This window comes from Pygocentrus nattereri, chromosome 3 (assembly GCF_015220715.1).
Source record: "Pygocentrus nattereri isolate fPygNat1 chromosome 3, fPygNat1.pri, whole genome shotgun sequence".
Lineage (NCBI taxonomy): Eukaryota > Metazoa > Chordata > Actinopteri > Characiformes > Serrasalmidae > Pygocentrus > Pygocentrus nattereri.
This window is the reverse complement of record NC_051213.1, coordinates 27620137-27692225: the sequence shown is the minus strand read 5'-3', so window position 1 is coordinate 27692225 and position 72089 is coordinate 27620137. Positions and strand designations below refer to the sequence as shown.

The window sequence follows — 72089 nt, the reverse complement described above, 5'->3', positions numbered from 1 at the left end:
ATGCTGTTAAGCTGAAGAAGGAGTCCTACCGGGCATGGTTGGCCTGTGGGACACCAGAGGCAGCTGGCAGGTATCGACAGGCCAAGCGATCTGCGGCTTCAGTTATCACCAAGGTAAAATCTCGGGTGTGGGAGGAGTTTGCTGAGGCCTTAGAAAGTGACTTTAAGTCGGCTCCGAAAAGATTCTGGCAAACCGTCAGGTGACTCAGAAGGGGAAAGCAGTGTGCCACTACCACTGTAAATAGTGGAGATGGTGTGCTGCTGAAGACGTTCTGAGATGTTGTGGGGCTGTCTTGGCTGACACACCTTTTCGACATTGCGTGGACATCGGGGGCGGTGCCACTGGATTGGCAGACTGGGGTGGTGGTGCCTCTTTTTAAAAAAGGGGACCAGAGGGTGTGTTCCAACTACAGGGGAATCACACTGCTCAGCCTCCCTGGTAAGGTCTATTCAGGGGTACTGGAGCAGAGAGTCCGGCTTATAGTTGAACCTCAGATTCAGGAGGAGCAGTGCGGGTTCCGCCCTGGTCGTGGAACATTGGACCAACTCTTCACCCTCTCCAGGATTCTGGAGGGCTCATGGGAGTTTGCCCAACCAGTCCACATGTGCTTTGTGGATCTGGAGAAGGCATTCGACTGTGTTCCCCAGAGTATTCTGTGGGAGGTGCTTCGGGAGTAGGGGGTACATGGCTCTTTGCTACGAGCCATTCAGGCCCTGTACAAACAAAGCAGGAGCTTGGTTCGCATGGCCAGCAGTAAGTCAGACTCGTTCCCAGTGAGAGTTGGACTGGTCAGGGCTGCCCTTTGTCACCGATTCTATTCATAATTTTTATGGATAGAATTTCTAGGCGCAATCAGGGGTTGGAGGGTGTCTGGTTTGGTGACCTCAAGGTCACATTGCTGCTGTTTGCAGATGATGTGGTCCTATTGGGGACATCAGACCATAAACTTCAGCTTGTGCTGGATCGGTTTGCAGCCGAGTGTGAAGCGGCCAGGATGAGAATCAGTACCTCTAAATCCAAGACCATGGTTCTCAGCCGGAAAAGGGTGAAGAGCCCTCTCTGGGTCTGGGATAAGCTCTTGCCTCAAGTGGAGGAGTTCAAGTATCTCGGGGTCTTGTTCACGAGTGATGGTACAAGGGAGCGGGAGACAGGCGGATTGGTGCTGGGTCAGCAGTGATGCGGGCTCTTTACCGGTCTGTTGTGGTAAAGAAAGAGCTGAGCCACATGGCAAAGCTCACAATTTACTGGTCGATCTACGTTCCTACTGAAAGAATAAGATCGCGAATACAAGCGGCCGAAATGAGTTTCCTCCGCAGGGTGTCTGGACTCTCCCTTAGAGATAGGCTGAGATGTTCGGTCATCCGGGAGGGACTTGGAGTAGAGCCGCTGCTTCTTCACGTCGAGAGGAGCCAGTTGAGGTGGTTCGGGCATCTGGTTAGGATGCCTCCTGGACGCCTCCCTCATGAGGTGTCACAGGCAAGTCCACCAGGGAGGAGACCCCGGGGAAGACCCAGGGCATGCTGGCGTGACTATATTGCCCAGCTAGCCTGGGAGCGCCTCGCAATCCCCACCGGAGAGCTAGTGGAAGTGGCTGGGGAAAGGGAGGTCTGGGCCTCATTGCTTAAGATGCTGCCCCCGCGACCCGAACCCCGGAGAAGTGGAAGATGATGGATGGATGAGTGGATGGATTACCTAACAAGTTAACTGCAGATTTTCTGTATTTTTTCCCTTAATTTTCTTGAGTGCAACACTGTCCAGAAAGTGTCACACCAGTCGTTTCTGGTGCTCCTGTCTTGCCTGCACCTGTCTCTGACAGTAAAAACTTTAACTACTCTGTTGGATTTGCCTTTTTTAATAAAGCCTCATATCTGCGCTTATCTTCACCTTACCCGGTCGTGACAAAATTTAATATCAGATTTTTACCTGGGCCAGTCCTCGCATGGTACCAACCCCAATTCTGCCCCTACAATGAATGAGGAAAACATATGGCATCATTTTCATTAGCTTCACTACATTCATTCAAAATGATCAATATAAGTGATTCTGGGTATGGTAGTGCTTTAATCAATATTTTCAGTGCTCTAAATGCACTTATTTTCAACTTTTATCAGAAACCCCTTCCTTGTATTTCCTCTCTGACCACTTTACCTATCTTATAGGTTCACTATCTAGGTGTAAAATACAGACTGTAGACCATCTCTTGACATGTGTGGATCATCCTACCACAAGAATGATCCACCACCCAAATACTATTAAACATTCTCAACACAGCAGTGACACTATACTGGTATGAGTGTCTCAGGTTCAGCAGTGTTGCTGGAATTTTTATACATGTCACTTTCACTGCTGAGAGTGGTCCCCCCTCTAAAACACCCAGCCAAGAGACAGAAAGCTGACTGGTGATGAAGAGCTAGACACAAATGATATAATACAAATTGTGTATCAATAGATGAGCTACAGTCTTCAACTGTACACCATTATCATAAAAGATTCTAATAGACCCTGTGCTTAAGCAGAGGTATTTATTAAAATATTAACCCTTTCAAATGTGCTCAGCATTTGGCCGCTTTAGCAATGAGATGACAAGTGCTCTACTAGAAAGAAACCAATAAAAGACTAGAGCTTTATATTAAATTTAAATTAAATTCTATACTCTCAGGTTTAAGTCTGAATGGAAATGTTTATTGTTTGTTCTAATGTAAAAAAAATGTTTAAATTATAAACATTTGTACAGAATCAGGCTACATACACATATGTTTTCATAAATCCAGATCACAATTAAATATTTTCAGTTTATCAACACAAATGTAGTATAGATTAAAGTATTGGAATCTGAACTTTCAACAGAATATGTCCATGTTTCTCAATGAGCTTTGAGCAGGTAATAATTTATATGAAATTGGAACACATTTTTGTTATTGATACTGCAACTTCTGAGAGTTATATTGCACACTGTACACTGTACAGAGAGTGCAAGCATCCCACTCTCTAAGTTAAACCCCTGTGGTCTTACAGCAGAGCGAGATATGGGAGTTCTGACCCCATTTCAGAAAGGCCAAACTGTGTGTGTGTTCAGAGCCCTGGCGATAGCCGAGCAGTTGAAGGGGTGGGGGAGTTGGTGGAGGAGGGTGGTCAGCGCTGTCATTCAAACACACCATGTCAGAACAGCCTGGGCCTCAGATCACACACACACACACCCACACAAACCTTTGGGTCCAATCACAAAACACTAAACTTCATATTTTTGAAATCATTGATCAAATGCATGCAATCATTACTCAAATGATACAAAATCATCTTATCTGCAGACAAATACAGAAAATCATTCTAAAGATAAAGACTGGAGGCCTGGATTTGTATTAAGCACTGTGTCAGAGACAAACTATGCAAAGTAGGGCACGAAGGCATATAGACCTGTCAAACAGAGTAAAACAGAGAAAAGGTAATGAATAAGTTAATTTTTAAGCTATGTCACGTCATCATAATTATGCCATTGTAATAGTCATAAAGACAGTTTTTATGACATGCTATGTTACTCAACCCAATGGTGTTTTTTCCATTTTATATATATATATATATATATATATATATATATATATATATATATATATATATAAAGAACATTTACAATGCCCTGAATGATGAATTGACTGAGAAAGCTGTACAGTGACGAGTATCCAACATCAAATCTCAAAGCAGACCAAAAAAGTAGTGAATAGATAACTGTAGTACATTATTCATTATTGAACATCTTTGTGTTTCCGAAGTACTTGAATTATGGAGCAAAAGAGCCAAATAAATACAAATAAATAAACAAAAACCCATTAGTGTGGTTTACACTATATAAAGCTATAATATTATTATTATTCGTAGTAGTAGTAGTAGTAGTAGTAGTAGTAGTAGTAGTAGTAGTAGCAGTATTGTCAAGTTGTTTGAAAAAGTTTGTGCATCCCAGTCAAAGTTCATGTTTAGTTGATTTTCTAAGTGAGAATAAGTTACCACATACTCTACACAGAACTCACTTCAATATGAGATTTTTTCTTTTGTTCTGCACATTTTAGTGCACAATTTTTTGTTTGACATTCTGAAAAAATAAAATATGAAATGTCATAACTTTTGCACATAGCCTTTTTCACCCAATATGTTAAATTCAGTAAACAAACACTAAAAAAATGCATTATAATGTGCAGACATGTGTTCTCTGTAGACGTACTGTGTTATTTTCACTTTAAAAATAAACATTGTTATTTGACCAAGGATGCCAAAACTTTTGCATAAGACTGTATATTAGCAAAAACTTCATTAAAAATAATTTCTTTGGAGGTACACTATGAAAATATTGATTCAAACTGCCTCAAAATTGTCAGCTATGTAAACTTTAAATATTAAGTTAAAAGAGAATAAACGCTGATTCTTGTTCTGTTTAAAGTTCAATTACCTCAAAATTTGAAGGTGGTTCTGAAGTTTTTAAGTTAAAACTTTTTTGTTTTTTACAACATAATATCAAACATTTGAAAGGTACACAAACTGCTCCTGCTTACAGGCACTCACATGATAGTTGCTGACCCTGACAGGCAGCAGCAAAGGAGGGGAAACACCTCAGACCAAATTTATCTGCTGCTGGACGAGGTGTTGGCCGACAGCCTGGACTGATCCTGTCCAGCTCCAAGACTCACTAACTCTCTCTCATACACACACACACACACACACACACACACACTGCCAGGACCTCTTACAACCTCTTTCATCATTTGACAAGCATCAGATTGAGCCAAGGCTGTGGAATGCCCTTCGCTTCTGAGCGAGGCCATGCAGAGGTTATCAGGCCAAAAGCGAAAATCTCGCCTCCGCTCTCCTCCCGCAGGACCTTTATCTAAAGCGCCTTTGATTCCAGGCCCCAAACGATGGCTATGGGGGCCAACCAGTGGTCTGCGGATGCCACAAGGCAAGCAGAACAATCTTCCTCCACACCATAGGAGAACTGCACCTTTTTATCCCTTAGAAGTCATTTATAATAGCAAAAACAGTTTTTACATTAATTATTTCTCGTTCATAACTCAAACAAGCAGAGAAATGCTTCCAGAAGTGCAGATTCTAAACTTCCTCAATATCTCATTTATGTTTGTAAATATGAGAGAAAATATTTTATTATGATTTAAATTTGATTGTTATTTTTGTGCATTCAGTCTTGTTTTGTGAGAACTGAATATAAATGTAATAAACTACCATTGTCTTGCAATGTACTAACATGACTATAATTTAATAATGCAAATGCAAATACATCCAAATGATAATAACTCTAGGCTTTTAAGGGTTAAGCTTCCTCTTTTGTTGTGTCAGACAGAATGATGTCAGTGCCATCAGCTTTCTCTAACACTCAGCTACAGTCATGTGGGAGGATTTCTCACCCTCTTTCCCACTTTGTCCCATCGTGATCCTCACCCATAAATCTCCTACAACACTTTATTTGGATGACCCACTGTGGATGCTTTGCAGATGAGTAGCTTGTCATTAAAATGTATTAATTTAATATTTCTGTTACAAATCTAGAGGTAATGTTGTCTATTTTCTACACCAATGTAATAACATGTAATTACATGATTATTTACACTGTTATATTTGATGACATTCACTTTTCAATCTATATCAACAAGTTTGAGTCTGCCCTTTTGACTTTTCATGCATGTTCTTTTGTTAAGAAATAAAAAAAACATGGTAGGAATTAAAGTTTTTTTTTCTTACAAAACAAGACAGCATGAACAATAACTGTAAAACAAAACTTCACCTTAACAACTTACCTACCTAAGCCTAACCTTAAACCAGAACATAACCATAATCCTAACCCTAAATCTGAACCTAATCCTCATTTTAACACTGCTGATAATTAAACAGTTTCACCAGGTACTTTGCTATTAGTTTGAGCACTGGTAGATCATCTACAGACGTGCATCTAAATAAAGTGGGACCAAAGCCCCCTGCCCTCCAGGCCTAGTGGATGATCTCCAAGCTTGATTCCTGGCCCATTGTGGGACAATACAGTGGCATTATTCTGTCACTACCTGTCCAAGATTAAGACTGAAGCCAGGTCAAGAGAGATAGAGCTGCCTCCTTTTGATTTGGCCTGATAATCTCCTTATCCTGCCACAGTGATAGTATATATTGGATCTGGCCTGACTGGAGGCTGTCTAGTGAAACACACAGGGGATGGGTAGCGTTACACTTAAACACTTAGTGCCAACTGCCTGGATGAATGTGTCTCAGGGCAGCAATACATCTGCCTAGACAGATCTTTTTCTAATGGCTGAGGAGAGAAGATGCTACTAGCTAAAGGTTAATGCGTCTTTGAGGGAATATTATATGGCAGGGATGGCGATCTCTTCATAACCGTCCAGTCTACTTCCATCAGCCCTCACAGTCAATGGAGAGAGAGAGAGAAAGAAGAAAGACTTAATTGCTTTGAGAAGCCGCTGTGACAGTCAACTTTTGCACACTCCATTGAACTTTAATGGTATTTGATGAGTTAATCGTCTGATAGATTGTTAACAGAGGGAATAGATGGAGCACTCTGGATCAGTCAGAGCTCACTATCTGCATGAATGAGAACACGCAGGACAGACGAGACTGCACTGCCATTAAAAACGAATCAGTCTGCCTTGAAAAATTTTCTGAATAACTTCCTTCACACAATGTGGGCAAGCAATACTACAATGTAAATTAGAGATATTTTCAGTCTAAGTGCTTAACCCCTTAAAATCATTCTTATTCTTAGGTTATTGAAGTGTGTCTTAAAGCTTTAGATCCGTGTGTGTGTTACACTGGTATGAGTGGAACAGACATAGCAGTGCTACTGGAGTTTTTACCCATCTCAGCTTCACTGTTACATGCCATGCCAGGCAGATGAAGCAGACTCTTACGGACATAAAATGAGTGAGTTTTATTTACAATAGGGCCAAACAAGAGAGTGGTCAGTAATGCAGGCACGGTCAGAACCATAAAAGCAATGAACAGGTACATAAGAAAACTAAGATCAGAGTCCAGGGGTTGAAATGCATAGAAGCAAACACTAAAGCACCAAAGGAAAATCCAACATAGCAAACAAGGGACAAAAAGGTTCCAAAAGCACAGAAGGCGTAAACAGGAGGAACGCTCAGTGTGCAAAATGCAGGGCTAATGCAATACAAGTGAATGAAATAAACAGGTATACCCACAAACAGAACTAATGAGAACAGGTGAGAGTGATTAGAATTCAGGGAAGAAGGATATGTGCAAATGTTTATGATTGGTAGATGTTGAGCTTGTGACTGTGATGTCTAGATGCATTATGGGAGTTGGAGTTCACAGGTGTGTTGAAGACTTCAGCCAAACCGGGCAGTATGAAACTAGACTGAGAATAGTCCACCAGTAGACCACTTATAGACCACTTATAGGCAGCATCATGTGACCTCTGATAAAGGACTACAGGATGACCAACGCAAACTGTGCAGCAGAAGATGAGCTATTGTTTCTGACTTCACATCTACAAGGTGGATCAATGAAGTAGGAGTGGACCGTGACAGGACAGTGTTTGTTCCAGCAGCACTGTTGTGTTGGATCCACTTGCACCAGCGTGAGGCACATTAATACGCCACCACCACGCCAGTGTCATTGCAGTGCTGAGAATGATCCACCACCTAAATAATTCCTGCTCAGTGGTGGTCCTGTGGGGATCCTAATCATTGAAGAATAGAGTAAAAGGGGCTAACAAAGTATGCAGGGAAACCAATGAACTACAGTGTGTAATTGTAGAACTACAAAGTGTTTCTATATAGTAAGTGGAGCTGATCAAATAAACAGTGAGTGTAGAAACAAGGAGGTGGTTTTAATGTTATGGCTGATCAGTCAGCCTGTCGAAACATTCCAAAAACGTTTGATTGTCATTCCTGAAATTCCTGCAATGTTGTTTTGGGTCTCTTTTTACTTTCCTCACTGGCCTAAACAAAGTTAGTTATCAAAATCCTTGCATTAGGGACAATAGGGTGAGCACATTGTGTGCAGGTTAAAGCACATTTTGTAATGTGAATCAGCTTCTGCATCGTACAAGTGGTGTTAGATGGGTTTACAAGAGATGGCGGAAGGGCTCTACACGTCACTAATATTAAGTAGCCATTACAGTTTCTGACAAATGAACAATCAGACAACACCCTTTATTTATTGGCTCATTCCTCTTAATAAGTGATACGATTCAATGAAATGCAAATGCAGACTCAATCAATTTGCAGCGTGTCTCCCATAATAATGGCTATCCATTAAACATGGCTCGGGCCTTGTAGCCAACAAGCTGCGCTTATGGGAACGGGCGTCTTCTTTAGGCTGGTCAAGAGCCTGATAGCGTATGCAAAAAAACGAGGCAGTGAAACCAATAGTCAAATGTAATTAATGACTTTCCCATATGCATTTGGAGGATAATTAACTATTCACAGGTGAGAAGGGCTGATAGGAGTGGTCTTCCTCCACAAATCGAATGAGTCATGATAGTATCAGCGGATCCCCCCTTTTTTTTTGTTCCCTCGCTTTCCTTTTCTACCCATTTTCCCACCAGTGTCCTTTGGTTATCAAATTATCGACAAAATTTGTCCACCGTCCCTCTCTGAGAAGAGGGGAGAGAAAAAAAAAAGAAAAAACTTTAATTACTGGCCTCGTCCAGTGGCAGGTCATTAATAAAACCTAGTTATCTTGTGCCTTGGAGATGGGGGTAGCCTCTCTCTCTTATCCTACTTATCTCATAAAAATTTTGGAGGGGGGAATTCCATGAAAATAATTCAAGATCATATCTGGTCAGATATTCAAAATGCAGCAGCAAGGTATTGGGTGTGTGACGGAAAGCTTGCATGTGTGTGTTCTCTGGACAAATGTTGCGGGATTACACGGCCTGGCTTCATCAACATTGATGGATCTTACCAACCTGCAAATGCAGATAAGGGCTGAGTCGTGGCCAGACTTGGCTCTGCCAAATGTATATTTAAAGGCCTATAGGTTACATATGCATTACTTATTCCTTTTGCCACATACATCAATGCCAAGGCAGAGAAAAATGAATAGGCAGTAATAATGCGCTGGCTTGGCCAGTGCACTCTGACCGTGCATAGATTACTCTCTGGTGTATCACACAGAAATAGTGGGTAATACCAGCTTCATTTCCTCAAGTGTAACCCCAGTGGCCTGAACGCTGCAGAGAACCAGAGATAGAGAGTCTAGCTGTGTAGTGCATCAGCGGCCTGGACACGGACACACTGTTTAACCAGCTCCCATCTATCTCGCCTAGCTGGGTCTCAACAGGCCAGAGGCAGACACGATATTTCTCTAAAGCACTGCTAAAGACTCAGACATGCAGAGACAAAGCCTCACTTCCTCACCTAGTTTTGCTGAGACCTGACAGATACAGCCTCCTCCCTGTTTCTCCGCAGTCTCTCTGTGGGGCTCTCTTCTTCTGTCTGTATGGTCATGTAAATGCATGACATCACGACAACTCATTACAATTCTTTAGGTAACGATTCAGTGCATTAAACACCCTTAAAATTCACCAATGTGTGATTCAATTTGATTGTTGTATTTATTTATTTCATTTTGGTATATGGACGATTCTACCAAATTAGATTGAACTGCAGTCCCGCAATAAAAAAAAAAAAAAAAGAAATCGAAAGATTTAAACCTTAGATATTTACAAGAAATATGTAAGGATCTATTTTGAACTTTTTGTGTTTTCATTTTAAAATTATGATTTTATATGCGTAAAGCTGTTCAAAGCTGTATTTGCTAGTCATGTACTGGCTAGTGCTATTGAGTTAGGTTCAAAATAACTGCAATTTATCACTACCAAAACAGTTGCTACTGGAATATTTGGTAAAGTTTTAGTAGTGTCTGTTTTAGTAGTATGACTGTTTTAACTGTTTTAGTAGTAACAAAATGGAATATTCAATCATTTATTTTAATAACATGAATATAATTAAGGTATATGGTCATTCAATGCTAAACATTTTAGATTTTAGTCTTAAGTCCAAGTCAGTTAATAGTGTGTGTTTTCAACTGTAACACTGAACCAGTTCAGTAGAAGGAGCTATACATATTCTTATTTATTCTATTTTATTTATTTTCTTTGAAGGCAAGTATTTGTACAAGCTGTTCTCTTTTTTTCTTTACAGTTAAGTTTCTAGTTTTACTTTCTGTCTTCTCAATGTTGTGCAAATGCATTACATATAAATTATAAATAAAATACCCAGCCTTGTTTAAAAACAGCCAGATAATTTTATATTTGCTAAAAAATGCATTGTTCATTGATTGTTACCATAATCTATTATTTTTCATTCTAATGTTCCAAAGTCATTGGAATCGCTACCTTCAGAACAGATGCAATCAAAGTATTTCTGCCCCCCTAATGGTTAGAAATTTTTCCTCTGCTGTATAATGCTGAGGCATGCCAGCACTTAGAAAAAAAAGCTGTCAAAGCAAAACTAAAATCAATGCATGTGTTGTCCAAACTGAAATAGTGGCTGGTGTTGCCAGGAGACGGTGTTTCCATGTGGGCAGAGCAGTTTGCTCACAACTGACAATAGACAAAACCATGTCACTTAACTGCAGTATATTGGTAATCAATGTAAAAGCAAAACTTCACAAACAGATTTTATGTTCATTTTATAAGAAATATCAAACTTTTCATTCAGTGGCCACTTTTCTGCCTACCTTACAGGCCCACCGTATAGGTGTATAATTACAGGCTTTTGATGGTGGTCTAGAGGATGGCTTACACACTCAGCATCATCAGATGGACTACAGTCTCTAAATGTACACCACTAAGATGGCCCTGCAAGGTAGGAGTTTCAAATAAAGTGGTGAACTTACAGTATCATTGTTATATACAGATCTACTTCTCTCTGCCAACCTGTCCATCAGTGCAATTGGTTTAAAATCTTCAGAGATTCTTTAAAGTAAACCCAACAAAATCTGAGCTGCATTTGGAAAACAGAACTTGTCAAAATGAAACTGGACTGAAATGACAGTGTCTACTGCTTACTATTGGTTGCAAACAATAACTAAATAGAGAATCACAGGACAAACATGGTGGGCACTGAAGATGGTGGTTGGTTAGTGTTGTGGTTAACACCTTTGCCTTCTATGCTGTAGACTGGGGTTCAATCCCCCACCAGGGCAAGCACCCTACCCTATACTAATAAGAGTCCTTGGGCAAGACTCCTAACACCACCTTGGCCTACCTGTGTAAAAATGATCAAATTGTAAGTCGCTCTGGATAAGAGCGTCAGCAAAATGCCATAAATGTAAGATGGATTAAGGTCAGGTGCCAGCGTCCAGGAGCCTAAAGAAACCTTGGCCACTGTCCAGTCTATAAATCTGAAGATATATGAAGACAGATATTGCTTAAATATTAGCCAGATATTGTAGACATAATGTGTTATCTGTGACTCTAACCTCAACACTAACCCTGTTCATCTGGTACTGGACAATCTGCATCTAAAGGACACTAGTAGAGAGAGAGAGAACATTTCCTTCATTTTATTGTAGCACTGCTACTGCTCTTCTTGCAAGTTTGATGTTGTGGATCTAAATGCTGATCAGTCATTGGTCATTCTGGTTGCTGCTCTTACACTGCATTGAATTATTTGCACTTTTGAAAGAAAGAAGAAGAGAATGCAATTTGCTAAATAAATGAAATGAAATGAAAAAATAATAAATTTATACGACTGACCAATTGATTGTGTTATGCCCAGCCACAGCTAGGAAGTATAATGGAAGCAGGTACCAGAGAGCAACCAATAAAAAATAATACATGTGTATTATATATGTCCAGACGTTTAGTAAACATCGTTTACGGTATGGGCGTTGCTTTGCGGCTAGCTGTTGTTGCTCATTAATGATGGTATTCACTCCTAATAGGAAGGCAATATAATAAGTCAAGTCATAAATGTAATAAAGTTAAATTTGGTACCTTGCCATTAGAGCAGAAATTAGAGATTAAACGATTGGGACCATACCAGCCAGAGGATTTCACCATCATTTAGTCAGGAAAAGACAAAAACTGCTCTTTCAATCGAGAGTGGTACACTGTAAAAAATGGCTCATCAAATCAACCTAAAATAAATACTTCATGTGGTAACAAGTAAATTAACTATTTTTATTCAGCCTAAACGAATACTGTGAATGAGCGATTATTTCAATCAGTGTAATTTTTTGAGTTTAATCTAATTCGGTTGCTTGCTACTAAATGAAAGATTTTTTTTTTATCTGACAAGCCAATTTTTTACAGTGTGCAGGAGAAAAAACATGGCTAACTGCAAGTGTAGCTAAAAAATACTCTTCTTCTTGCCTGGGCTTGCTATGCTATCACTTTGGATTTGTGATGCAACGCTGTATAACAAGGTTTTGTGAGATCTAATGCTGCTCGTATTTCTCATATTATATTTCTGTCTCCACTTCCACCAACTCCTGCACCTCATTACGATAATTTGTGAATTCATGGTTTCATTGTGTTTGGATCAGGTTTGTGTGTAGTTTCATTGACCAGACAGATGCTGCTCCTACAGTTTTTGTGCCCCACCAGGCTTTATGTGCCAGAGATGCCACTGTTAGCAACACAATAGTTAGCTGTGGTCACTTTGCCACTGAGTGCAAGATACTGAATTTGTTTGTGCTCAAAACAGTTGGTGCTGATTAGAACTGTGTCATTATAAAGAATTACTCAACCCAATAGTATGTGTTTTGTGTTTCAGTCTAACAGCAACCATCGATCACAAATCTGCTTACTTGCATCATGTCATTATAGAATGGAACAGAATGAAATCTCGCAGCAATGAGCATGAGGTAAGGTGAGTTTTGTTTCAGAGGAGGTTAATAAAATGACATGAAAAATATCATTTTGTCAAAGTTCACGCCATACTTACAATGAAAATAAACTTTTCTTTAAAAAAAATAAAAATTCAGAGTGCAATTGTTTCACTTGCTCCACTGTTCATACATGGTTGTATGTGCATGTGCCTGTATGTTTGTCTTCATGGTAGAGTCAGAAATGAACAAATTATTAGCAGTAATACGACAGGCCACACAGCTGTGAGCTAAAACTGCACACATATTCATAAGTGTGCTGTGGAAAGGTTGATCTGAACAAACAACAAGCATCTGGGTGAGTCATATCCAGCCTGAAACAGCCCCTGCCTGCCTCTGTCAGCTCCTGTGCAGCAGTGCCAGCAGCGGAAGGGAGTGATAGTGGCAGAGGAGAGAGATTCTCCATGTCTGTGCTGTCTGGATCGCTCACTCCTGTCTCTTATTAGGCTGCCTGCTCAAAGAACATTCAGCATCACTCTGAAACAGTAGCACACTCAGCTGGCTCCAAAATCAAAGGCCTGCATTCAGCTGGATATTGAATGTAAAAGGTGCCTTTCATTCAAAACATTCTTTTCAGATGGGTTACTGGACTCACGGGGGAGAAATGGGGATTCAGAGACACTGGTTTGATGGGAGGGATGAGGCATACTCGGCATGGCTGCTCCCTGGTCCAAACACCACTGCGTAGTTGTATTGAGTTAATACAAATGTCTGGTCTACATTTCATGTGAATAACTGCTTTTGAAATATGTTTTTACAAACACATTGTTGATATGTTGAATATTAACAGTGGAATCCAATAAAATGAATCCCATTTTTATTTATTAGCTAGCTAGCCTACCTACAGAGTACTAGCCATTGCCAGGCACAGCATCGACTGCAGAGTGTAAATCTTATAAAGTTACAGTATTAGAGGTTTTTACCTTTTCAACTCCTTCAGTGTGAGGCAGTCATTTTCAAACAATATTCATACCTTTTTACTTCGCATGTATTTCCAAGAATAGCACATGTTCCTGTGCTATATATGAGGGTATGCAACCAGGATGTTCTGGGACCCAGTGAAGTAAAAAAAAAATAGATAACAATGATGAATATGAATAAATATAAGATAATAAAAATTATGAATATGAATAAGTATGATTTAACAAATAGTTCATAAATGCAACAACAACAATAATATGAATACCAATATTAATACTACTAGTAGTAATAACAACAACAATGATATAATAATAATAATGATATAATAATAATAATAATAATAATAATAATAATACCCATCCCCCAATAATCTGCAAATACTTTTAGTGAATAAAAAAATGCCTGTTTACTCATTATTGTTATGTCTTGTAACCCTTACTTGCATATGTTAGAAACGCATATGTTAGACTACCTAATTGAATCATAGTAATTATATCATATTTAGCCGATGGAGACGCCGATAGTCAAATAAGATGGTTACATATATTTCCAAAAAACTCTTGCTATCACCAGGGGACCAGGGGATTTGGTGTTCCCTTACTTCTACAAAAAAATAAATAAATAACATATTTTCAGCCCTGATTATTATAATGACATGAACCAGAAAGCTCCTGCAAGCGAGCATGTTTTCCCTTTCTCATGCATGCATTTATCTCGCTGAGGCTTGCCACTATAAAGTATATGGCTCATAATACTATCTGCAGTCATAAAGCAACACAAATGCACTGCTTTAATAGACTCTTCAGCTTGATTTATAAGGTCCAGCCGAGAGATAGGGTGGCAGCAGTACTGGATTGCAGGCCCCTGTGCATTCACACTTTGCTGCTGCTGCTTCTGACCTGAGAGTGGTGCTCTGTTTTCCCTCACAGCTGGAAGAGAGAGAGAAACCTGATCCCAGAACTGTGACTGGAGACTGTGTGTATGTTGTGCCTCTGTGCTTCAGGGTACCAGCCCTCATTCTGCTCCACACTGAAGCTACATCAAAAGGCGTGGGCATCTGTGGAATAGTAGGACCAAAGCAGCACGTCCATGCAGATTAAATGATCGGTAGCCAGTTCTGTCCAGTCACTGGCCAGCCCAGATGCTGCCTGATGTTTTAGCTTCCTGATCGACCATTTTCAAAAAGGTTCTATATAGAACAATAAACAACACATTCTCCATCAATCTGAATAAAGATTTCACCACACAAAGAAACATTTAAGCAAGCATATGATTCATGACTTTATATAGAACCACTGTAGAACAGTTTTAACAGTGAATCTTTCTCTTTGCATATTAGCTTTACTTGTTAAGTAATGAACAAACAGCACTCATCTCAAAGTCAGTCCTGGGAATATTTTGCTGGACCGGTTCTAATCCCCACAAGAGGCGAAGACCTGAATAAAACAAACAGAACACATTTAATCACTGATAAGAGGTTAAAAAAGAGCTACAGAAGCTATCAGCTTTTCAACAGAGACACTGAATATACAAGCGAGATTAATGATTAGAATTTGTGGCTGTGGGAGAGTGGACAGCATGTAGCTTCTAGAGATAGAGAGAAAGAGAGAGAGAAAGAGAGAGCGAGAGCGAGAGAGAGAGAGAGAGAGAGAGAGAGAGAGAGAGAGTCTAACACACAATCACTCCCTCTTTTCTGGCAAACAAATACACAGAGCAGCATTGTACCCTTTTGTCTTGTGGCCTGTGTAATCTGTAAGAAGTGGACGCAGCCAAATCCTCTATGTCACAGCCTTAGGCTTGTACGAGCAAGTCAGATACAAGCCAGCATGACACAAGGAAAGAGAGCGAGAATGAGAACGTTATCTTGGTCTTTAGGTTGTTGTTTCTATTAACAGAGTGCTTAACAAAGCCTGCATGTCCAGCAGTTTGTTTTATGGACTCATGAAAAAAAGCTTTTAACATAATTTAGTGAATTTATCATGTTCGGCATCAACTAACAAACTCTTTTGACTAACCATTTTCAAGCTAAAAAATATTGAGTGAAATAAAAAGCAATGTTAGGCTTGGCTAGTAATGTTAAAGGTTAAAAGTGACCATCAGCATTTGTCTGTTTAAAGATTTTAGATGAATTGGTTTTCTTGGTGTAAATAAAGCTACCTTGTGTCACATGCTATTGATCTCTATGGTCTTGTTCTCAGTTTAATGCAGTAAAAGAGAGTAATAGAGCAGTGCAACAAGTCTTTGAATAGCCATAAACTTCAGATGTATTTCAGATATAACTAAAATAGTGCATTTCCTGAAGAAAATGCAGAGAAATTGTGCAGCTGAAGCTTACTGTTAAGCAGGCAGTAAGGTGGTTCTAGGCAGTTGCTATGGCATTAGGGGTGTGAACTGAGTGGTTGTTAGGTGGTTGCCAAGTGGTTGCTAGTTGGTGCGAAAAATGAAAGGGGCTCTATAGGAGGAATGAGGGATGAAAAAACTACATGTAGAGGAGAACGGGTCAGTATGGCTGTAGATTAGAGCTTGGCGATCTTCCCTGAGTGAGTATATGCAGTTTGGTAAATGTCAGGCAAAGGAAAGGTTAGGGCTTATGTGAGGGCAAAATGAATGGGACTCAATGGGAGGAATGAGGGATGCAAAAATGAGGAATGTGGGTCAATATGGACGTGGATTAGAACTTGCGGACCTGCCCTGAGTGAGTACATGGAGTTTGGTGGATGTTGGGCAAAGGAATAATGGGGTTGTTATATATGAGTGTGGATCAGAACAGCATTGAGTTCATGCTGGGGTGCCTGCCCTGAGATGATACATGCAAAATGATGTCTTTCAGTCAAGTAGAACTACAATAGAAGGGCACTCCATTCATTCCAGTGAGCAAAAAAAATTGTGATTTGACAAAAACTGTACAAAAATCGTACATCGGACCAAAAAGCTGTACATAAAAACACCATTCCCAATCAGTCCAAACATTTCAGAGCTGGAATGGTGTTGTTATATCAAAACCTGAGGGATAAGTTAGCAAAATACGGCAGAAAATTAAGAAAAGAAGAGAAACGATAGTTTTAGAGAACAATAGTTTTGCTTTGCCATGTGCAATCACTAACAAGTGTCTGAAAAGAATAACAGCTGACATAAAATGGAAAACACATTTTTATTTCTCTAATAATAATTTATTTCTCTAATGATTTTCTTGTACAGGTAAAGTTCACTCCTTTCTAATAATACAATATTATAATATTAGAGTTTTTTAAGTAAATGGCATTAAAAATCTGTAAAGATGCTGTGCAAGACATATGCACAGTACTGCGCATTCTGGATATTAATTTCATTAGTGCTTTTTTCTCAACATTGTGTGGAAAACACATTTTAGACATATAACTTGTTTGGACTTTAAACTAAAATCCATTTTGCTTTGAGTGACCCAATACCTTAATTATGTTCATTTTACAAAAATAAATGATTCAACATGCCAAAATAATGATAAACACTACCTAAACTTTAGGTAAAAGTTAGTCAAAAGGGACTGTTTCAGTAGTGACAATTTTAGCTCATTTTAAGCTGTTACTCAAAAGCACTAACCAGCACATGACTAACAAGCAATTTTGAACAGTTGTATACATTTAAAAACATATTATATTTGTCAAAAAAAAACACAAAAACGTTTACTAAATTGTAGAAAATTCCAATTTCAATAGTTATAGTAACACACAGATTTTCAGAGTTTGGGGCACATTTATTTAAAAACAGTTGGATCTAACTGCTCACCTTGTGGTCATGAGGGACAAGGATGCAGTGTGACTTCCTGCTCTTAAGGCTCTGCCTATAGAGTAAAACTTGTTTGGTAGTGACATGAAAATGTGGGATAGCATTTTTAATGAAAGTTTTTTATTTAAAAAGTACATTTATTTTAAATATAAATCTTTTAATATAATTTCAAAATAAACCAAGCTGTTATTATTATTATTATCATTATTATTATTATTATTATTATTATTATTATTATTATAAAATGCAAAAACAAAGTATTATTTTGAAAAATTGCAATTTAGATGGTAGAGTTTGGGACAGTGACCTCCCAAAAGAAAGCACTCTATAAATAATGGTTTTGTGTATATTTGGCTTATTATTATCTTAATTAATGCCTTGGTCTTAAATAGATCATAACATAATCCTTGTAAAGGATTTTTTTTCTTGCAGCTTTAATTAATTCAGTAAAATCTGTCATTGTAGAAATATCAACAGCTCTGTTCATCTGGCAGACACTTTTAAACATGTTACTGAGGTAGGCAAATAGGAGTGTTGCCCATTGATGTAGCATGGTGCTTGTCCAAATCAGTAATCGAAGGGAAGTGATTCTTTTCACTACACAAAAATACCACTATTTATAAATATAAAATGCAATGCACACATTCAAAACATGTAATAGACAAATACACAAACATATATTGGCACATCAGAAATGTCTTTTTTTTTCATAATGAAGACAAAACAGACACAATCAAGGAACTCAGATATGAAGACATCCAAAATATTAAAGATTTTGGATTTAAACATGGAAATGCATAGATTTTAGAAATTTGAAAGAGATTATATTTCTGAACTAATTAAATGCTGTGTGTAATTCATCCTTGTACCTCCAACCATGTTTGATACACTCGTACCAACACCACACACACTAGCAGTGTACTATGTATATAGTAAATTATATAATATTGAAACAATACTAGCCTTTCACAAAGTCCAAAGGCATTTGATTGTTGTTTAGAAGTAATCTAAGTTTAAACATTTTGTTTTTGTACAATTTAGAACATTCACAAACATTCTTATGGTCTGAAAATGAAACCTTAATATGTCATTTTGTCAAAATCAGATTTTCAATCACAGCTCAGCTTGACTATGACACATGAAAAGCTCTTATGTCCACTTGTGTGTTTTGTTACACAAACATATAACATTGACATCAATATGTAATGTGCAATCATTGTTATAGCACAGGTTACTCTCCGTCAAAAGCAGGGTATGTTCCCTGACATCCAGGCACACTCCAAGGTTCATCCCTCCGGATGGATGAAATAGGAAAGGAAGCAACACCTCCAGTTATCAAGGAGCGCTGCATTTCCGCCGTTCCAACCATATGGCTCTTTCTGCAGCACAGAGACAGAGGAGTAACAGGGTTGATCTAGGTTGCCTGAGTTTGGCTAGTTACTGTCACCCACAAGTTCTCTCTCGTTCTCTCTCTCTCTCTCTCTCTCTCTCTCTCTCTCTCTTTCTCTCTCTCTCTCTCTCTCTCTCTCTCTCTCTCTCTCTCTCTCTCTCTCTCTTTTCCCCTCTAGCTGCAAGAACATCACTAGAGCTCCTCCAGCTGGCTGCAGTCAGTACTGAACCACTAGAGCCGTTGTGAAGACTAGAGTATTGGACAAGGCTTTCTTTGCTCAGAATGATGCTAAACATGTTTGCTTCTAAGAACATAGCTATTACAATTTGTATTATTATATTAATATGATAGATTTCATTAAAAATGATGATACTGATGTCTGAAACATGTTCAATTGAACTTAGCATTAAACAAATTATTATTATTATTATTATTATTATTGTTATTATTGTTAGAATTTCAAATGTACTTGAAATTTCTTGAAAAACACAAATATCTATAAACGTGCCGATTAAACTCCTGTTCTGCTTCTTGACAGAAACCTCCAAGTTGCTACTGTACTGTAGGCTACAAACTTCATTCAGCAAGTTTGCTAACTTTGAACATTTTTTCAAAGTACATCTATTAATAACAGGCTCACTCAATTGTCTGATATACAAGAGAAACACTGAAGTTCCAAGCAGCTGGCCTTGTACTCCAGAGCATGTCTGTTTAACATTGCTGTGCAATTGTTCAGGGAGTTTTAGGCTCAACTGACATTTCGAAGTGCTCTCATGTCACTGAGATCTACCAAAATACATTTGCTGGAGCAGCAGAGAGGAGGTAGAAGTCAGTGGCCCTCGAGTGCTGTATAACAGTGGTCTTTTGTCCACTATGCTGGACACCTCCTTGAGGAAATGTGAGTGGAATTTCAGCACTTTGATTTTGCCGTCATCACCACAGATGCTCGCTGCATTAGACCGAAATGCTCCTGCTTCTCTGCGGCATCGTTTGTGCACCAATAGGGCCCCATTTGTTGCAATGTTGACAGATGAGGAGGCGGTGAAGGGCACTTCCCTATGTTTCCGAGGGAGGTGGGGGTGGGCAGTGCTGGACCCTGAGCCCTTTTGTTGTTGCCCTCAAGTTTTTTTGATCTGCCTTGTCAAGCAAGCGTCTGCGCTCATCCTCTTTCTTCATCCGTGTTTGACATTGGGCCGTCCGCAGACAAACGCTAGGCAGGGCCTTTGATTTGGATCCTTTAATTGTGGAAAAAGTTGATCCGACTGACCGACTGGCCATGTTCTTCGTGCCCCTATTAATTGCATGCATAGATGTCATGAATTGGATTTGATCTGCGATACTTGTCTCACAAATCAGCCAGTGACCACAAGGTCACTGCAACCAACGGAGAGTAACAATGCATTAGCTAGACTTGAAGGTCATAATAGCTTTCCTATGATAATAGTTGGTCCGTGTGCTTTGTTCCTAATCCACTCTCATCTTTAGAAACTAAATACTACACAGCATTTAGCCACAGTGAGAAGTTCTAACCTTACCGGAACAACATTTGTAATGAACAAGGTTTTAGGTGAAGATAAATGCATACTATAATTTTCCATGATTTATTACTCACTTATAGTTTGTTGAAGTGGAGACATTCTGTCAAAAGTGCAATTAGAAAACCTCCTGTTTTGGTATTATTATTGCTATTATTATTTTTATGAAATGTTGCTATGTGTACAGTCTTTGTAAGCAAAAAATAGTTTTATATAATTTTTACTTTTCTCAGACAAAACTCAGACTCAGTGCAGATTCTAACCTGTCAATGCAGAATGTGCACTATGTTACTATGTAAATAAATAATAAAATGATGTAACATATGAATTGTACAACACCCAGGGATAATAATTCTAGATAAAGTTCAGTTCAATGAAATGGAGTAATCTGAGGTGAAAGGAGATGGAGCGGTTGTGCTCTGGTGCTTACTTGAGGCCTGTGAGTTTGGATAACCTTAAAATAACAAACGATGCGGGGGTCAATAACCTCGGCTCTTATCTCGCTTTAAGCACAGGCGGAGATCAGGGCGCACTCAGCTAACACTCAGCCCTGTCGATACTTTGCGAGCACCCAGCATTCATTTTCCCTTCTGCAACACTTCCACTTGCATTCCCAGCTCATTAGCCAGCAGGCTGAAGAAAGCAATAATCTGTTACTGGGCTGTGTTTGGGGCTGACATCCGGAAAGCACTTAGGGATGTGAAACGGAAAGGCTGAGAGGGCAGGAAAATATAGTGAGAGGTGACATTGCAAAGGGTTTTAATGCTATTTATGTTGTGGGAGCTAACCAAGGTGCGAAATACAGGGTGCCCTGAGAGGTCCAAGACCCTGTAATTAACGTCTTGGACTCCCTGAAAATGAGCATATCATGACATTATGCTGTCCATTAGGGTAAAACACCAATTCAAGGAAAGCCCATTGTTTAGCGCCTGCTTCTTCCACAATACAGCAAGCTTTTGTGTTTGATTTGCCTCAAGGTGGCACCAATAGAGCCCCCCCCCCGAGTACCAGGGTGTACCATACATATTTACACGTTTCTCTTGAGTGAAAATATGAGTACAAAGTAGTCTGTGCTACCCTCTAAAAACATTAGCCCCCATTTTAAGTTAGAACTTTTGTTAATTAAGTAAGACCTCAATAAATGCATCCCATGCACATTCTGTTTGTTGAAAAGCAAACCTGGTCATTAGAAGCTACCAGCAATCTTAACAGTTAACAATCATCCACATAATTGTGATCAGGTGTTTATATTTTATTATGAAATGCCTAGCTCCAGCTTCTAAACCTTGATGGTTATGAATAAGCGGACTTTAAACTAATGACGTATTTCACGTCTGATAGTGCTGATAGACAGAAACACTACTATTTTCTAGCATGACTATACTCTCAACGCTGCACTGGTTTGACAGGTGCACTGTGTAGGTGTACCACTGACCATTTGCAAAATTATGATTGATTTGCATCTCAGCCAATCACAGTTAATTCTGAACAATGTTATTTTTTGTTTTTTCAGTCAAAATGAGGTAAACCTTTGAACTCCTTGAAACAAACCAGCAGTGAGATGGGATGATGGTAGAAATAACAAGTCAGTCATCATTAGTCATTAATCTTTGTGGAAGATCTCCCATTAAAACGAATAGGTAGACATGCTAAAGGAAGCTAAACTTTTCTGAGTTACTGTATTTGCATTCAGATGTGATTCAGATTGGTATTTTTATAGAGATCTGTATAACATTACAGAAAATGAAGATAATGTGGCTCGTTAGCTAACTGACAGTCCGCTTGAGAAATAAGTGTACAGTGCTCACATTTGTGATTAAAAAAAAATTCCATGCAATGATAAATATTAATGTACTTGCACACATAATGTTCTTTGTACTGTTTCATTAAAGTTTGATGAAAGATCTCATATAAAAGACGACATGTCCTCTTCAGCATCTAACATTGCTCTGTCTAGTCATTATTCAGGCATTAGCATTATCTTCTAAAAAAAATGTATATATATATATATATATATATATATATATATATATATATATATATATATATATATATATATATATATATATATTCTTTTAGCTTATAAATAGTTTAAATGTGTTAGGCAACAATATTTTCATTTAATTAATGTTTTAATGTTTTTATAGCATAGCTTACAGTGTGAATGCTTTTAGATTTTAGTTACAAAGTTTTTGTACTAATTTTCCTTTTATTATGCAAAAGATACATAAAAAATAAATACATAAAACCTTATATAACATGAATTTAGTACATCTGCTGTTAGCAGAAGTGTTACAGATGCCCAGATAGCCTGAGCTGAAAGTGTGATAGACTGCAACGATAACTAAGGTAAAACATTCTATGAATTCTGCAGATGCTCAGTGAAGGAGTGACGCTTAATCATTGGTCAGTTTCTAAGCATAGGATGGCTGTTGACCAGATATTTTTGGGTGGTTGACCATTCTTTATGCAGCAGTGACACTGGAGTGGGACAACAATGTTACTGGAGTTTTACAGATGTCGGTGCCACTGCTAGGTAAAGAGGGGTCCAGGTAGGGGTTTCTAATAAACTGCTCTGCATCCATGAACATCCAACATCAACTTAATTTACCCAAAACTCTCTGCCATGAATGACTTTTTGAAGTGTGCTTAGTTTAAACAATATAAAGCAATTTTTGGGGCTTTTTTCATATAATAAGAGGGGCAAGGACAGCCTTATTAGTATATAGCTCACAGACTGAATTGAACTGCTTTTTACTTTTCTTAGGCTTTATTCCTACAAATGTAGCAGATAACTCACTGACTCCCGGAGAGTGTATGTGTGCTATGAGAGCCTGAGAGGAACAAGCCACAACGTTCTGAGGTTTCACACTTCTTTCTCATTAAATGTATCTGAACAGCATCTCCGGTTCATAGGCAGGCTTTGCCAAGGCCAGCGCACCCCTGCAGACAGCTACATCAAAGGTATGCAAGCACATTCGTGGTTGACATACGGTTCTCACCAAGGGTACGGAAGCGACCGCTCTGACCCGGGGTTGGGCCTTCTCCATCTGAGCCGCTTTTCTGTGACACCCGCAGAGAGCAAAAGGAGCAACCTGTCGCACTGTGTAATCTGACGAAGCGGTTTGCCATTTCTGGGCCGTTTAAAATTACAGCGTACAGGTGTTTTTCAGGGAGGCCGGGCTTGACAGACAGGCATGTTAGAGGACAGCCAAGCACTTGTGTTCACCACAAAGATCCCTCTTGTCTACCAACAGCCTGGCTGGCGCACGCCTCGGTTTGGGTTACCCTCTATCACTCTCATCTCTCTTTGAGGACGTGGAAGGTGCTCTTCCAAAGGATCGGCTGAGTTTCAAAGAGCAGGCCGTGTGTTTTTTTTCTTTTTTTAGGTCCTGTCTGCAGTACAGCGCACCTGTCACTGACATACAGAGTGCTTGGCTTTGCTGCCAGCAAGAGCTTCAAAAACCCATGCAGATAAACGTGAACCGGTCTCATCTCATGAGAACATCCATTGAGCCACAGCTTTCACTGAAAAGGACTAGGACATGAAAAGGGCTAGACACAATCTTTGCCCTTCACATGACTTTGAGACAAAAGCTAAGCGCTAATGAGGTGTCTTTTTATGGACTACTGCAGTGAATGCTTTGAAAATATTGCACAAGTAAACACATGAGGATAGTTATGCTTGGAATGAAAGGAATAATTTGACAAAAAAAATTGTTTCTCAAACAGACTTGCTTATGTGGTCTTTGAAAGTTTAAGACAAAAAGGAAAAAATGACAGTCAAAATTTGTTTCAAAATGGTTTAAAGATGGCTTCAACTTTTTTATGTGAAATATATTTTGTCCATGCTTATGGATAACAGTATGTTATACAGTGAAATTCCATAAACAAGCCTATTTCACATTACTAAACTATTTGAATAAGTTGAGCCAGCTGTGTGATGACTTAGGGTAGAAGCTTCCTTTACTTAGCAACATTTTAGTAGTAAGTAGCTTTTTTTAAACATATATTGCACAACTGTCATTGCTAGAGCAAGAGCAAGAGGAAAAAAAACAACATAAGGCAAAAAAGGGCATCACAGGACAGTTACAACACACCATACATACAACCGTACTTCATTATCTTGTTTCACAATTTTTGAGAAGAGGCTCTTCTGACCTCCAGCGGTAGACTGTTCTATAGCCTTGGTGCGACAATTTCAAAAGTCTGGACACCGTTTAACTTGAGAATAGCACGGGGTACAGTCAAGAACTGCTGTGATGATGACCTCATGGAATGGACCTCATTTGAATAGTTTTTGGTCCCAACATTTTATGAGCTTAAACATAAATAACAATATATTGTACTGAATTCTAAAATGAACTGGTAACTACTGTAATACAGCCAAGAGTAGAGTAACATGCTCCTTATTCACACCACTGAGTACTTGAACAGCAGCATTTTGCACCAGCTGCAGACATGATGCAGACAAGGATGACTGTCTCACTCCAAGGAGGTCAGGACAGTCAAGCTGTTACATACCAAACTAGCTCACCAATGTCTTTATGGACCTTGCTTTATGCACTGCGCAGTCATGTTGAAACAGGAAGAGGCCATCCCTAAACTGTTCCCACAACGTTGGGAGCATGAAATTGTCCAAAAATCTCTTGGTCTGCTGAAGCATTAATAGTTTCTTTCACTGGAACTAAGGGGTCAAGGCCGACTCCTGAAAAACAACCTCACCAAACTTTACACTTGGCACAATGCAGTCAGACAAGTACCGTTCTCATGGCAACCACAAAACCCAGACTCATCCATTGGATTGTCAGACAGAGAAGTGTGATTCGTCACTCCAGAGAACACGTCTCCACTGCTGTAGAGTCCAATGACAGCGCTTTACACCACCGCATTCCATGCTTTGCATTGCACTTGGTAATGTAAGGCTTGGATGCAGCTGCTCGGCCATGGAAACCCATTCCATGAGGCTCTCTACACTGTTCTTGAGCTGATCTGAAGGCCACATGAAGTTTGGAGGTCTGTTGGCGACAGCAGAAAGTTGGTGACCTCTGCACACTATGCACCTCAGTATCCGCTGACCCGCTCTGTCATTTTACGTGGCCTAACGTGGCTGAGTTGCTGTCATTCCCAATCGCTTCCACTTTGTTATAATACCACTGACAGTTGACTGTTTAATATTTAGTAGTGAGGAAATTTCACGACTGGACTTGTTGCACAGGTGATGTCCTGTCACGGCACCACCACGGTACTCCTGAGAGACCCATTCTTTCACTAATGTTTGTAGAAGCAGTCTGCAGGCTTAGGTGCTTGGTTTTATACACCTGTGGCCATGGAAGTGAATGGAACACCTGAATTCATGATTTGGATGTGTGAGTGAATACCTTTGCCAATATAGTGTATAATGAGTATTATAATAATCTAACCATGATGAAATAAAATCACTTTTTCCAAATCATTGAAAGACTTTTTTTAATTTTATGAATGTTCTAAAGATATCTGACTACCAAATTTGAAATTTGAAAAGATCACTTCTAGATGCAAAGTCTATATAAAAAAGCTGGGGAGACCCGACCAAAATAACCTCTGACTTACTTTCATTAAGATGCAGGAAATTATAAGCCATCCAAATTTTAATATCCATGAGAAACTCATTCAACCTTTTCAAAGAAATATAATCATCAGGCCTCAGAGGCATAGACAACTGTGTATCATCAGCATACATTAACAATGGAAAGATATATCATGTTTCCTTATAATTTGCCCCAATGTTAACATACAAAGAAAACAAAATAGAGCCCAAAATGGACCCTTGGGAACCCCAAATTTCGCTACAGAAGATGAAGAAAAATGTTCACCTATGTTCACTGAAAATTATGTATTCCTGCATTACAATATAAAGCATTTCAGTGTTTTTTCCTTAATACCCTCACAATGTTCCAGATGTTCAATAAGTAAAGTATGATCCAAAGTATTGAAGGCAGTGCTCAAATCAAATTGGACAAAAAACAAAAACAAACAAACAAAAAAAAAAAACATTCCCAGTGTCTTCTGCAAGTAATAAATCCTTAGCCACTCTAAAAGTGCAAATTCAGTACTGTGACCAGTACACTAGGACACAAATTGTGCTTCTTCAGAAGAGGCTTAACCACTGCAGGTTTAAAACAACTGGGCATAAAGCCAGCAAGTAAGAACAATTTACTTGTTAGCTACATTAGCGTTATATAGATTGTCAAACTAAAGAAGCAAACTTCAAACAACATGTCTTTGGTGATCAACTACCTTTTGGGAAACTGTGTATATTGTGTAAATTGTCACAAAACATGCAACATACATAAAAGGAAGCTTCAAAGTGCAAAAACAGGTGTATTGAGCCCAGCCTAAAGCTAATGTATGTTTGCACATTCGTGTTTGTTGTTGGGTATGTATGGAACAGGGCCACATTTGATTGACAACCAGCTGTGCTGGTAAAACATAGTATGAAACAACAGCCAGTCTGTCACTGACCATCCGTTCCGAGCCCTCGGGTGGTGGTGAGGTTGGGGGAGTGCATAAAGCACGGACCTCGCAATCTCAGCAAACTTAGCAGAGGTTCAGTATTATTTCCAAACATCCAAATGCTGCTGGAGCTTAAATGTGAATAGCACATAGGCCTTTGCACACCAACTTTTACCACCACATCTTAGCTATACACAAAAGTGAGATCTGTGTCGTGTAGGACACCCAAGCTGGTGTATATTTATTTCTAATTTATGGGAGATATTAATGTGAAATGAAATGTACAGTGGTAAAGAGCCCAGCTACCTGAGATAAATATTGCATTACTGAGATTGCGTGTGTTATCTATTGCTTTACAACTAAAACTATTCCTGTATGTTGTTGGGAGACAATTCGTGTGTTGCTGTACTTGCAGAGAATTGCTTGTCATTTTCTGACTTTTTCCTCTGTAGGGAAACGGGCGGCTTGCTGGCGCTGTATAAAACCCCCGATGTTTCATTCTCCGAAATGTCATATGGATTGATTTTACACCTGAATTACAATTCTAATCAGTGGTGTAGAACCACATGTTAAAATGCACTGGCCCCTGGGCTATGACGGAATTGGACAAGGCCCAGAAAATTGTGTCCACGGCAGAAACAAGTGTTAGGTGATTGTTTACTTCATGTCTTTAAATTGCATTTCTTCCGTTTTAATTTCAGCAGTGGCGAGCAGGGAAAGGGAGACCTTATTTATTTATTTTTTTTACCTCTACCAGCTCTCCCCCTTTCTCTTACCATTAATCCAGCCTCAGCGATACTCACCATATGCAAATGTCATGACCCTATCCGGGAGGCCTGAGGGTAGCTTTGACAGCACTGTCTCCATTTAAAAACTCTGGGGGAAGCTGAGGGACACTTGGTGGCAGGTGACTCGCTTTTGACACTTTGCAATTACGAAACACAGGCTCCAATAACACGGACGCAGAGAACTGTGAAAATGAGGAGGGTTAGTGGGCCGGCCCGGTTTGTTGTAGGAGAGGATGTATGATATTATAACTCAATACACCGTGTTTTCCATTCCAGTAGGCGAAGAGGCAAGTTTAGCATGGCGGGCCCGGTCTGGTTCATGTTTACGGGAAGAGTAAAGTTGTTCACTTATGTGTGCACAGCTAAAATGAAGTAATCTGCAAACAGAATGAAATCAAACATATTTTACAGTCGTACATTTGACAAGTCCAAAAGTTGAGGCAAGGCATGACAGTAACCAACCCTCAACCTCAACAAACATTTACTCAAAAAGACTCCGGTTAGGAATGTTTCAGAGCATAATATGTTATACCAGTGCAGCTGGCTGTCAGTCAAATGTGGCTTTGCTCAAACACAAACATGTATTGTCGTTAGTGCCTGTTTTGCTACTCTGAAACTTTTTTGGTAGCACAAAAAGTAGGGAAAGAAAAAATTAAATAGGCCTGAGACACATGCCAATATTCCCAATGCTGCTGCTGGATCTGTATCCTGCACAATTTAGGGTTTTCTGTTTTAGCACAGCATCGGCTCTTTCCTAAGCCCTTCATGAAGATAAAACGGATATGTAAGGTCATATGTGTAACTAAAAATATAAAGACAAATTTGGTAAATATTGTTTCTGATGAGTAGGAGGAATTCACTGCCTTATCTGCTGGCATTGCTTCTGAAGGAACTGATGAATTTCTGCTTTTTCAGTAAAGATTTAAAATATTTTTTCCATACTGCCCATGGGACAATAGATTTAGAAACAGAAAGTTAAATCCAGAGAATTTCTAATAGAAGTCCCACTCACTGACTTGATTCGACACTAGAGGGTGCTTAAAAAGTCCAAAACGAATGGAAGGATTTGTGCAAAATTGCAATTTATAACAGAATAATTACCTAATTTTCACAATACAGGATAGCATAATGCGCTTCAACACTGCAAGTATAGCTTTCAAACTTACTTATATTAGTGACATTACTCAGGATAATAATCCCATATGACAAATAAATATATATCCATGTAGTTCATGAGTTCATACACACACATATGTGTATATATATATATATATATATATATATATATATATATATATATATATATATATATATATATATATGTACACACACACACACACACACACACACATATATCTATATATGCTTGGTAATGTAAGGCTTGGATGCAGCTGCTCGACCATGGAAACCCATTCCATGAAGCTGTCTACGTTGTTCTTGAGCTAACCTGTAGGTCACATGAAGGTCAGAGGCCTGTTGGCGACAGCATCTGCTGACCCTGCTCTGTCATTTTACGTGGCCTATAACTTCGTGGCTGAGTCACGGTCATTCCAAATTGCTTCCACTTTGTTATGATACCACTGACAGTTGATTGTGGAATATTTAGTAGTGAGGAAATTTCACGACTGGACTTGTTGTACAGGTGGCATTCTATCACGGTACCACGCTGGAATTCACTGAGCTCCTGAGAGTGACCCATTTTTTCACTAATGACTGTAGATGCAGTCTGCAGGCCTAGGGGCTTGGTTTATAACCTGTGGCCATGGAAGTGAATGGAACAACTGAATTCAATGATTTGCATGGGTGAGTGAATACTTTTGGAAATATAGTGTATATGTAACATACATATGTGCATCTATTTCAATGTATTGACATTTATATTCATATACTGACATACACTGAAATTTTCAAAAGGGGGAAAAATACATTTAACACATATATTTTAAAACATCACATATACTGCACTGTTTTATATGACCAAATATATGTACACATACTTTTCTTCTAAATGGGATCAGCCAACCAACCAGTAGCTTTTTGCTGTTAAAAAACAAAGTTTTTTATGTGTTTTTGTTAGAAAAACAGAAATATACCAATAAGTTTTCATGTGTTTTATAGACATTCTTCTGCTGTCACAAAAGTAATTTCTGTCTTAATGAGTAGAAATGTAATTAACATTTAGCCACTGAACTCCACAGACTTCAGTTCATTAAAGACTCTCTTATGAGCTTCCTAGTGTTTGTGGTTTTAATATGTTTTAATATAATGGGATAAAAAGTACATGTGTTGGCTTCCCATAACTGACTCAACCCAGGTCAATCCACAAAGATGTTCTAGGAAGTGCAATGGGTAATGTGAGTACAGCATGGCTGCCAGTACAGTATGACACCATTCTCAAGCCCCACCTCTCTCACCTCTAACATCTAAAATCTGGTTTTCTTATATGTTTTTGGATCATTAGCTTTTTTAGCTAACTGTAACATCGTTTATCATGCTTTTAGATAGCTATAACTCAGTTAATGCTAATCATGTGTACTTTTATAGCTCTGTATTTAAAGGACTGGTCACTAACAAAAAAGGGTCAAAACTGAAAGCAAGGTCAAGTATCTTTAAACTTTTACAAAGAACTAAGTAATAGTTATTTAGAACAATGTGTATATTCTTAATTTACATAAAGAAAAATCCTATTGACAGTCGAGTTAAACAGTTAAATATTCCCCACCATTCAAGCACACATCTGAATGTATATATTTCTTGTAAGTCTCTTGTAAATTCTATACATTTTACACCTGCTCATCTATGGTTTCTTTCTGAAATCACAGGTATTAATACTATGGAGATTGTATCTTCTTCACTACAGTAAGTCTCTACTCTGTGGTTGGTGTAGTGTAGTGGGTAACACATCTGCCTTCTACACTGCAGACTAGGGTTCAATTCCCCAGCTGGGCAAACACCCTACACTATACCAATAAGAGTCCTTGGGCAAGACTCCTAACGCTACCTTCGCCTATCTGTGTAAAACGATCAAACTGTAAGTCACTCTGAATAAGAATGTCTGCTTAATGCCGTAAATGTACTCTTCTGGAAAGGCTTTACATTAGATGATAGAACATTACTGTGAGGATTTTATTCAGCTATAAAAGCTTTACTGAGGTCAGGAACTAATGTTGGAAGATTGATTCTGGATCACACATCTCACTTAAACCCTTCCTAAACTTTTCCCTGCTAAGAAGCCAATGTTTGACATGTGATGTGCAGCTGCTCCAGAGCATCCCATCCTATTGTCAGTGCTTTTGTATGAAGATTATACAAACTGTGTCTGTGCATTTGAAGACCTGTCAGCTGTGAAAACCTTAAAGCAGCTGAATTCACTAATTAGAAGGATTTTAGGATTCACATCTGTCCAGGTGCCTCTAAAAGAGCCATTAAACTGGCTGCTGAAGTAATTTATGACTGACACCATTGTCCACAGCGCCTCCTCCTGGTGTGTCACAACATTCTCAGCTTCTTTGGAAAGCTGGTAACAAACTCCACACATCAGTAACCACAGTAATAAGCAAATACACAGGCCTCATTTATTCATTCATTCTGCTCTCCCTCGGTTGCTTTTTCAGTTGCAATAAATGGAACCAAATTTGTTGATTAACAAGTACATCCATCCATCCATCCATCCATCCATCAATACTGCAACTGTAAACTACCTTATGTGTGGATATACATTATTACAACACTGTAAAACTAACAGTTACTCTGGCCTTACAGTAACTGTAACATTAACTCCAATGCTTTACAATGTCACACCCATCTATTTGATCTATTTGCACCTCGGCAGAGCTATAGTTGTATGTATAAACACACACACACACACACACACACACACACACACATTTATATATTTTGTATATATACTTGTGTAGTATTGTACATACAAATATTTTATGATATGGATATGTGATATTTATACCTAAGATAGATAGATCGATAGATACACAGAGGAGTAAAAAATAATCAGATCAATAGATTAACAGTTGACAATTCGTCTATACACCAGTAGATGGCATTTTCCCCCTTTTCTCATTTTAAAACCGTATTTAGAGTGTGCTTGCCTGTTGTGACTTGGAATTATCATCTGGTATTTTTCTTTGTTTTTAATTTACTTTTGCATAGACTCTGTACTAAAAAAAATAAGCAACAAGGTTTTGGACTTAGAAACTGAGAATATATAGACAAAAAATACATGAATTGTGCTGTTCTTAAGTTACTGGTTTATGTAAAATGGACAAAAATGAATAAAAGTGCATTTTAATGAATAATGAGTGAATGTATTGAGCTGTCAGAAAATCAACAAAGAGAAACAAAGTACAGTTGTCATTTCATATTTACATCACTAGATGGCAGCAGCCAAGTCTATTTCACTCTAAATTTTATTTCTGTCCACCACAAGATGTCTACCTAGGCCATTAACACCAAGATACCATGCAATTCTGTTGCTGTCATTTTCAAGCTAAAAGCATCTTCTAGTGCCCTGAACACTTTTTTCAGTTAGCATTTAGTCATCAGCATGTGCTCATTCAATGACTCAGGTGTACAACGTTAGACTTAGAATTATAAAACCTGCACTTTACTGTTGAATTTATCTTCTTTTATGAGGGCCTCAAAAGTTCACTGAATAGGTGCACAAATACAGACTGTAGCCCATCTGTTATCATATATAATTTCATATCCTCTACCCCATTAATCATCGGTCAGTTCCTCACCTTAATACCACTGTTGACCGGGTATTATTTGTGTGGTGATCCATTCTCAACACAGCAGCGACACTGACATGGTAGTGGAATGAGGATGTGTGTGGTGCTGGAATCTATCAGGTACAGTGGTGTTGCTGGAGCTTTTACACTAGGCTGAGAGCGGTCAACCACCCAAAAATATCCAGTAAAGAACAAGGGCGACTCTCTGGTCAGAAACTGACAATTGAAGAAGACTAGAAGATGTCCAACAAAATCTGTGCATCAAAAGATGGCCTACACTCTTTAGCTTTACACAGCTGGAGGTTTTTTAATAAAGTTGACACCTGGGAAAACGTTTTATCCCCATTTTTCTTCACTTCAGCTTCATTGTTTCTCTGCCAGCACTTCATGCTCCTGTTTTATTTCCATTTAAATAACACTTACTTTGCATCAGGCTCTGTGAATCTCCCCTACACTCCACTCAGTTTAACATGCAGTCTTCAGAGTTTTAATATGCAGACTCTCAAATAGAAACTAAAACCCCCGCACACAGACGCACAGATGATAAAGACTTGAACTACGCAGCTCTATACATCTCCTTCTTCATCCAAAAATAACATGCAGAAAGCGCTCAACTCCCACCGCTACAATAAAGGAGCTCAATACCGGAGACAAAAATAGGCCCTCACCCACTGCTTCAGATGAGTTTCAGAGCCGAGGGAGAAGGCCGGTCACTCTGCTCACTGAAAGTTATTAGATTCTACAGGGTAGGTTTTGGAGAAACCTGTAGCTTCAGTACTATAGGACTGAGTAAGAGCTTGAGATGTAGAGGCTTACCCTGTTTATAGGCAATATGCAAACGTTAATGAAAAAAAATCTGAAATTTCATTCCTAACAGTACATTCAGTCTTGCTGAGTCAGTATATACACACTTCACGTCCAAAAGTTTACTGACTTTCTGAGATAAAAGTATTAATAGAGAGTTATTCCCCACTTTTCTGCAGTTATAGCCTCTACTCTTCTGGGAAGGCTTTACACTAGATGCTAGACCATTGTTGTGAGGATTCGATTGCCATCAGCCACATGCAATATGCATATATTGGATAAATCACAAATAAATCATATTAATATTAGTCATTTTACAGTATGCATAAACGAATATACTTCTAGTGCACTGGCACTACTGCTACTATTACTACCAGAAAAATAACACATTGCTTAGTAACAGTTTATACTGCTATAAAGTCGCGCTCAAATTTGCATATAACTGCACGTTAGTAAAAACATAAAGCACGTCAAATTGTGTGTGATATTCACATTAATATTCACTCATTACTACTGGTGGTCTCCCTTTGTAACGTAAATAAACACAAACACAGCCTGACCAGAGGATGCCCACTTCCTCTCACTCGCGCACTGAGTGCACATACTTGGCGCATGTGCGCGTCAGGCCCGCGCATGCGCGCTTCAGCCGTTCACAGCAGCGCAGGCGTGGTTCGGTTAGAAAAGTCCGACTCGTGAACACATTGATTCATTTGAATCGGTTCCTTGTGGTTGGAACGATTTACAAGCCCCAAACGAAGCAAACTTTAGCGCCTACAGACCGTATATGGACTGAAAAAGATTTTTTTTCTCATAAAATGCAATGTGATAAACCAAAAATATAACATTTCGCGTTGTAACACCAACAAGCTTTAGATTTATTTACATTTTTCCCCAATGTCCTCAATCAAGCATAGTTTCGGTTTTCATGTTATAATACACCTTTATTTAACTGCTTAAACTTACCACTGGATTGTAAGGATTAGTGAATTATCAAGTAAGTAAGTAAGTAACCATCTCTAAACTGTGGACTGCCGAGCATTCCTTGGGCAACTCCATCAGAAGTAAAGGACAACAGACTAGCTTGGTGAATCTAAAGCTACTGTACATGGAGCAGATGTGAGCGACGGGGCCTGGACTAATCCTCGTGTTCATTTTGTGATTGAGATTAGAATAAAGTGGTGCTGAATCCGAACCTGAAGCACCGATTCTGTTTATTCGATTGGTTAAGACGAACAGAATCGGTTCAGTAGTTGAATCGAACTCCCCATCACTAGGTGCCGTCCCTGTAAGCCAGTCTTTAAGCAAGCTAGTGTTTTCGGCCGCTGTGTCTCTCTGTCTTAGCCTCCCGTCGGGACTCTGTTGCTCCTCTACCCCGCCCTGCTCCCACCACATGATCCGCTCGGACGCGAAGCACATAGCCAGATAAACCCGCAGAGCCCCGTGGACACAATGAAGGTGGCCGGCAGCAGACGGAGCTCGGCGGACGGAGACGGGAGGAAGGAGCTGGCTCTCCCCTTCACTAACCCTTTCGTGCACGACCTGAGGTTCACCCCGTGGCAGAAGCTCCAGGTAAAAACCACGCGTTTCTGCGGCCAAGCCTCCATCAGGACATGTGCTGCTGCAGCACGGCGGCCTCGCTGCGTTTAGCCTCGCTAGCCAGCAGATACATATTAAACATGAAGCTAGTAGATTTGTACATTCTTCATTTCATGTTGCTCTCCTGGTGCAAGCCTTTCAGTAGACTTCAGCTGTTGCTTTTATTACAAAACTATTAACGCTAAACGAGACCTCTAAAGAGGCCATATTCAACAGTTCGTCCATTTGATACTCCGCTGTTTTTATTCCAAAACTGAGAAAGAGCTTCAGCCTTTATGAGCTCTATGTAGCTACATGGGTTAGTTAACCTGGCTAAGCTAGGTATTGCTTCTTCATTGCAAAACATTAAACATAAAGATTATTTTTTAATTATTATTACGGGCTTTCTTTGCAAAGCAAACATTATTTAATGAGAACTTTAACAGTGCAGCGTAGGTTTTTCCCTTTTATTTTATTGTTGCCTTCCTGTACAAACGCTCTTGATTTCACTCCAGGATTTAGATGCGTTCAAGTGCTTTTAAATGAGTAAACTATTGAATGAAGGCCATAGCGAGCCATTTAGCCCTTATAAGCTAGGTATATGGGGTTTAAGTCGTGTACTTCTATTGTAGACCTTATGAACGCATGTCGATATTGCTTGTTGTTTTATTTTAGACTTGAAGTGTAAGCCGCTAACGCCTTTTCTTTTTTCATGTAGCAGCAGCATCCATCACTTCACATTAGCCAGCCAAGCTCAGGGTGGCTAACGGTTAGCGTCCCGAGCTAACCCTCTCTCTTTCTCTTATCAGAAACACTGCCGGGTATCGGTGTAACGCTAGTTAATGACTCTTGACTTGTAATAGGACGTTTTATTTTTATTTAAAAGCTCTGCTTAGTTTATTTGCCCCCTTTCCGTACCTGGCTTCGTTTGAATGTGGGCCTTTCATATGAACGTAACTAGCCGGCTAGCTAGCCTTACTTTACTGGCCCGCGGGGAAACTGTGCTAAGGGCGAGTTTATCGTCCGATAGCTTTCTGTTCTGGCCAAACGTGAACATTGGAAACCAAGTTTTGTTCATTAGCTGGCGAGCTAGCGGTTTTTCTTCTTAAATTGGCTAACCAGACCGGTTTCTATCTCGTGTGGAAATAAGAAGGCGGGGATCCGCTCTGTAGCTAGCTGGTTAGCATGCAGGAATGAGGAGTGAGCAGTTGTCACTGGTGAGAGAGGAAATAGTTTGCGTGGATACGAGAGGGGTAGCTAGATCTTCGTGAAATAATCAGTTTTAATGAAGAAAGATAGATATTGGTTAAACAGTCAGTTCGCTTGAAGGGAGATGCATATTTTGTATGTTCTCTGTCTCCCTGAGAAGAGCAGCTGTTCAGCATATACGTTTTTACAGGAAAGAGATGAAATGATGATCGAAAGAGGAGCAGAGAAGAGGGTGAAAGTTTTTGTGAACAGAAAGGGTGAGAGATTGGTAAAACGAGAAAAAAGATCACTGCTCCTGAAGAAAGAATGACATGTCTTGGTTTGCATTTTGGCAGCAACAGTTTAATCCCTCTTTGGTTCTGATTACCCAGATTAAAATGCCACTAACACTATTTAGCTGACTAGACACATGTCCTCTGAAGAGAGAGCATTAAAGTACTAATCTTGGCTGTGTTTTGCTCTGTTTGCAACGCACTCACACATAGTAGTTGACAGTTTTACTTTTTCTGTAGTGATGAAAGTGGTGATGGTGCAGCTGAAGCTGTTCAGTTTGTGAATGACTCGGTTGAAGCAAGGCAAGCTTGTTTTTTGTTGATACCTTCAGCATTAGTTCAAGCTGTTTGTCCAAGATTTAGGATTTGACTGGCAAATTATGACGCTGTATGTCCAAATCTGTCGCACCGTGGATCCGCTTTGAACTCGAACTGCATCAGGCTGCTTCTCTGATCTGTTCATACTCCCATATGGACCTTTGCAGTATTGCAATTCATCAACACATGCAGAGGGTTTTGATGCTTTCTTTTCAGCTGCATTGAAGCAATTAACATAAACCAAACTGTCCTGAGACCACTTTTTACATTAGTGTCTCATGGATGGGCTTTCAGGTCAACTTCCTCAATACCACCAAAATCCCCTAAGCCTCACTACTGCTAATTAAGGCAGCACAATTCAAGGCCTCCAGTGATTAGTTACTGAGGACAGTCAATGGTGTAGTACATTTTAGACATGCCTGTGAAACGACAGCCAGATGCTGCTGTCGAGTAATAACTACCAATTGAACATTTTCTTCTTTTAGCCGTGCTTCCTTGTGGGTTGCAATGTTGTTTCCTTCATACAGACCACAGGTACCATGTAAGTCTTTCTGAGGGCAGGTGTCTGCCGCAAAAGTTCATGACTTTGGTTTTCGTTCATGTCTTAGCCTCGTTGCCTGAAACACCAGGGCATTATAGAGGGCAAGAAAGAAAGCATGATATCGTCTTTCTAGAAACTCTTACTTACCCCCATGTTTTATTTTGACAGGAAGGAATGTACAGCAGTTGTGGCAGTAAATATGGATATTTTTCAGCATAACGCTATTAATAAACTTGACCTAACTTTAAGCTTTTAGTGCTCTTTTATGTGTGAATTATTTTTCCTATCATACCTTTTTAGACCTACCTGGGCATGTTGGAAAAACCTTGCTTTTAACCTGTAGAAAACATTCATAGCAAATGTAAATTTGCATAATACAGTCGATCACTAAGCTCATTTTCTTGTGTTGCATTTGGAAAACATCTACATATTTTACAGGTTTATTTTAGACATGCACTAATTTCTTAAACTTTTCATTAATTTGCCCACCTGCACTGAAATGTTTAAATAACTTCTCCGATAAATATCCAAAGCAAGTTGTATATAGCTATGAAAAGATTTTGAACCCGTGTTTTAGTGTTTAGGTTCCAGTGAGCCAGCTTGGAAAATGTAATGCCAGGTCTATCCATGGTAATGCCAGAGATTGCTAGTCAACAGAGACTTAACAAATTGCATAAATAATGTTTTATTTATTCAACATTAATTCCAGTTTTGTAGAAGCTTACTGTACTGTGACTGCAGATATGACCACATTTGTTTGTTCCTTCTGTAAGAAAGAACACAGTGCATTGTGTCTTTTAAAGTCCCATGTCTGAGATTGCTTTCTTATTTCTCTGAAGCTGGTTGGAAACAGCAGCCTATTCAAGTGTGGTTTGAGTTTCGAGCCTCCCATCACATTCACAGTCTCTTGAGAAGTTCAGGCTTCAATTTGGAGTGAATGGCTTCACCATTATTGATTTATGTTGATTTCTTTTTGTTTCTAAAGAGTTCAGGAACCTGTATGGTGCCCAATTAGGAAGAGGATGGACAGGAAAAGGACATTCACTTACTCCCACACACAGCAGCTAATGCTCCATTTGTCAGACTAGCTTTTGCCAGCACTGTTCTAAACATGTGATTTTGAAAGGGGAGAGGGCTTAAGCCAGATATATTTCCATAACACACTTCCAAAAATAAACCAAGTTTATTATGAAATGATTGGTTAATCATTGCTGCATGTCTGCAGTCAGGAATAGCCTCCTTTAATTTCTGTTCATTTTATGGCACTGTGATATCCTCACGTGCAATTGACAACGGCCAACCTAGAAATATTGATAATTTGTTGGAAAGCTGAACACCTGCACAGCTATTATGGATAGCCTGTGGTAGCCGATACTATGACCATCGCTTTCAGCTCTTCTTGGGTCTAATTAGTATTGCAAAACAGTACTTATCAGAAATTAATCCAGTCAAGGTTTTTCACACTTGATCATGAGGTTTATATTGTTAAGATATTGAGGGGACAGATGTAGATGTAGATGTGGAAAGCAGTATGTAGTGATGCACAACACGTATTGGTGAGCTCATTGTAGTGTTGTGTTTCTTTGGCATAGACTTGGAGAAGTGATACTACAGACACCCAGTCGTGTCAGACAGGCCATTGTTCGCACACACTGTTGCTGTTAGAAAACAGGCAACCAGATGATTGAAATACAGCTGAAAGCTGCACTTCCCTGGACAGTGATGCATTCTGGCCCAGTTATGTGGGGTTGACTACTGACTATAAAGTTGGTCTTGAACACCTTATTTTGTGATTTATTTTAAAACCATATTTTAAGGAATTCTTACAAACTTTGAGTTGTACAAGGATAACATGCAGTTTTTAGTGGATAATTTGCACCCACACTCTGGAATTTAATAAAGCATCATTTAAAAGTATTTATTCCTGCCTGTGCTACAGAACAGTGTAATTAAGTTCATGCTGGTGTGTTAAATACGTGGTAATACGTGTATTAATGTTTTTGTTGAGTTTAGTGAAGTTGTTCCACCTGAGACCAGCTCTGATTTCACAAGTTCCCATATGCTGTCATGCTTGATCATGTGATACCCTCCCTCATCTGAGCCACAGTGTAAACACAGATAAACATTCACAGCTTGCTCAGCCACAGCACGACAGGAGGAGGAGCAGTCCTTCACCAACAAGGTGGAAACTCACCTCCCACATAGCTTGGAAGAATACGAAAAATGCAGGGTCTCTCATATACATGTATATTTGCACTCACAAATTGTTCATATAAAAGGCCTGAAACCATACCAAACATAACTTTGATAAGAACGATTGGTTTGTTTAAAAACATTGGCAGACTGCTAAGAGACTAATTCAGTATTATTCAGTTAGGCTTTAAGTTGAAGTGGTTGAATGTCTGTTTAATGATTCTTCAGATGTCTTATATAGGCTGGAGCTGTGTAAAGTTGAACTGTTAGCTTGCCAACCTAACATGGGTAAAACTATTAAGGTGGCAGTACAAAGAGCATTGTCGCAGCGGTAGATAAACACACACTATCTGTAAGTACAGACTTCCACATTATGCACTGTTAACTCATATGATATGTCATGATGTAATTTATGTTTGTACATTATTATTTCTCAGTTTTTAACTTGTTTTCAGTTATTACTTTATTGTACATAGTTGATATGTGAAGGTGGTTATGCTTGTGTGTTGTGTATGTATAAGTACCTCCATGGTACTCTGTAGGTTTGTTTATGATTTAGAACATTTTTTTTATTTATATAAATATATTTATGTATATTTGCACATGCCTAGTGCTTGTACTTGGTACCCTCTGCTAGCCAGCATATTTAACACCAGGCAAGATGTACTTCTAGCCAGAGCATTATTTATTTATTTTTATTTATTTTGCCCACATCTATTATACAGATGTGGATGTGGCATTGATTCAGAGTGCCATACATGTTAACTGTTCCTTCCTGTAGGCCGATCTTTGCATCTCAGGAAAGCTGAGAGTGCTGTTGCAACACAGCAGATGTCAGACTCTCACTATAAATGGATTTTCAGCCTTTTCAGTGTAGAGGAATTCTCCAACATGCACTCGGCAGTGAAGAAGTCTTATTGTGCTCACAGTTCAGTTTCCTCCTGCCTCTTAGTGCCCATGTTAGGGTTTTAAAAAGGAGCTAGTTTTAGTGTGTTCTCATGTCTCTATTCACTGATATGGGATTTGGCAGCCCATTGGTCTGTGATAAACTCAAATAAATCAGCTCAATGCAGACTTTTAAAGCAAATTGAGCCACTTCTGAGCTCCGCATTGCCACTCTTAATTGGCCACTCTGAAAGCTATCATTGTATGAATGTGGCCAAGCAGTGATAGCATAAAGTAAATATTGACCCAAGATAACTAGCGTGCTCTTAATGGTTGTTACTAGATAAGCGCTTTAGATAAACATCAGACTCTATGGGGAACTGACATGATTCAGCATGCTTTGTGGATCATGGGATCATTGAATCTTCATAAGAAATCTTGTTTTGGAATGTCTGCCAGGTTCTTTATTTTCAGTCTTGCACTGTATCCTCTGTATTGCACTATTTAGATGCCTTGCATGTTCAGGCTGCATAGAGGGTTAGTCCCTTTATCTCTGTTTACCCAAGATAACCTCTCCTGGGAAGGTCACTGGAAGTTGCTTCTGTGTTATATAAGAGTGTTCTGTCTAGGACTGGGATTTTGTTAAGGTTATCTGTTTTCTGTAAGACAGAGCTCAAGAATCACAAATTGGTCACAATTGGTGTTCACATATTCTCCTGATAAGTATCCTGGGTCATGTTGGTTGGAATCGCTTGTTGATATTTGTTGCGTCTCTTTGCAGATTGGGGTGATGACGCTCACACTCTTCCCCATTCGGCTCTTCGTCGCTGCATTCATGATGTTGTTGGCGTGGCCCTTCGCCTTCATCGCCACCATGGGGCGTTCAGAAGCTGCTGTGGAGCCACAGTGCTTATGGAGGAGGTAGGAGACTTGTTTCACACATTTACATCTAAATAACTGGTATGACAATCATAGTTCAGGTAGAGTTTTGCATTGTATTGTGTATTTACAGTATCTGACCAAATTTGCATAAAAAGTTGACATGCTTGTGAAGCGACCAAACCAGTTTTTCAATAGGCTGGAGGCATTACTCTGGAGACAATTTGGCTAGCTGGCATGGAACCAAAAAGACCATTAAATTAATTTCTTTAGATACGTTTACATTTTGAATGTTGACCACTGAGAATCAGTTTTGAGTAATGTTGCAGTATCACTTTGTCATTTATCAATCTGTTGATCTACAGGGTCATACAATTATTTTTACCAGGAAAAGTCAGTAGCACAGTAAGTGGTGGAAGATGGAGAAATGCATTTGTAAACATTGTTTAAATTTGAAAACCCACCCCATCGGTCATTCAAAAGTGAAGGAGATATTTCAGCCTCTGGATTGAACGAGTAGATGACCTAATGCTAAAGGTAACAGATACATTAGATGAGTGGCAGCTGTGTTCTACATGAGGTGAATTAGTTTATGCTCTGTGGATGATGCAGAACCATGTTAGCTCGTTGAGATAACAATAAGAACAGAGAAATTTTTTCTAAGTTGAACTATTATAGTTGGCGTAACTGCACTATTGCAGACTTTTTAATCATGTCTATGTGGCTTGCATTTTGTAGTAGCAAGTTAATATACTATAGTAAGGCAGTAGACAATAAGTGAGATTTGTACGCAGTCTTCAGACAGACTTTATTGGGACGCTGAATTGCCTGGCTGGTTCTCGCGCGGGAAAGGGTGGAGAGCCCTCTCTGGGTCGGGGATGAGCTCTTGCCTCAAGTGGAGGAGTTCAAGTATCTCGGGGTCTTGTTCACGAGTGATGGTACAAGGGAGCGGGAGATTGACAGGCGGATTGGTGCTGGGTCAGCAGTGATGCGGGCTCTTTACCGGTCTGTTGTGGTAAAGAAAGAGCTGGGCCATAAGGCAAGGCTCTCGATTTACCGGTCGATCTAAGTTCCCACCCTCACCTATGGTCATGAGCTTTGGGTAATGACCGAAAGAACGAGATCGCGAATACAAGCGGCCGAAATGAGTTTCCTCCGCAGGGTGGCTGGACTCTCCCTTAGAGATAGGGTGAGAAGTTCGGTCATCCGGGAGGGACTCAAAGTAGAGCCGCTGCTTCTCCACGTCGAGAGGAGCCAGTTGAGGTGGTTCGGGCATCTGGTTAGGATGCCTCCTGGACGCCTCCCTTGGGAGGTGTCACAGGCAAGTCCACCGGGGAGGAGACCCCAGGGAAGACCCAGGACACGCTGGCGTGACTATATCGCCCAGCTGGCCTGGGAGCGCCTCGGAATCCCTCCCAGGGAGCTAGTGGAAGTGGCTGGGGAAAGGGAAGTCTGGGCCTCATTGCTCAGGATGCTACCCCCGCGACCCGAACCCCGGAGAAGGGATGGATGGATGGATGGATGGATGGATGGATGGATGGATGGATGGATGGATGGATGGCCAGTTTTGTCTTGCACCTACATTTGTTGGTAACTTGTTTTAGGGTCAGCTTTTATCATACAGTTTTATGTGAGAATGTACCTGTCAGAATCTCTTAGCTGTTTTCACTACACTGATGATCTTAATGTCTGGTTGTGCGCTTCTTTTGTGTTTACATGATCCCTCCTTTTCATGCGAGCATGAGTGTGAGCCTCATAAACAAGATGTTAATCACAAGTGATAACCTAATGTGTAAAGTGGCCAAAAAGGACAGCCACAGAAGTTGCACTTTGATTCTGTGTTCAGGTGAGAGTACACACAAGACTGTGAATACCGCGTTTATCATGTTTAGGGTTAGTTAAAAGATTTAAAAATCTGTGTACCATCATTGCTGCTTGTGGTATGGACAGTAATGTACTGCCTGACAGAGACATACTGCTGTCAAAACACCTTTTCTTTTATTGTCTTTATTTTCTGATCATTTTCTGTAGTTATTACATAAATAAAATTAGTTAAATCGATTAAATCAGTACTGACCACCTCCCTGCTCTTTTCTGTAATCGCTGGTCTGAATCGGTCCATCAGTAAGGAAGGTCGTGTCCGGCTGCCTCGTGACTCACCTGACTTCCACTTATCCCAGTGTGCCATGACTGAGTCACAAGTCTTTCTTAGGACAGATGAGCTTCCCGTGTCTCTGAAGACGCACTGTGTGATCTCCTTTGGTCCTCAGTGACTCTCACTGTCTCCTGATGCCACACGCACTGCACTGTGTCTAATATCATTATCAGAACCACAGTCACATGTCTCACAGAAACATGCCTGCTAACAGAAAAGCCCACCATGCCATCTAGGCTATACTCTAGACATGTGACTCATGAATACATTGAATAAACCCAGTTAAAATGGTAGATATTTTTGTGATGTTTGATATTTTCATTTATACACATTAGAATTTCACGTTTGAAATTCTCACAGCCTTCCACCAGATTTCCCTCTGCTTCAGTTTTTTTCCTTGCTTTATTCCTCACTACTTTCACTACTGTATTCAATACTTTATAATTAATTTTCTAATCTGGTACGCTGGAGTCATTCAGCCTATTTTTTAAAAAAAATTAATTCAAATTCATTTTTATTTATTTATTTCACCCCAAATACTTTTACAATACATGTTCTGTGTGCAATAATAGACTTTTATGATTAAACAGATGATCTAACATCTTTGGTAAGATTTCTGGTTGACTGTGATTGACGAGTGAAAAGTCTTTGCATGTATTTATTTATTTACAGATGAATTACAATTTCAAATACATAGTTTTAATTTCTTTAAATGCTAGAATGCACCAAGGTTTTTTCTTTTGTACTGAATGTATAGTTCACATGCATTAATGGTATGGAGTACTGGAGCAATATGGCAATAAAATATTAAATGTTTTGTATGCAGGCACACTTAAATTCTAACAATATTTCTGAGAAGAAATTTAGGCTGGGAAATTGTACTGAAATATTCCTAATGTTGTTCTTTATTAATTTCCATGTTTGTATTATTTTTGTGTATGAACAATGCACCATACTCAGTTTGACTTGTCTGGGTGTTGCATGCATTCTGTTTGATATATTTTACAGTTTGTTTTTGCGTCTGCAGGGTGGTGGACATTATTCTGCGAACCATCATGCGGGTCATGTGGTTTGCAGGTGGCTTCCACTGGATCAGTGTGAAGGGCAGACAGGCTCTGCCTACTGAGGCGCCCATCCTCACCCTCGGCCCCCACTCTTCCTACTTCGACGCCATCCCAGTCACAATGACCATGGCCACCATCGTCATGAAGGCCGAGAGCAAGGACATTCCACTGTGGGGAAGTAAGTGAGCTTGTGGTGTTATTTATATATTTATTTATTTATTTATGGTTCTGTCAGAAATCATTTACACACACAACACAGACAGAAAGCACAAAATACAACATATTTAACCCTAAGAACATTTAAATATGTAAACGTGTGATCGTTTTTAACCTTGGTACTGGCCAAAATATTTCTACAGTGCAAGATCAGACACTTTGTTGTAGCAGACTCACAGTCCATATATGGAAACTGAGCAGCAAGAACAGCCTCTTTTGAATTGTTGTTACTGTGATGTCACCAGGACCAACTCATTTAAATATGTCTGCCTATTCAGCGTGCAGCAGTTCTGAGCAAGCCCTGCTCATTCACGCTGAAGTTCTAAGGAGTGTTTCAGCTGTATCCGGATGAGGTTCACATAGAAATTATCCACATAAAACTGCAGGTGTAAATGTACCCAAAGCACTTTCAAAAATCTGATCACTCCACTCAATTCAGGAGGTGGTGTGAGACACATTAGCCAGATGTTGTACAGATGTACAGTACTGTGCGAAGGTTTTAGGCACCCAAGTAAATTTTTAAACAACTTACCTCAGCAGTGAGTTTATCACAATGTACATTAGAATAAAGTCATATTCATAATTCAAATAAATTTCTTCTGTCCGTATTTTTCCTTGACACCTTCACAGCTACAGCAGAGACTTGTTAATATCAATTATATCATGAGCACAATTTAATGAGGCACTGATTGGTCAAACCAGGAGTTGCTTTTTAACTTCATATAATACTGGGCATCCTAGAGGAGAGGTTTGAAAATGGTTAAAAAAACGAACACAGGAACATCCAGAATATCACTTTGTGTGTGTGTGTGTATATGTATGTGTGTGTGTGTGTATATGTGTGTGTGTATATATATATATATATATATATATATATATATATATATATATATATATATATATATATATATATATATATTTGAATATTCTATACATTCTTGTTTTCGCATATTAACACTTCTCAGCAAATAAACACAAACTACACAAATAAATAGATTTTGACAATGTGTTTTGGGTGCCGAAGACTTTTGCACAGTACTGTAAGTGCATCCATCTCTCCGAGATATGTTTGACAACCAGAACCCCTTCCAATGCTGTGACAGTGCCTCCCATTGCTGTTCTGCTTATGGATATAAACCACCCACTGGACTGCCATCAAGTAAACGGAGGCATCCCTGCTCCTTCAGTTCATCTTCTAATATCAGTTTCTCCTGTGTTTGGGAGCCTTCAGTGGCTTGAGCTTGTCAAAGTGCCAGTTTAGTTAGTCTTTACTTTACCTTGTCTTCTTTCTCTTTTTCTTTTTTTCTGACGTTTAATAAATTTGAAAAGAGAAAACAGTGCCACATTAAAAAAAATACTATTAAAAACTATGTATGCAATGATGCATATTATTTCACATACAGTGCAGCAATGAAATGAAACAGGACTAGTTACACTCTCTATAATTAAACTAACAGTTGGGAAGTACTAGTATATCCACAACATGTGCGGGAAAGCATATCGTCACATGTTGTGGTGTAATTTGTCACAATAATAAATATCACATTGCCCAGCCCTATGTGCACTTCTAGAGGAAAAAAAAATGAGCAATTCATAGGATATTGACCCTGTTTAAATTACACTGATGGGTTGCAGTGCTAATACAGTACTAGGCCAGCATAAGCACTTGAATTTCGACATCTTGTTTTCCATAAGCGCATCCCGTTATCCATCATGAGCCTATGCTCAGCATGTTAGGGGGAAAAAGGTAACATACGGTGTAAGTGAGGGGCCATACCTTCTTACAACAGGATACAATGCACACCTAGTCAGTCTGGTTTGCTCAGTTAGCTGAGGACAAATATTAGCACTGGGCTGATCCAACACTGCTGGATCAGATATTCTTTCGGTGAGTTAATAGTGTTTGTCTGAAGTGAAGTGCTTCAATTAAAAATACCTCTTTTTAATGCTTGTTTCTTTTTTTTTTTAAAGAAAAAATATCAGGTCGTTATTGCCCAGTATTAAAGGTTTCTGTTTCAGTATTTGAAAAAGAAAAAAATCATCTCTAACCTATATAAAAGTGAATAGCAGTATTGTGGTGTCTCATGAAAGTTAATGTAATGGCAAAAATAATGTTATTAGGGAAATAACGTGTAAATGTGTACATTTATTTCAAGAAATTATTGCTTTAATGAACATTCACATGCAGCAGCTAGTTATGGAGCAGGCTGAAAACAGGCTAAGCAGCGTTAGCCAATGTGTGGCATAGAGTGTGGCGCATGTGCGGTTATTTTAAACTCTCTTAGGCCTTTGCAGAGAAGGCTTTAAGTCCTCTGATGATCCTGGACAGCTCTGAGCCTCTCACCACTGTCTAATCCCTGCAGACAGAGAGCTGTGCCTACCCCTCCTCCCTCTCCTCCTTGCTCTCTGTCTCTCCCCCCTCCTCGATTCTAGCCTTCGTTCATGATCTACACCCCTTCAGTCAGTCTGCATCTCAATCAACAGCCCACCATCCGGACCCTTTCCAACAGTTTAGAGGGTGGAGGAGGTTGATGGATGATACGCCAGAGAGTGAACTCATCCCAACCTCTGTGGGATGGTTTATGGACCTCACACTCAACCACTCTTGCAGAGAAAAAGAGAGAGGCAGAGACGGCACCTCAGAAAAAAACTGATTTTAAAGACTAGTTCAGCTACAAATTGTATTATATTCACACAGTTTTTTCCCTTATTTCTTGTTTTCTTTACTTTTGCTATGTAGCAAATGTAGCTGTCAAGTAATGGAGGTTGTAGTGAACAGTCTGATGGATGGAGTCTGAGTTTGGTGAATACCAGGATAATGTTACATGCCTAGCTGCACTGTGCCAAAAGTAGTTTGGTAGAGGAGGTATAATGCTGTGACGTTGGTTTTTTTTTGTTTTTGTTTTTTTTCCCCTCCCTCCTTCATGGTTTGGCCTAGGCCCGTTGACTTTGTGGGAACGGTTCTATTCCCATGTACAAAGCAAGGTCCATAAAGGCATGGCTGGTCCTGACCTCAACCCCAATGAACACATTTCAGATGAACTAGAACTGAGATTGTGAGCCAGCCCCACTCATAAAACAATGTCTGACCTCACAAACGCTCTTCTGGATAAATGGGCCAAAACAGACACACCCCTAAATCTTGTAGAGAGCTTACCAGAAGTAGAAGCTTTTTATTATGTCACTGCATTAATAGAGAATCAACTTAACGTGTGTGCTCTTAAATGTTCTCTTAAGGGTTTTGAATGTGGCTCAGCCAATGAAATTTCGCATCTGTTTTAGCATTTTTGTTAGGCCCATTCTTGATTTTAGACCTGCCAGTTAACGATTTAGAAATGCTGTTTGCCCAGTGCTAATTGGTCATGTATAGGTATCCATTTACTTGTTCAAGTTAACCTCACAGCTCTTGTGCAAATCTAAAGAAGCAAACATCCAATTTCAAGCATGTGTGCCTGACTACCTGTAGATTAAAGAGAAAATCATGTAAAACTGATTTCTGAGGGGCCGTGGGAACATTGCTTTCATATGGTCATGCTGAAAATACGCCTCTGTAGCTCCCAAGAAGTGAAACAGGAAGCTTAATCTGTGCACTGTCTACCAGGAGTACATGAAGTATTTGCTTTATTATGGTTGATTGAAGGCCCACAGGCTAATTACTCAGCCAAATTCTTTGTGTGTGTTTCCCATTCTACCACAGTCATGCAGTTCTTCGCAGTGTGTTGTGGTCTTGCAGGAGCACGTGTTGCCTGTATATTGTGTGAAGGTCCCAGTTTAATAGTACTTGTTTTTAATATGGTGCACATGAGGAATAGTTGCTTATTGGATTGGTATCAAGGTCTCACAATATTTGTATGGTGTTCATCTTGGCAAAGAAGTCTCTCAGTGTAATCCAGGAATGAGGAAATGAAATAATTTTAAAATGTCTATGAACTTTGGATTTAACTTGATTAACAGTATCATGAACAAAGATAAAATCGGGCATAGATTCACGCTCAATAAAGCCGATACTGATCAGTTAAAAATGCCTTGATCGGCCCCAATACCGATCTTTGAGATCGGATCGGGACATCTCTATTGATTTTATGTGAAGACAAGTCATATTACTGCTCAGTTATTTATCCTACCTGATTTCCTTATGTTTATATTAGGTTTTATAGTATTCTTTTTAAGATATGAGAGAAGACGAGGCTTTGTCATTTGCATCATGTGGTAGATGAGGTGGAACGAAATGGTGTACTCAAGGCACCAGTTAACTCCCAAAAGAAACAATAAATAGAAGGTGCAAATAACACCAGCATGAAACACAGCAGCATGAGTACAAGGTAGAAGGTGTACATCTTAATACTGGTAATGTTTATAGTGGAAAGTAAAGTTAAAGGGCCCATATCCAACATTTTTTCTGTCCACTTCTAAGATTTGCTTGGTTTTGCACACCAAGAATTGTCATGGTTCATGTTTATATGACCATTTCCTAGCCTCTCCTTATTCGTTAGAATTAAAAAGGCAGGTTATGTTATTGTGCATTTAAAACTGATGTGTAAATGATCTCATCTGTTTGGCTGCCCTGCAACATGCATCATTTAAAAAACATGTCTGAAACGCTCCTTATAACTTCAATACTAATGGGCATAGCTAAACTGGTGTAGGCTCAAGAGGTGTGTATGGGGAAAGTATTTTTGTTTTGTATTCACCGTTTGTCACAAAAAACTATCTGTTTGTAGCTTAGTTTTCCTAGATGGACTGTATATACTGGGGAGTGCATGATATGTTTTAAAATGTCAAGTGTTTGCACACTACGTCCGTGCTACAGTTCCTTTATTTTAAAGTAATAAGGAAAATTCAGATTTGTATGGAATAGGTCTGTCACTGATCATGTTGAATTCTCATGCTCACTGTTTTCCCATAGAAAAACAGAATATATTGTAAAATGTTATGGATATATGCAATATATTAATAATATATTGCATTTTTCTAAGGGTCAGCGTACCCATTTCATCATAAATGGGCTTGATGGTTGTATTCTCCCAGAGCTGTTGAGAGTTGAATGGAGGGGACCTCCCGTTAGAGGATATGCTGTTGCTTGTCTTACTTTTTTGGATCTGTGACCAAGACCTTTAACGCCTGTCTAATGACACTGGATAAATAAGACTGAACTTACATACTGACCCCAAACTCCTCTTAAATATCCATATACACCTTCCTCTGTGTCTCCTAAGAGTTGAGCTATGAAACACCAATGTAGCAATAGACTTGAATGTCAAAGGAAACCTAAAATAGCGCAATATTAGTGAAATTTATAGGCAGTTGGTCTCTCTAGGTTTGTTTGTGATGATGCAAGCAGCCTGCCATCAAGTTGCGCTACTCTATGAATTCATGGATCAGAACAGCAGTAGTTTGATATTTAGCTTTTTCTGCTAGATGGAAGGGGAATTCCACAGCATGTTCCAAATGTCTACACATTTTCATTTGTTGAGATGGACACCAAGCCATTCAGAGTGGTTTATGAGAAATGGTGTGTAGTGGGAAAACATACCAATTCATATATCATTACAGTCGACATGATGGGGAAACCGTGGTTGCAAAGTCTGCAATGCGAATATTGCCGTTTTATATATTGTGAAATGCTGATAGTAGTAAAAATGCAATTTATCTGAAAAAATAACTTCACTTTGAGGGCTTTTTTTTTTGCTTTACAAAATCCTGTAGGTACATCTTTGCCCTGAAAAGCAGCATAATTGTAACCACTTCACAGAGTGCTACACAATTAGATGAAGGAAAAATCTGTTGCAAATTTTTGCCAATTATGATGTAGATGTGATTATTCTTTATAAATTAAGCTGAAGGGCTTTTGCATAGTGTATACATACTGTATATATCTACTTCAGTATTTGATTTTAATCTTTCTCTATTTTATTGGGTTAAATTTTATCTTGACACTTGAACCAAGAGAGATGCATTGAATATGCCTGACTGCCAGTTAACAAGCTCTGCGTTAAGTTCAGTTTCCCAAATTAAAATGTGTTCAGGCAATGTAAAATGATGGTTAATAAAATTCAAACTCCAGCTCTTTTGATTTGAAAATTGTAGCACTCTTTTAAATTGTAGTGTCGATATAAAAGCAATCATTCAGCCCAGTTTCATGTAAAGCATTTACCATCTGGTGCTCGTCACCACCATTTGTTAAGAATTCTGACACATTAATATACTCTGGAATGGTGCATTTCTAATTCAGGCCTCTCTAGTTGACTCATCTTTAAGATTTCATTATGCAGAAAATGGAATTAACCTTTAACAGGAAAGTTAAAACGGGTAGTTTTATGAAGAATCATTCACACAATTTTCCTTTGACTCAATGTAGTTTGCATCTTCAGTTTTGCATAGAAACTATAAAGCTGATGTAATAGAGGACTCTTAAAACCAGTGATTAGCGTTGTTGTAAACTGAATGCCAGAATAATTTTACATTTGCCTCAAAACTGCTTTTGAGTTAAGTAATCTTATTTGCGTATGATGTTATTGATGGACATCTATGAAAAAGTATATTAAAAGCAGTAGTAGCAGTGTGAAGATTGTTTTTAGAGATTGTCAGTAGAGAACTTCATTTGAGAATTTAAAAATTTCAAGGTGGAGTAAATAAATGCTTGTCTTCCCTTTCGCAAACTTAGTGATGAGGTTGTGAAGAAAGAATCCAAGACATTTAATTTAGTGATCTCTGTCTGCTCTGCACGATCAAGAATACAAATGTTCACATCCTACTTATCAAATGCTGACATTCCCTAAAATGTCTCAATATCTTTGTCTTGCAGCCTTGATTAAATACATCCGGCCCGTGTTTGTGTCGAGGTCAGACCAAGATTCCAGGAGGAAGACGGTGGAGGAAATCAAAAGGAGGGCTCAGTCTGGAGGGGAGTGGCCTCAGGTGATGCTTAGTTTCAAAGTTATGGACAGTAGATTTTTGCATGCAAGCGTGTTTCTTTCTTGGACATTCCCAGTAACCCTGTATGCAGTTTATGCATGTGAAGTGAAAATAAATTCGTGTTTGGCAGGCATGACTGGTTTTTAGAGAACATCCAGGATCTGATAACAAAAAGGTAGAAACAGGAAAATAATTATGCAGAGTTGCGTCTCGTGATTTTCTTCTGTTTTTTCACGATTTTCATTGTTTCAGATCTTTAAACAAAATTTAACGTAAGAAAAACAACCTTAATAAACAGGAAATGCATTTTTAAATAATTTATTGAAGGGAAAAACACCAATTGGTCCTGTGTGAAAAGTTAATTACCCCCTTAGTTACTCAATCAACCAGTTATCGAATTTAGTTAATAATTAGGATCAGCTAAACAAGACACTGAGGCCTGATTTCTGCCAGCCCAGCTGAACTTAAATATCACTTAAATAGAATGTGAAACTGGCTAAAAGGTCTTAACAAGCAGCACACTATTTCACGATCTAAGGAAATTCCATTATAGTTGGGAATTTTGCTGAAATATTTCTGTCTGGAAAGGGCTACAAAGCCTTTGCTTCTGTAAAGCTGCTTTGTGACAACATTGTTGTAAAAAGCACTATACAAATAGACTTTACTTGACTTGACTTGACTTTGCTAATACTCTGGGACTCCAGTGAACCACAGTGAGAGCCATTATGTCCAAATAGAGAAAACGGGGAACAGTGGTGAATCTTCCCAGAGGCAGGCTTACCAAAATTCCTCCAAGAGTGCAAGAAAACCCAGATGATCTTTTTTTTTTTTTTTCTTTCCTCTTCTGTAATTAGCTTTCAAACTGGCAGCACACTGTTAGTTTTAGGCTGGTGTGTGTGCGCGGTGAGTGTGTAGGTCGTGTGCCACATCACTGCAGGGTCTCCATCTACCCACCCCCCTTTTGTGAATGGTCAGAATGGGGCATGTCATGGTGTCCTGCTATATTTATTTTTTTTAAAAAAAGTGACGGTACAAAGTTTTTTGAATGCAAGCTTTCTTAAAGGAGCAGATTGGCAAATTCAGTTTACAGTGTTTTCTCTTTCTAAATTTTGTCCATCAGCCTAGACATGTTTGGCATCTAAGGTTTGCTTCTTTAGCATTGCACTCGAGTTCCCTGACTCGATGTAACTAACAAGTGATGCAGTTGTTCCCCAAAGTTTTTACCGTCTTGTACTCCTTCAGACAGCATGCATACCTGCCGCCCCCCCCCTTATACATATACGTTGTACATAGGGCTTGGCGATAACCGTATTACCACAATACCGCGGTTATGTAATGCCTACCGCGGTGTTGAGCTCATTACCATCATTTATTTATTTATAAAATGAATAGTTCCCGCTCTTCTGACTGACCCAACACTTTTCCGTTTTGATTGCTGTGCACGTGAGGGAAAGGGACAGTCCATTGAATAAATGGGGGGTTTCTTTTTGTGAGTGATTTATTTTTAATTATTTCTAGGTTTCGGTACTTGTGATATTTACAGATAACAATCAGTGTAACACATATACATGCACAGTACACAAAAATAAAAGCAGTTAGATTTTAATTCCTTTGTGCTGAATGAAAAAGCACATCTCTTGCATGGTAGCGTCCATGCAGATGACTGAGCCCACGTTACTCAAATCAACAATGGCGACAAATCTAGCTTCCAAGCCAAATACTGTCACCAATTTGGGCACATTTTGGCTTTGAGCCAGATGACAAGGGATCGCCGGCGAGTTTGGATGAGGCAGTATGCCGCATTTGCAGAAAAAAAGTATCCGTCTCAAGAGGAAATATGACCAATCTAAGATCACATCTTAGATTTAACCATCCTTCTGTGTTTGCCGAACTTGGCAGCAGCACACCTGCGTCAGGAGGAGGTACCACCTCAGGTCAGCAGCGACTCTCCGAGGCCTTTGCGAGAGGAGCAAAGTACCAGCGTGACAGCAACCAGTGGTGAGCGCTTACTGACAGTGTGACTCGCTATTTGGTTGAAGAAATGGTGCCGTTTCGCACTGCTGAGAAGCCCGCATTCATAGCCATGCTGCAGACTTTTGATAAACATGTACTTCCCGACCGAAAGTACTTTTCTCAAACAGCGATCCCTGCAATGTATCTTACTGTGAAGGATGAGCATCATACAAGACTTGAAAGACGTTGACCATTTCTCAGCGACAACGGATGTGTAGTCTAGCGTGAATATGATGCCATACATGAGCCTGACCATTCACTGTCTCAATGCACACTGGGAACTAAAATCAAAGTGCCTGGAGACCGTATTCATGCCAGAAAGCCACACAGGTGACAACTTGGCGGAAGCCCTCAGGTCCTCCCTCCAAGAGTGGTCCCTGGACGAGAGGAAACTGGCCTGCATTACGACGGACAGCGGGGCCAACATCGTGGCTGCGGTGCGTAAACTTGGCTGGCAAAGGCTAAGCTGCTTTGGCCATAATCTACATTTAGCAGTTACCAACGCACTGAAAAACGAAAAGGACCGCACAGCCCGGCCATGGGTTTGTGCAGAACGTTGGTGATGACTTTCTCGCAGAGGTGGCAAAAGAAGAGAAAGCTCCAGAAAGAACAAACTGAACTCCACTTGCCCCAGCAATGCTTAGTTCTGGTGAGTTGTCCTGAACTTCCACTCCTATCCAGTTCTAGCACTGTAGCATGCGAACTTGTCAAAATAGGCTACAAAATATATAATTATATATAAATAATAATAATAATAATAATACATGATTACAAAAAAAAATTCAAAACGAATATGAAACGAAATAGCCTATCAAATGCATTACTGGGCGAAATTTACGGACAGGCCAATTATCAGAATTTCTTCTGCCTATGTTAATCATCAAACAGCCCAATGTTAACATAGCATACTTATAAGTAGCCTACTTTGAAGACGATTGTTGGGGGGGGGGGGTGCTATGCAGAAGATGATAGAACGCGTTCTCGAGCAAACCCAGCCATTAAGAGTGCTGGATGACCGGCCAACATTTGATTCCTACTTGGCAGGACGTCGAGGTCCTAGAATCAGTTAATGCAGCGCTGAAGAAAGCCGCGGATTTTACAGATGCGCTGTCTTCAGAGAAGACGGTCACAGCATCCTCTGTGAAACCGGTCTTAGTTACTAAGTGAGGATCTTCTGCTCCCAACCAAGGAAGACACGGAGTTGACGCGCAACCTGAAAATAAAAATGACCGGAGTCTTGGAAGACAAATACAATGCACCTGCAACACAGTGACTGTTGGCAAAGGCCTCCTTCGTTGACCCAAGATACAAGGACATCAATCCTGTAGATGATGTCAAAGACACGCTGTTGGAGGAGATGCTGGCAGTACCCGAAGAGCGCCACCATGACGGAGATGGTGCCATGCGTGCGTCGACGGCTGGAGAAGGAGCAAGTGCTCCAGCTCCTAAAAAAAATGAATCTCGCAGACCTGCTTGGAAAAAGAAAAGAAAAGACCTTCACTCCAGTCCCCAGGAGAATCTGTGCGACACTGAACTCACGAGGTATTTGCAGGAGGAAGTCGTTGATTCGCACTCGGACCCGCTTGCGTGGTGGCGGTTAACCGCTGCACCACGGTAATACGTTGCTTTATCACCGTGGTAAAAAAAAATCCATACAGTCACAGCCCTAGTTGTACATATTGCCATGATGCACATGTAAGACATTTAGGCTTACAAAATCGGCGCAAGTTTATAATGCGATGAAACCCCAGATGTGCTGAATAATATGAATGTTATTCAAAAGTTCAGTGGTCTGTATAAGGTGAGACACTTAATTGAACAGTGAATAACAAAATATTCCCTTACATGCCACAGATCACATTCAGCACAGTGGCATCACCTGTAAGTAAGCCGACAATAATAACCACAGCAGCCTTGACAACCATAGAATTTTAAAATGTGTTAAATGTGAACTTTCACACTTTTTAGACGCTCCCTTAACCAGTAACGCATCACTTTTGTTGTTTTGATGATTTCATGTTCAACAGAATTTACAGAGGATTTTGTTGGAATATCTTCTCAGGAATGAGAGTGTAGGTCTTGTCATTTTTTCGATCTCTACTACAACCGTGAACGGAACCCTGTCTGAAATTGAAACTCACAGCTAATGTGGTTTATACAGGCCATAACAACATTAGTGAAGGGCACTCATTCATGCCAACAGAACAGCGCTTTAGATTAAACACACTATTCAGAGGAGCCGCTCAGTTTCAGTGAGGATCTCTTACTCAGCAGTTGGTGAGTGGCGTACTTAGCTGTTTATGTAGTCTATGTAATTGTGCAGCTGGCTAATGTTTGGCTTCATTTAATCTTTATTTCAATACATCAGAATTTTTACGTAGCATGACTGTTATTTGATGTACCCCTCAGGGTGCGCATATCATAGTTTAGGACCCACTGAAGTGATGGATATTTTTGCCTGTTCAGTTAACATTTTTTGAATTGTATAGTCACTTACTTCCTTCACAAGGACTTAAACAAGTCTATCTGAGGTCGCTTATATGGTGTCCAACATAGCACTGTCTAATAATCAGTGCTTATTACTTATCAGCAAAAATGAACAGAACTACAGATAATGTGGCTGCTACTGCTGTTTTTAGCTATGCCACGTATGTCAAACTGTGTTCCTCCTGGGCCACAGCTCTGCAGAGATTATCATTTTACCTTATCTAATGCCCAGAGTTCAGTTGTTAATTAGATAAAGAGTTAAATCGTATGCCTTTAATGATACAGAAAGCTGAGGTGCTGTGGCCTGGAGGCTGACACACTTGGTGGTGTCTACGTTACTTCCATAGCTTGAATGCAAATGCAGAACACAGACACACACACAAAAATGACTATTTGGTGGGGGTGGGGGGGGCATTGTGATTCTTAACTTAAATATGATTACTGATATTTAATTTTCATCCTTTGCAGATAATGATATTTCCAGAGGGAACATGCACCAACAGATCCTGTCTGATCACATTCAAGCCAGGTCTGTGTGTAATCTGTACTTGCTGCTTGAATTTGAGATAAAAAATATACAGCATATTCACACTTCCTTCCTTTAACATTTCGCTGACATTTTTCAGCCATCTGACCACAAGAGCTACGTTAGACTGCTTTAGACTTGCTGTGTAGCCGGGCTGTTTTTTTTTTATACTTTGTCTGAAGAGTAATAACTTTTCTTCTGTTTCTTGTTTCCTTTTCATTCAGGTGCATTCATTCCAGCAGTGCCCATACAGCCTGTTGTTATTCGGTACCCTAATAAGCTGGTAAGCCCCTGTGAGCATCTTTTAGAGAGAGGGTCTGTGTGTGTATGTGTAATTTAAAAAAAAAAAAAAAAAAAAAAAAAAAAAATATATATATATATATATATATATATATATATATATATATATATATATATATATATATATATATATATATATATATATATATATGTGTGTGTGTGTGTGTGTGTGTGTGTGTGTGTGTGTGTGTGTGTTCACACTTGCTTCACACATAGTGGTCTTGTAACGTGCTGAACCTCTGGCCGTTGGGGGACAGGAGGAAGTGAATTTTTCCCTTAAAGATAATGAAGGGGTTTCAGGAGCAACTGAGCTGAAGAAATCTATTGTTCTTTCTACGCTCTCAGATTTTGTGGTGGAGAATGGTCTGAATATCTCCACAGTTGTAATCTCACTAAATTCTAAACTATAGGTGGAGATCTGCCTCATAAGTTGAGTGAATATGGTTTTATTAACCATAAATATAATTTATTATGCTTACAAAAGGCTAAATATGTGCCCTGGATGTTGAAACAAACTGGTCATGAATGTTGTCCTTCTTTTCTTTTACATCCGCCACAATCAAACTATAGGATACAACCCCCCTGCTCACGGTCTCACCCTCGCATGCACTTTATGTATAATTATGCACTTATGCATGCATTTTTGCATAATGTCATCGCTGACAGATTCCAACTTTGCTTGATCATTTACATTAGAAGCCACAGTGTACAGTGCTATTTGGGATGACATTTTGTTTCATCTTTTCATCGGTTTAGAACTGCAGTGGCTTTTCATAAAGTCACTACCAAACTATACTGTTGGCTAGCATTCCATTAGGTAACTGCGTTCTGGTGGATGCCAAACTCAGATTCATCCTTCATAATGCCAGATAATGAGGGGTGATTCATCACTCCAGAGAATAAGGTTCAACTGCCTCGGAGTCCAATGGCGATGTCTTTATACCTCTTTAGCTGATGCTTGGCATTTTGTGTAGTGATCTTGGGCTTGGTTGCAGCTGCTTGGTCATGGAAACCCATTTCAAGAAGCTCCCAATACATAGTTTTGTGCAGATCTCCCAGAGGCAGTCTGGAGCTGTGTTCAGTTATATTACAGAGGAGTTTGTGTGGTATGTGAGTTTATCTATGGCAGGGGTGTCCAATCTTCTCTGCAAAGGACCAGTGTGGCTGCAGGTTTTCATGCCAAACAAACTGGAGCTCACCAAGATTCCAATTGTTTAATCAGTTGACAATTGATGATTTGTGCTCCTGCACTGTTGGAATGAAAACCTGAAGCCATACTGGCCCTCTGCGTATGAGTTTGGACATCCCGGTCTATGGAGATAGAGAAACACCTGAAGAGCTAGATGAACTAGAAGAGGTGTACACATACTTTTCATCATATGATGTATTAATTACTTGTGAGTGCAACAGATAGTACAGTGTTTTGTTTGAATAGTTTATAAAAGTAATTGTAAACTATAACCGAGCCTAATCCAGTTGTTTTTTTATTCTGATAATCTGAGTAGTGGAACACGTTAAATTTCAGTTCATATCGTGCATCCTCACTTGGAATCACTTTAAAAGTCAATTTTTAATACAGTCCCTAGTTTGGTAGTGTTTACTCACTGCTGCATAGGCAAGGGTAATGTCAGATCACCAACTGAAACAAGATCATACTTTGCAGTTCTGTGTGTGAATTGTGGTTGTATCTGTCTCCTCAGGACACCATCACCTGGACATGGCAAGGCCCTGGAGCGTAAGTACTGACTTTTCTTACAAGCTTAAACTGCTGCTAAGGCCAGGCTTCAACAGCTGAATAGACCTTTAACTCCTACTAAAACTAGGCATAAACTACAGAGCCCACTTTTGAGGCTTACATGACTGGGCTCTCCTTTGTTATTGCTAAGGCAGACATGATTTAAATCGGGTGCAAAAAAATGACTTTCAGCCATTTTATCCCCATTTTTCCAATAAATTTGCCATAGAAAATTAAATTTTCCCTCTTTCCTCTCTTTTCTTTTCCGCAGGAAACTAAGCTGAGAAAACAGCCTGTTTTGAATTCACTGTTTTTTTGATGTCACACAAACCGTAGCATTGGCATATTCACAAGTTCCATTACCTTTCAGAGCACATCCAGTTAGCCCTGCCCATTTACACTGTCATAGTGTTTCGACTCCATTTGCTTTTTAAATTAGTCACAACAGAGCACACTTAAATATCAGTCTTAAAGGCATAGTACCAAAAAAGATGGTTTAATTATGAGGAATGAAGGAGGGTTGGAAAACAGGTCATTAAGAGAACCTCAAAGAAGAAAAACTAAAATAAAAGCATATGGGCCCTTTAATGAATCCATCTCAATGCTGTTGAATTTGTTTGATATGTAAAGAATGTAATCTAACTGCTTATTTGCCCCCCCCCACCCTCCTTTTATTTTATTTATTTATTTTATATATATATATATATATATATATAAACACCCTGAGTTAGTGTGGTTAAACTGCTGAAAGTACTTTTAACTTGGCTACCATGGATGTACATCTTTGACTTCACAACGGTTTATTTTCAGTGCTTTAAGGAAATGATTAAAAAAAAAACACCACAGCAGGTTTTGATGATTTTATTTGTTGCATAAATAAACTCCCAAATAGGAGGACGTATTTATGCAATAGTGGAATGTAGAGAATAAAAACAATACAGCTTTTTGTTGCTGTTTTTATGGGCTTGAAAATAGCTTGATCATTTTGTGCTTATAATGAGCATGTACTCTGTTGCTATCACTACAATTCCTTATAGTTGATTCTAACATTGCAATTTTAATGCAGTTGAATCTCATTCCTGTTGTTTTATAATGTGTAAATATTTTATCACTCGGTGAGCTTTGAATAGGTAATTAAAAACAAGACGGTTACCGTTTTAAAACTGCTAAGCAAGCTAGAACTAAAATGTAATGTAGCATTTTCTGCTCTGACCTGGAATAAGGGAACCAAATACAATATAAGTGTGTCCTTAAATCTCACCATCAAAGGCTGACAAGGCCAGGACTAAAATTCCCTGCTATTTGTTTGGCCTTGTTAAAAGCTTTATTTGCATTGATTAGTCTAGTTTGTCTCTGATGCTGTTTGATACAGCCCACCTGCGAGTAAAGATAAATTGTAGTGTTTGTTTACAATTCTAAGAAGGGCTGTGATCTTTGTTTCTGGCTCTGCTCTCAGCCTGACAATGAATTACAATACCAAATACCGTTTCCTCCTTTAAAAACGATGCTTAAAATAAGGCTTCTTTTGGATCAGAGCCTGAAATTTCTCCCTGCAGTTGCTCTTAATGATTTGAAAGGGAGGTCAGCACTTGGATGTAAGTCACCAGGATATGTTGCGCTTCCTTTTAGTTGCTAGTTCTGCTAACATGGCATAAGGTGTAATGAGGGGAAAAATAATCTAATCTATGAATAAAATATTTCTTTAAAGAGGACCTTTTAGCTGACAACAGTTCTGATATTTTCCCAGGTTTAAGATCCTGTGGCTAACTCTCTGCCAGCTTCACAACAAGTTTGAAATCGAGGTGAGTGTTCAGTCCTTGTGATTGACTGTCATTTATTTTTCTTGCATCCATGTTGTTTCTGACCCTGAAGACTCCTCTACAGCGTTCCATTTGACCCATTCTTATATTTTTGTCTTGACTGATGGACAGGACACTTCACACTTTCACTGATAATATAACTTATGCTGTTATTAAATAAACATCTACTTAAGCATTCTCTGCTACACAGGCTTTTTTTTTGTAGGGTATAGGCTTAAAGCAATGGCCAGTCGAAAGCTAGAAGCTGCTGCTTATCAAATACACATGCATCATCTTTATTTGCTCAGCGAAATGGATGACATGAGACTAATGCTGTGTAATTTCTGTAGATCTTTGTTGTAATCATTGATGGTTCACAGTATGTAGGTCTCATGAACCGTGAACAGCACAAATGCTGTGTGAACATTGTGTGCGAGTTGTAGCAGTCATACTCATGGGATTGAGCAATAGTTGAGAGAGGAAACTGATGCTCCGACTTTCTGAAAAGCTGCTCTGACAAATCACGTCACTCCTCTTCCACACTGCACCGCTCACATATTCTGCTCCCTTGGCAGAGCTGTACTGTTCATTATTTGCTGTTTTGATTATTACACCATTGGCATGTGTGTCACTGATACCATTAAATACTGCAACATGCATATGAGCCTCTAAGACTGCTTATGTATTGTGAGCATCACACTGACCTCAGATGTTCCTTTTGAGTATTCATGTGATTTGAAGAGATGAACAGTAAAAAAATAATAATAATGCAGGGAATCCTTAATTGTCAAATAAAGGGTTCACCGGTTCATGCAGAGGTATGTTACCGCAGCAGTGAAAGCCTCATTTTTATTTGATTTATTTTAGAAATACTGGTCTTTAGGTATTATAAGACCTTATAGCTTCTATATTACAAAGTGTATATTAACCTTTTAAAGTGAGTCACTCGTAAAGGTCTGCACAAGCATCAGATTGAAGCCCAAAGTCGACCCAAACCCATGAGTTTGAGTCGCAACCTGAGCATGCCTGGCTGGTACTGCTAACTTAAACTGGTACTAAACTTAAACCAGACCAAAATGCCTTGCTGTTAACTAATCTTAGGGGAGCAAATAGCTCCTTGTATGCATCTCAAATCAGTCAGTCTTTAGTTTTAGCAAGTCCAGTTACTTTATATGGACAAAAATCACACAATTAAGATACTGGTACTGTGTAAGATGGTGAAACAATCCACAAAATTCATAATGTAATCTGTGGTGGGCAACTCCACAATAACAGATAACAAATATTGTTTTTTGTGTATTATACCAGTTAGAGGCATTTGTATAAAGTCTGCTAGCTAGTACACATAACTATCAATGTTGCTTTCTGAAATTTGGAAAGAATACATAGTTGTGGTTGTGCTAGTTACTCATCTAATATTTACTTAACAGATGAGTACTGAGAAATAAGTACTTTAATGAGAATCTGCGTGAGGGGTGAGAGATTGATGTGTGCTAATTGGTCAATGATTACTTTGAAGCCTTTGAGCTAACTTGTGCCTTCCTGAAATACAGCTGGAGGAAATGGCTGTATCATAAAGAAGTGCACAGTCTTGTGTCATTGTTTTCAAAGTGTGTTTATCCTTTTTGCCAGCAATTGTTTTTTTTTTTTTTTGTTTTTTTTTTTCCTGTCAAACACCTCAGTTCACTGTTCACCTGCCAGAGCATATTTATTTACATAGAGTCCATCAGCTATAATGCAACCTTTCAGAGCAGAAAGGCTCTGAAACATATCTAAATAATCTTTCACAGCACTAACAAAAATACCAGACAAAATACTGAGCAAAACCCCAGCCAGGTATTCCTTTTTTTTATATATTTACATGACAGCATATAGTTTCACAGGGGTTAATTTTGATTGTGTTATTCATGCCGTGAAGTCATTGTTTCCCCCCGCTCCCCACTTCAGCACCAAATGATATTTTAAATGTGTGGGAAGCACTGGGTGTTCTCGTTTGAGGAGCAGAGCTTTGAATTCAGGGGTTGTTGTCGTCGTCGTCGTCGTCGTCGTCGTCGTCGTCGTCGTCGTCGTCATCGTCTTTCCCCACATTACCCTGTGCGCAAGTCACATATGCACTATTACACCACTGTCTGATTCAGTTCTGCTGCATAGCTTCTACAGGCATGTGTAGTTTCCTTCAGACTACCTTCGATTGAAAGAGTTGTGTGGTAGGAAGTTAAGTCAAGATGTGTTGGCGCCTCTGTGTGTTGCAGGAGTTGTTTGTGTAAGTGGTGGTGTTGTTGTGCTTTCAGTTCCTCCCGATCTACACACCCAACGAAGAGGAAAAGAGGAACCCTCCTCTCTTCGCTCACAATGTGCGCCGCCTCATGGCCAAGTAAGTCCCCTTAGACTGTGTGGCATGGTTAAAAAAACAGGAGGAAGTTTGTATGTCATGTTTGTTCTGTGTGTTTGTCCACTCAGGGCTTTGGATGTCCCTGTGACAGATTACTCATTTGAGGACTGTCAGTTGGCCATGGCAGAAGGCCAACTCAAGCTGCCCGTGGATACATGTCTACTGGAGTTTGCCAGACTAGTCCGGAGATTAGGGTGAGTCTTCCTCACTAGGGGTATGAAATCTTGTCAGTGCATCAGAAGGTAGTGAGTCAACTAAATTGATAGTTATAGGGTCAGTGACAAAATGAGCCTTTTTTGTGTCCGAGTCCCAATTATTTAATAAATACAAGGCATATGTCACTTTATACATTCTTTATGCGAATACATTTTCGGTGCATTAGAATAAAATTTGCTTTATTGATTAATTTCTGGGAGTAAAATTGATTCTCCTGTTTAAAAATCAATTTTACTATTATAAAAGCTATGATGCATCTATGCAGTGAATAGATTCTTGCAGATACAAAAATGCATTTCATATGCTTTTTCAGTATTTTTATCATTTCAAAATTAGCATTTTCAAATTCCTTATTTGCCATCAGTAGTTCCCTCAGAGAATGAAAAGGCTGTATGAGTGTATTTTTAAAGTAATTATGAATTGCACTAAACCATGATGAAACTTGTGATTTCACAGTGTATTGAATTGTTGAACTTTCAAATAATGATGAAATCCTTGTAAGATTGTCACCTCATCCCATAAACTGTCTATGATGCATGATGTCAATCAACTCACACATGCATGCGTACACTGTTTTCACAAAGCACAAAGGTTCTGCTGCTAGAAAAGCATTTACATCTCTCTCACACTCAAAATATACACCGTCACTATGCATTGTCACATTCTTCCACAAACCACCACGTACACTGTTTACTTGGGTTTATTTTTAAGCGCCTATTTACAATGTTCTCATGCACACACGCGCACACACCACACAGTGTGTTCTATTAATTGCCGTTCTGAATAAGTCTGTGTAAAAACAAACGCTGACTCATGTCACACTTGTCGTAATTCAGAATTCGGCACTCATGCGAATGTACACACAATGTACTCTGACCTCATCTTGCTGTCCTGATATTATTCAGCTCCTTACTGTCCTTGTCACAGAGCAGCTAAGCAGGCTGCAATATGCTTGTGACAGTATTTACATGAGGAAAAAAAAAAACATTTGTTGTAGTTGTGCAAGATTGTAATGCTGCTGCTTAGACGGGGGTCAAGGGGTAGAGATAAAGACTCTAAAGCAAAAAAATAAATTTTCATAAGCAAAAAACAATTTTTGCACTGAGGTATACATACTTTCATTTGCAAGACAATGTTGGTATGTCCGTTACATACAAAAATTTATAATAGTAAGACTTATTTGTCAACGAAGTGGTCACCAAACCTCCTCATGGAATTCGGCTGTCCTGTAGAGTTTAGTTCCAACCTGCATCTCATGTTCTCTTATCTAATACTAATGCATCTGATCCAGCTAATCAAGGGCTGTGTCCAATACTGTGTTAAACGAATACTGCTACTTTCTTATTGGCATGAAGCATCTCTGTTAATATTTATGCTGAGAGGTGTGTGTGTGTGTGTGTGTGTGTGTGTGTGTGTGTGCATGCATGCACACTCAATATAAAATTTTTTTTGGGTAACACTTATTTTTTCACTTTCCTACTTTTTGTATTGTTTTCTTAAATGTTGTATGTCCTGAGTCACTTAAGTCACTGTGAGGCTCTCAAAGATCTAGTGATATACTCATGTATATGTGTGCTTTTCAGGCAAAAGCGGGAGAACTCTGAGAAGCTACTGAAAGAGTACAGTAAAAGGGCGCGCAAGCTGCAGGGTCAGAGGCAGAGCCTGGAGGACTTTGCTCAATTTCTGGACCTGCCGCTCTCTGATGTGCTCAGAGACATGTTCGCTCTCTTTGATGAGGTAAGAAATTAACTAGTGACAGCCAGTGTGACTTACCGTTTGTCCTTCATTCTGCCATTTTTGACCCTGTCAGACCAAAGCAACAAAACTGCACTCTGCCTTTTATAGCTGAAGTATAGTTCCTTCTGAAATCTCTGAATAAAAGAGATGTGTGTCATTTTAACAGCAACATTTTGATCATGGCTGGTGATTTAAATGTGAACCTGGAATGGTTAATTTAACAGTACATTGTTTATGTAGTTGGTTCCTTAGTTTTGACCTAAGTTCCTCTGTGTTTTGATTTGCAGCAGGAGGATGGCACAGTGGACATCCGGGAGTTTGTAGTTGCTTTCTCTGTCGTGTGCAGGCCTGCCAAAACACTGGAAACCATTAAGTTAGCATTTACGGTATGTGCTGCGTTTTCTTTCCATAACACACATGCTGCTTGTCAGGTTTGAGGACATCTTGCCTTATTACTCAGTTTAGTCCACCTGAAACAAAAATGGATATCCTGTAATGCAAAACAGCCCTCAGTTTAAAAAAAAAAAAAAACAGAACAAACAAAAAATGAACCAACACCCTGTATTTACCTCTCTCAGTTAGGAATTAAAAAAACAAAACACTTTAGGCCAAACCTTATCTCAGAACGATGCCTCAGACATGAGGCCGTATATTCTCAACTGTTTCATATAAAAACTTTGTGTCAGATGCATTTAAACTGCCTGGATGCCTGGTTACTGTCATCATTGTTGTGAAAGTTTCTTTAGAACACATTTACATCAAACCACACCGAATTAATGTTTGTTTACATTTTAACAATTTAATTATCTGGTCAATTTGAGAAATGAGCAGTAAGCCTCTGCTGATCCTCCTGTAGCAGCACTCCTGCCAATATAAACTCTTGTGCATATTCAAAAGCTTATAAAATGGCAAATTGTAGACTATTGAAAACCAACCCCCGTGGTTGTGGTTGGGGTCAATACTAACTAACTAACTCTAGTTTTTGGTCATTGTTGGGTCAGATGTTCGGGGATGAGGATGATTGGGCGATCACAGAGGGAGAATTGGCTTGTATCCTGCGGACTGCCCTCGGAGTGGCAGAGCTCAGAGTGTCCCGCCTCTTCAGTGCGATCGATGTGGACGACAGCGGAAAACTTACATTTGGTGAATTTTCATTTGGTTGTTTGTTTGTTTGCTTGTTTGTTTGTTTTTGGGTTTTTTTTTCTTTGGTTGTCAATCTTTGTGTTTCTCTATATTCTATTTTTATTACTTTGGTGACAAATGACATACACATGTAATGACAGTACAGATACACAATACAGATAAACTAAATGTATCCAGACACTGCTTCTAATTAGTACTAGGCTGTTTGGCTACTTTAATGTACATCTATATCTGACAGACATTCAACTGCACACACACAGATTGTATCTCTGTAGAAAAGCATTGGCAAATTGAATTGGAGGCTCTGTAGCAGCCAATTTGAACAATTATTGAGGTAGTAAAACACTTTTTAATGCTAAGGCTATGTTGACCCAGGACTTTTTCTTGGATTGTACTTAAATAGGCTATAGTATAAAAAGAACTCGGCACAGTCTGCACCTGTAATTTTATGAGGTGCTCAGTTAAAAATGCTGATCCTCAGGTCAGTCATTGGAATAAACAATCCTCTGGATGAATAGCGTTTTATGGCCAAGTGATTATGGCTTTTGAGATGCATTGACCAGTAGTGTAACTGAGTATACTGTAGAGCAGGGCTGTGTAAATGTAGCGTTCAATGTTGTTCCTCACGGTTCTGCTTTTTCTGACTTCTCTTGGTCCCTTGTGCCCCCTTTTGGCAGAGATGTTCCAAAGCTTTGTGGAGCAGCAGCCAGACTTTGCTGAGGAGTTTCTGTATGCAGATAATGCAGGCTTCTGGGGCAGTCCACCCTCCTCCAGCTCAAGCCCTGTGTCCAATGGCTTCTGTGCTGATTTCACCCCCAACGATCACCACACTGGTCAGAAGAAACTCAACTGAACATCTCTGCCACCCAGGCCTCTGTTTGCTAACTGTCCGACCCCGGAGAAGAGTGAGAGGAAGAGCACGGAAGGGAGGCGGAGGCCTTTGGACTGCCAGTGTCCGAAAATGCAAAGTTTACTCCCGGTCAACCAGGACGTTCTTGTGACTCTTTGGTTGTCTTCACTTCTCCTTTCTCACTTGCTTTCTCCCTGCTCTTCCTTTTGTTTTTCTTGTTTTGTGTCTTTTTTTTTTTTTTTTTTGGAAAAAGGGACAAAATCTGAGAGCCAAAAGATGGTGATTTCTGGTTTAAAAAAAAATTTATTACTTGAAAGCCAAGCACTTATTGTTTTCGTTTGTTGGGGGAATAGATTCGGAGGAGAAATATTAGAAACACTGTCATCGAACGTCAACAGTTAGGGAAGCAAAATGGTGAAGTCTCTTTAAAAGTGAAACTTTATTTCCCCTCTTTTTCATGTTTTATTATTGTAGATGCCTTTCTTAATCTCCTTTAGTAAGCGTTTGCATGGGCTCGATGCTTGATGACAGTATTATTCCAGTGTTTGACTGAAGGGTCACAAAAGCACTGGTGACAAATATCTGGCCTCTAAGAATGGAGGGTCAGATTTGAGGTGCATTTAGGCCCAAATCAATATGCTGGTCTGAATTTAACTGAGCCAGTCCAATTTTTAATTCTTGATCTTTTTTTTTTTGGTTTGTTTTTTGGGGTTAGTTTTTAAGCTCAGGGTTTGGTTAGAAGACTGAAGCTTGTGTCTTGATGAGCACCATGTGTGAAGGTAGCGGTGAGTGCATGTGATAGTTTATGGATCTCCACTCTTTTGACATGCTGGTTCTTCCTTTGGCCAAATCAGTTACCCCATCATCAGTAGTCTCAGCAGTATGTAGGTAATTGCGATTTGTTTCCTTTTTTCAGCGAAATCCGACATCAACAAGGACCAAAAGTCTTCTATTTGCATGTATTCTCTGGTAGTTCTCTGTAGTGCACTGAGATTATGAAGAAGGGCAGGCATCGAATAGAGTGTTTCTTAGCTGACAGATCTCTTTATCTATATTGCATCATCTTATGGCATTCCTTTGTCTTTATTGTTTTTTGAGACAGAGCTCCACCTTGAGGCCGTCCCTGCTGAGACACAGTAATCTGCGATTGTGCCCTTTTTTGAGTAAACTTACAGCTCAGCAGGCCTGGTGCAGTGCTCTTTAAAAAATTTTCAGCGACCAAACAAATTTATTCACATTTTCTTCTTACTTCCTTAGATGTAATCAGCCAAGTCATGTTGGGAATAACAAATGAATATTATTATTAAAAATAATATTGTTTTTTAATGAATGCTTGCAGCAAGTTTATGGCCATGCAGTTTATGGCTGTGCAGTTTACACAACGCTAATTCATAGTTCGAATAATGCTTCCACTCTTTGTTAGCATTAGCTTTGTAGCTCCAGTGCAAACTTAAAGCAGCAGATTTCAGACGCCAATGACGTCTTAGCTGATCGAATACATTTGGGTGAGAAAACTGTAAACCACACAGTTTTGCCAAACTATTCCTTTACTGGAATCTCTGATTGGGACCTAAAAGCATTTAATCATCACTGCCAAAATGTGTTTTTCCGTAAGAACGTGTTTGCTGCTGGTCAGACAGTTGTTCATAAAACAGGAGCTTAACATTCAGCTCTAATTTGAAGAAACAGAAAAACAGCTTTGTCACATCTTCATATAATATTCTCTACCCACTGCTGCTAAGTAGCATGATTATTATTTGATGACGTCTTCATTAAAATTTGATAGGAAATGCTACTTATAGCTCCTGTAAGCTTTAAAATGTTGCTAATGTCTTTCCCTTTTAACCCAGAGCAGCTCCTATCATTTTGATAGGAGCGTTATGGCTCAAAACATGACCTCGTTCTTTCTCTTTGAATCCATTTCTGCCTGAGCTTTTTCATTTTTCATTGATATTATTCATCTTATTTGTTGCTTAGTTTTCTGGACCTAGCTGGTGTTCTCTTTTCTGTTGGAGAATTGGTCGTGCCCAGTCACCAGTCGTGTAGAACCAGTCACACTATTTTTGACAGCTTAAGGGAGCTCAGGTTTAGGGCAATAGTTTGGTGAAAATCAGATTTACACAATTTTCCCTTAAAACCCTGATGGACACATTTGGTGTTTGAAATTCTCTGTTTTGGATTAAGGTCCATTGATTTCACAAAAACAAGTACTAGCCAGCATCATTTGGCTTCTACAGCTTTGTAGCTTCAGTTTTGTTTTGTGTTTTTTTTTTTTGTGTGTGTGTGTTTGTCAAGCTGTTACATTGGCTGACAACATCTGTGGGTTTATTTGCTGACTCCCAGGACAAGGCTAAAGGGAATTGTACTGGTGCATGGAACAAAAGACACGTTTACTGTTACACATTTAAACAATCGTGATCCTTTTAACCATCTAACGCAAATGAGCTGAAGTAGACTTTGGTTTTCATTTTGCGGAAATTTTTATTCTCCATTAGCAATTTAGGAATGTTTCTTAAAGTTTATTTTGATATTGAAGCAGTTAAAAGTGTAATTCCTATAAAATTTCTTTCAGAGCGTACGGTTTTATATGATCTGTTTTTTATGGTTGACGTGTTTGTGACCGTGATAAGATTCAATTTTTCTGATGTTATATTTTTGACTATCATTTTAACATGAGAGAACCACGATTCTCATTCAGTCTCAGGCATACAAGGACAGACTCCTTTATTGCCTTACCATATACCGCTTTTTCTTCAGCTGTTTGACTTATTATTATTATTATTATTATTATTATTATTATTATTATATACAATAATTTTGTGCACACTTTCAGCCCTTTTTTCCCAGAAATGAAATGCTTCACTTCATTGTCGTACATGATCACATTTGTACTGTTTGTTAATGAAGCAATATTTCAGCAACCCAATCACTCTTCACCTGTTAAACAGTCTATGTATTTTAAATATTCCTTGATGCTGGGCATTTTGTGAATTTTTGATATACATACGCGATTCTTTTTGTTAATGTTTTTTTTTCACTGCCATGATCTGTGGTCTGAAATGTTACTTTCAGATTGTACTGCTGGTTGAATTGATGGAAACGTAGTTCACCTGTCTTTGTACATTGTACGTGCTATATTCCTAAATAACGGCGAATGATTACTATTGTTAATGGAGGTTTTTGTTTTGTTTGTTTTTTTTTTTTTTAACTTTGTTGATGTGAAATGCAGATTTCTTACAGATTAATGCTGGCCTTGAATTTCAGTGTAATTTCTATAATGAAAAGTGAATGTATAGACAATCTGTCACAATCAGAAAATGATGCACAGTGAGCTCGTCCTTGATGTGCAGCTGTTGTACATATGACAGGACGGATGACTGCCGCACTCATTGTGGGCCTGCGAAACACTCATCACTGCCCAAGTCCAGATGAGTTTCCTTGTGCTGGCACTTTAGACTTTTCTTCTACTTTTTGGATCATTTCTTTCCTTCCCCTGATAAAATGTGACTGTGTGTCTGGTTTGCATGTCATGAATAGGTAGCAACACGTTCCTGTTTCTCTGTGTTTGCTTCCAGACTGCAGGAAGGGTTTGTAGGATCTGAACTTGGCCTTTTCTGCTTTGTTGGTATTAAGGGACCCAGCAAGTGCAGTGCTTTGCCACTCGGGTGCTGAAATCAGGCCTTTAGCTGCTAGTTAGTGATCACTTACCATCATGGCCATGCGATCCAGTTCATTCAAATGGAATGAAGCGGCCAGTTTCACGTCTGCAGGTTTTGAAAAACGGCATGATCTGCCTTGCGAAGCCAAAGAGCAGTAACTACACTTCAAGCTTCAGAGTTCTGTTATAGTGTGGATTTTGTGGTTAAAACCCAGTTTTAACCAAAACTGTAGTTACTACATTTTGCCTTTGTATGGCAAAATTGAGTTTGTCTTGGTCGTCTGAACACAGCCTCTGAGAAACTTCACTGCCTCTTCTCTCGTCAGGATTTCAGAAATCTGTGCAGCGCCACCCGATAGTGGAGGTGAAGCAAACAGAAAAAATACATTTAGTGGAGAGGGAGTCTCTTCCTGTCTTCTCTAAGGGACCTGCTTTGGTAGTGTAGGAAGGGTGTTCACTATTGTGGCTGTGGTGGTTTTCTGAAAGGAACAAAGTAAATTAGTCCACCACAAAAGGCTGACAAGCTTCGCAAAGGAAGGCTTGAGCATACGTACGACGTAATTATGTAGTGAGAAACTGAACAACAGTGTGTTCGAGTTAAAGATCAAATCGAACTTCATTTTCTTTTCTTGCTTTTTTGTTTTAACTGAAAAGTCGGTTTCTTCTTTATTTAACACCGCTTACGTTGAATACCTCACATAACCACAGGCTTCTTTTCTAGACGGCCCCTCAACAGCCCAGTTACATCCATTCCTCTGCGTCTCATCTATAACGGTGTCCCCTTCGTCTGAGCTGAAGACGAGAGACGGCTCTCCGATGGCTCGGCGGCGGACCCTCTCTGCAGATACAGACATGCGTTTTTTTTTTTTGTTTGTTTTTTTTTATTATTATTAATTAATTTTTTTAACCCTTTTTTTGTAATGTATGGAGAGTCATTTTTACAAGATATTTTGACCCGTCTGTTTTGACTGCTATGAAATTACTTGTCATTCTGACTCTTGAATAAAAAAGGGATACATCTTAGGACCCTTGATTTTCTTTGTGCTTCACTCTTAAAGGAAGGACGTTCAGCTTTATGAGTGTAGATTGGGGGAGTTTAACATTTGTAACTAAATCAATAAGCGAATTTTACAACACTCTGAACAGTCTGTTAAGATGAAAATGGCAGATTCTGGAAAAACAAGTCCCGTGATGGAATTGTTTCTTTAAAGCCCCGTAAACTTGAGCTGAGCAAGATGAGCAAGAATGTGTTACATTTGAGGTGAAGTATCTTGTAAATGTGAGCTGAAAAGTGCCATCAAAATTATATCAAAATGTGTGGCATATCTGGGGAAAATAATAAAAATACATTTTCAGAAGAGCATGAAGCCAGTTGTTCACATTCAGTTTACCTTTGTGCACAGACCACATGCCTTCCTAGGAAATGAGTCTTTAATATTCAGTGTATTTAACGGGATGCAGATATTTCTGTGTTCTGTATGCTGCTGGCATCGAGTTCTGCTCACATATTTTTCATTTTATTCAGATTTACCAACACATTCCATCTTCAGAACAGGCAGGTGAATGTTCTGTGCTTTGCAAGGGGTTGTGTCTCCCTCTAGAGGAGAAGATGGTTATTGGACTGAGATTTAATCGACTGCCACGTCGATTTTAGACCAAAGCTGCGCTGTTGCCTTGCTCTGTTATTTATTCAGT

General features: G+C 39.3%; 1 protein-coding gene across 1 annotated transcript; it reads left to right on the top strand.

Annotated features, from left to right (window-relative positions):
• Positions 1–34585: 34585 nt before the first annotated feature.
• LOC108434887 (lysophosphatidylcholine acyltransferase 1) lies at positions 34586–71420 on the top strand. The gene is made up of 14 exons (XM_017710323.2): positions 34586–34885; positions 41091–41230; positions 44371–44585; positions 51429–51541; positions 56507–56567; positions 56789–56847; positions 58565–58599; positions 60347–60401; positions 62690–62772; positions 62859–62984; positions 64590–64743; positions 65031–65129; positions 65745–65886; positions 66564–71420. Exons 1-14 carry the CDS (start codon positions 34766–34768, stop codon positions 66737–66739), a joined length of 1578 nt encoding a protein of 525 aa, XP_017565812.1. The 5' UTR covers positions 34586–34765; the 3' UTR covers positions 66740–71420.
• Positions 71421–72089: the final 669 nt, after the last annotated feature.

Bases quoted from the DNA above. Each gene is read 5' to 3' on its own strand.
- LOC108434887 (XM_017710323.2), top strand. From the start codon at position 34,766: ATGAAGGTGGCCGGCAGCAGACGGAGCTCGGCGGACGGAGACGGGAGG. The intron at 60,402-62,689 runs GTGAGTGTTCAG...TTGTGCTTTCAG, and splicing joins ACAACAAGTTTGAAATCGAG to TTCCTCCCGATCTACACACC. The intron at 62,985-64,589 runs GTGAGTCTTCCT...TGTGCTTTTCAG, and splicing joins AGACTAGTCCGGAGATTAGG to GCAAAAGCGGGAGAACTCTG.